This window comes from Adiantum capillus-veneris, chromosome 14, assembly GCF_014529385.1.
Source record: "Adiantum capillus-veneris isolate H3 chromosome 14, ASM1452938v2, whole genome shotgun sequence".
In the NCBI taxonomy this organism is placed as follows: Eukaryota; Viridiplantae; Streptophyta; class Polypodiopsida; order Polypodiales; family Pteridaceae; genus Adiantum; species Adiantum capillus-veneris.
This window is the reverse complement of record NC_140944.1, coordinates 132,772,897-132,833,844: the sequence shown is the minus strand read 5'-3', so window position 1 is coordinate 132,833,844 and position 60,948 is coordinate 132,772,897. Positions and strand designations below refer to the sequence as shown.

The 60,948-nt window shown below is 43.4% G+C and overlaps 2 protein-coding genes across 2 annotated transcripts; one reads left to right on the top strand and one right to left on the bottom strand.

Moving 5' to 3' along the window:
- The first annotated feature begins 13,954 nt into the window (after positions 1 to 13,954).
- On the top strand, positions 13,955 to 14,572 carry LOC147443157 (uncharacterized). Its single transcript, XM_086529483.1, has one exon. The coding sequence runs from the start codon at positions 13,955 to 13,957 to the stop codon at positions 14,570 to 14,572; it is 618 nt and encodes a 205-aa protein (XP_086385609.1).
- A 2,608-nt stretch (positions 14,573 to 17,180) lies between these two features.
- Positions 17,181 to 19,894, bottom strand: LOC147443156 (uncharacterized). The gene is made up of 3 exons (XM_086529067.1): positions 19,443 to 19,894; positions 19,296 to 19,373; positions 17,181 to 19,142 (listed from the first exon to the last, which is right to left on the bottom strand). Exon 3 carries the CDS (start codon positions 19,001 to 19,003, stop codon positions 17,582 to 17,584), a length of 1,422 nt encoding a protein of 473 aa, XP_086385193.1. The 5' UTR covers positions 19,004 to 19,142; positions 19,296 to 19,373; positions 19,443 to 19,894; the 3' UTR covers positions 17,181 to 17,581.
- Positions 19,895 to 60,948: the final 41,054 nt, after the last annotated feature.

The following is a 60,948-nucleotide window of genomic DNA, read 5'->3' as shown; positions in this document are numbered from 1 at the left end:
ATTTGTTTTCGAGCTACGGGATTGGGCTCACATGGGTCAAGTGACAAGTAAGAACACAATCTACGTTTTGACACCCAGATTTTATCATTTCCTTCATAGTAGCCTTGGGCTTTTAATAGTTATTTAGGAATCCAACGCCATGTTTTCTTACTTTTCTTGGAGCGAGTGGTACGTTTCTTATAAGGCTTTTGTTTTTTAGCACTAGCTATGGTCGCTAAAGAAGCTTTAGGGACCCACTTGTAAGTTTTCTTCGTTATATCAGGATGAGTCTTGTCAGAAGCTATATGCATTGCTTGTAGCATATTTAAGGGTACAAGTGGTGGTATTTCATCCCCCTCAGGTGTTACCCAAGTCGTCCCCCTATTTACCCAAGTGTCTATGGTTGCTGCTAGGTGGACCCAATCCACATTGTCCGACTCAGTCATCCCAGGTAGTACATCCATATAAGGAGAATCTTCCCCAACATCAGTGTCCGCTTTACACGTGTAACAATACTGCAATGGGGCCGAGTGAGCTGTGGTGTCAGATCTATGATCAATTATAAACCTGTTTCCCAGAGGATGTGCTCGACCCGTAACAAGATCCACTCGAATGACAGAATCTTGGAACTGCAAGTAGACATGGTTTTTAGACCAGTCATGCACCATTTTTGCTTCCCTCATGAAAGGACGTCCTAAGATCATCTCCGATGCCATAGTGTGTTTGGAGAAATCCATAACAATGAAGGTAACTCGTATTTTATGTCCAAAGACCTTGATCTTGAGATCTTCTAGCATCCCAATAGGTTTAACAATAGACCCATTGGCCATCTTCACTACTATGGTTGTGGTCGCAAGGTGAGGGCTTCCCACAGTCTCCCATCAATTTTTAGTCACAATGCTAACCCCAGCGCCACCATCAGGGATTCCCTTCACAGTTAATCCCTTAGTAGTGATTGGTATGGTCGCATTGGATTCATCACCCTCAAAGTATTGTCCCAACTTGTTAACAGGTATTTCTATAACAAGGTTCTCATCTAGGTTCGGTTGTGGATCTATGTATTCCTCCTCTATTTGCATCTCCCCAGCTCCATCCATCTGTGCAAATTGTGGTAGCCCAAACTTCAATTCTCCATTGAGGAAGGCTCGAAGAGCTGAGACTAGCTTGGGGTCTTTATATAGTTTGGACATGATGTGGTTCTAACTTCTGAAGACATGAAATCCATCAATTTGGAAATGTTTGATGGCACCTTTTGGCCTTGAGTCCCTTGACGTGGGGAAGATGGGATCTCCATTTCTTCGATAGGATCAGGTAGTCCCTCTGTAAACATTCCTTCCATCAAGAAGTGAGTACGCCCACTTTCCCATGACTTTAAGTCACTTTCTTCTTGGATGACACTAGGTATGTCCAAGGGTCTATGGACTTGGTGAGGTTGTTGTTGTGTAGGGAACACGGTGTCTGTAATCTGGATCTTCCTAGGTGCTGGTTCTAGATCCCTTTGGGTATCTTCTACCAAACTCCTTAATTGCTTGACTCGCTCAATCTCCTCTGTAGGGTTTGGGTAAGCTCCTATCTTCTTTTTGGATCCTGGCCATTGTGGCTCATGAAGATCTTCCTTGTTGGTTTCTATGTTAGTGGTCGTTTTGGTCTCCATGGTTTCACCTGAATCAGAATATTCTTCAACGTCGTTCATATATACGGGGTCGTCACCAATCCCTATGTTGGTCTTTGAACTAGGGTCTGACTTCGCTGCTTTTTGCGATCTCTTTCTTCGTGTTTTCTTCTTTTCTTGAGATTGGGCAATTGATGCCGTGTCTCTTTCCTCAAGAATATAATTTTGTTTTTGGAGCATCAATCGTGTGAGTATGTTTACTGGTACCACGGGTGTACTTGGTGATGGCTCCTCGGTAACTTCAATCAAGTTTAATGGCGTGATCTCTGGTGCATTTGGATTATTTGGACATTGGGCAATCAAATGATCTATGCCACATCGATAACACATGAGTATCGACATTGTAGACGTGCTCGCTTGATTGGTTTGCATTAGTGTGGCGTTCTTTTGTAGCCTAATAGGACACTCGGCTACACGATGTGGACCTCCACACTCATAGCATTGAAGAGGTGGTCTCTTAGCAGTGTAGTTGATATTTTGGCCTCTTGCCGCAAGAGCAGCTACTTGATATACAGGTTTGACTTGTACCCAATAGTCCTCCATGTAGTATTGTGGACTTTCTTCAAGCACATCCATCCCATAGGCAATATTAGGATCTATATCTTTCTCACAGCCTTCCAAACAAGCAATAGATGACTCACAACCCACTTGATTCACAGAAGTGATTCTCGAATGTGATGGTTGTGGTCCTAGCACTAGAGGTGGTAAAGGTGTTGTTTGAACAACATTTTGGGCCCTAGGGACCATGTGTTGTGCTGTTTGTTCAAGAGGTAGAGCCGGCATCAATGCAGGCACTTGAGGTGTGTCTGTCCATGCTAAGGTTGGTCTATTGGCCATCGCACGCTTAAATACTATGCAATCCTTAGCTTGATGACCATACCTCCCACATGCATTGCAGTTCCCATTGAATTTTGCTCTAAAAGTAGGGCATTCACTGGTACTATGCGGTCCATAGCATACTGAGCACCATTGTTGCTCCCTTCATGGATACATATGATTGTTTTTACGGAGCACGATTGTCTCTAAGACTCTCTTGAATAGCCTTGGTGAGATATGCTAAAGTCATCTCATATATCTTTGGCTCCTTAGCAATAGGCTTTAGGGTCATTGGCTGATGCCCTGATGCTTGCGAGCTAATAGATTTAGGCTCAACAGACACTCTTTCTCCTTGAATCATTAAATTATCCTCCAATTGGATCACATTGGTGGTGACTGCTTCCCAATTGGTGATACCTCTAATGACTAGGCCATTGTAGATATCCTCATGTCGTAATCCCCTAATGAATCTATCAAGCAATTGGTTATTGTTGAAGCGCTCATTTGGATTACTACGAGAATTCAAATGCTTCAAGCGACTTATAAAGTCTCTCACCGACTCTCCTTCCTCTCGTTGGGCTTTCTGAAGCTGAGAGGCTACACCCCAAAGCACTCCCTCTCATATGTATTCTTTTAAGAACAATCTCCTAAGAGTAGGGTAAATCGTTTTTTCTTCCACCCTTAGGGTTCTATACCAATCCCCAGCCTTTCCACTTAAGGTTAGGCTTAAAGCATTGCTCTTATGTAGGTCATTGTGTTCTCCTAGAGAATCACATATTTGTTCAAACACTTCGATATGCTTTCTCACATCCCCGTCTCCACTAAATTTTTGTGTGAGCTTGGCTGTTTGTACTGCCTTACTTCTAGGCTCTCTATCAGGCGTGTTACACATATTCTCAGCAATAGATCGACCAATAGCTTGAGCAAATGTTGCCAAGTCACCTAAGTGAGCAGTCACCGTGGGTGAAGGTGCTCCAGAGACTACATGTGGAGTAGGTATTGGCATTGGGCTTGGCGCATAGGAAGTCCTTGGGTTCCACGTTGGGTACGATGTTGTGCCATGTGGTGGTCCATAGTTCATATCAGTGGCCCTAGGCATAGCAGACGTCAAATGTGACATGCTAATGCTAGCCGGTATAGTCCCATGGGAATAAGAACTTGTGTATTGTGGTTGTGGAGCATAGGTAGTTGAAACAATGGGAGGGGTAGGGACTACATGAGTGTGATGACCCATAGGTGCATACGATTGGTACACACTTGTAGGTACTGTTGCAGGCATTGAGCTACCATGTAGTGGTGCTTTACTAACAAATGAGGTCCATGGCGTGTTTCTCGGCATGCCCATCATTGGGGTAGGCATGGTAGCCGTGGTGTCATCAAGGGAAAGATGATCTAGACTTGGAAAAGTAAATCTATCACTTGTGGGCTCATATTGCATTGAGACCCCTGGAGAAACAACATATGGGGGATCGATGGGACTCACTGGGAGAGTCTCCATTTGTGATAGAGTGGGTTGTTTCCCTTTGCCCATGTCTAAAAATCTCATAGGACCCGTCGAAGGTATGTTTATTCCTTGATTTTGCCGCTTGCACTGGATAATCCTATGGATGACATTGCAGATCATGTGTTGTTGTTCCTCTAGACTAGTGGCACTAGATGTGGATTGTACAACTTCTAACCAACCCACATGGTATGTGTAGCCCATGTATAGGTCGGTCAAAGTCTCCGTGTGTAGGTCATATTCTGAATTTTCATTGAGAAATACCCCGTCCAAACTTGGTGTACTAGAGGGTTTCCGTGAGGTGGATGCAATGTTGCTTCCCGTGTTTTGACTTTTAGTCACCGCTACCTTAGAGGCGACTTTGGAAGGTGGTAGCTGGGTAGGGCCCTCATTAAATGAGGTAGGTAGAATGTCCATGTGGACACTCTGAGGGAGTGTGGGGTCTACAGGATATGTGAATGGTGATTCTACTTCCCCACCCCCTTCGTTTACTTCACCAGCCGTAGGTTCAGAGCGCGTAGCTCTACTAAAAGTTTCCATCAAACGGCTAAAAACACTAGTTCCAGGTTGTTGGGCCCAGCTAGGCACGGTTTCATTTGTTTCCCCGGGGCTTTGTATAAGATGCTCTTCCATAATATCGTAGTCAGAGGAAGAGTCGCTAGCCGCTATATTTGGGTCTTGGGTTGCACTACCTTGGGTCCCCGCCGAGGGCGTAGACCCTAGCATGGAAGGATAGTGAGTACCCCCGTAAATCGAAACACTAGCTAGTTTTTCGGACTCTAGCACACGACCAGAGCGTAGATACATGTGCTTTGGGTGCCCTACGAGTGTCGGCAAGTATCCTTAAAGGTTACTTGCTTTGTTTTGTGGGTGTTTTGCACCCCGTTTTCTACTTGATTTTTTCTTGTTTTTGATGTTTTTTAATGTTTGATTTTTTTGATTGAAGTGTGTGATAGCTCGAAACGAGCGTATCACTTAAAGGGTCGTTGTATGCTTTATAACACAATTTTCGGGCATCTGACGTTCCGTTGGTCCTCAAAAATCAATTTTTAGCTATTGTGAAGCTAAAATTCATTTTTTTAAAAGGCGACTGAGTCCTAGGCCTGAGCGTGAGCTTGGGTTTGGGTCTGGGCTTGGGTCTGGGAGATATTCCCAATCCCGGTTCTACCTTTAAAAATTTTTTATTTAAAAAAAATAAATTAATTAATTTATTATTATTTTTAATTATTTTTTTTAAAGGATAAGGTCGCCACGGCCTGCGCGAGAGCACACACACACTCTATCTACCTACTTCTAACTAATATACCTACTCTTACACACTAACACACTCTATTAACTCTTACTAATCTACTTCCTACTTACTGTTCACAGAAAACTAACTACCTTAATACACAGAGAATAAACACAGAACCTTTGAAATCTCTATTAACAAAGAAAACTAACTACCTTAATACACAGAGAATAAACACAGAACCTTTGAAAACTCCATTAATAAAAAAAACACACAGTATAACACCAAATCCCTCTTCTCAACACACACACACTCCTTCCTTACCTTTCCTACAATAGAAATTGCACCACGGAGAAGCACAAAGTGCTTCATGTATGGCACTCCCCGGCAACGGCGCCAAAAATGTGCGCGTATGTCGCACGTGTCAATGCAAGAAACTTGCCGATACACCGTGTGCGAGCCACAAATGGCTCCAAGCACAAAACAAGCCTAAACTAGTAAGCTCAAAGAAGGCAATGGTGTGTCACTCACCGCTCTATGCTTGCTTCGTGGAGGATTCCTCGCCGCGAAGAAGAAGGAGATGCCGCTATGCCGTGCTCAACCGCTTCACCGCCGTCGTGCCTTCGTAATGCTCGATCGCCCACACTCTCTCTCTCTCTCTCTCTCTCTCTCTCTCTCTCTCTCTCACACACACACACACACACACACACACACACACACACACATACATACACACACACACACAAGGAGGTGAAGAAGAAGGAGATGGACACGGAGATGAAGCAAGAGCACTCTTCTATTGCACAAATGAGAGAATGAGTGAATTTTAGGTTTAGTTGACTTTTATATGAGCTCACCCCATTCACACTTGGGCGCCCATGCTTAGCCAACTAATCCCTTGAATGTCCCAGTTAGAGTACGCCTCTCATCGGCGATCACTCTTACCCTTTTCCAATTGGACCGACAAGCCCGGTACCTGACTCTACCAAATAAATAATACAATGTCCGCCGTAGGTTACAACGTCCGTCGTAGGTGATAGGGTGTCCGTGAGCCGTGAGGGTTAACATTCGTGCTCATGGGATTCTCCAAACTCCCGACCATGACAAGAAAGTACCTAGGAAGCCTCCTTGTGAGACTCCTAAAAGAGGCCTCTCTGCCATTCGGGAAGAAAAAGAGGACCCATACAAAGGGCTAAAAAATTTGCTTCTCGATGACCCATCTCCTTATCAAAGGAGAGCTCAAGAGCCCCCATCGAAGGAACCAAAAAGAAGTGAGTCTCCTGCCACCTCAGCGGAGATGGCTCCACGAAGATGGCGGGCTAAACGCTCTCCATCACCTCCTAAAAGGAGAAGACCATTGCACACTTCTCCACATTATAATTCAAAGAGGGATGACAAAAAGCAAGAGAAGAAAAAGGCAAGAAAGAGGACACCCTCTTCTCCATCTTCTTCATCTTCTTCCTCTTATGAAAGTGATGGTGTAGACAAAGAAGATCAAGGCAAAAAAAAGGCGAGAAAGAGGTCACCCTCTTCTCCATCTCAATCAAATTCTTCATCCTCTGAAGAAAGCGATGGTGCAACTTTTGAACCATAAAAAAGAAGAGGCCATAGGAAATCTTATGCCGCGTGGAAGAGGTCATCCAAGCTCAAGAAGTTCAAAGAAAGAGGAAAGAGCATCTCTTTCCTTATATACGATGGCACCTTTGGTGCTACGGACAAAGTCTTGGCTTTTATCCAACAATTTGTTGCGGCGTTTTGAGATGAGGGCTTCATGGATTCCTTTAAGCTACACCATGTAGCTATGCACTTTCAAAAGTCTGCCAAGCAATGGTGGTCTAGCCTACGAGCCGACGGTAAAGCTCCACGAACATGGAAATCTTTAAGAGCTTCAGTATAAAGCAGTTTTTGGCCACTGATGCCAAAGACAAAGTACTCACCGAATGGCGAAGCTTGAAGCTCTCTCCCTACGAATCCATTCATAAATATGTAGACAAGTTTTGGGATTTACATCTCAAAGCCACTGTCTTCAAAAAGATGGATTTTGGAGAGCAAAAACAACAATTTTGTGTGGGCTTAACTAAAGAAATGGCGGAGTATGTCAACTCCCAAAGGCCATGCACCATATCGGTGGTTATACACCAAACTATGGTGGCTTCTCGAATCAATTTCCAAAGAGGGGCTAAGAGAAATTCTAAGCCCATGGGAAACAAGCGTTCCAATGAGCCTAAGGGGAAGGACAATGTCCAAAAGTCTCCTAAGGGCAATTCCAACAAAGATAAGGAGAAGGGACCTTACAAAGTCAAAAAAAAACTCTCTCCTAAAGAGCTTGAGCGTTATCCTTGCGATAACCGTTGTTTCAAGTGCGACGAGCAAGAGCATGCGTACCGCGCTTGTCCCCAAAAGATCACCCGCCATGAGCCTCCTAGAGCTACCTTGGTCGAAACCCAAGAGGAGAAAACTCACCACAAAGGATCTCCTCTATGCCATGCATGGGGAAAGGTAAGAGAACATGATGCTTTTATTCTCTTTGACCCTGGTTCTACTCACAATTTCATATCCACATGGTTGGCCACCAAGCTAGACATCCAAGCCTATGAGATGGGAGATGTCCTACCCGCAAATGGTGCTTTCAAGGGGCAAGAAGCTTCTGTCACTCCCTTAATCGAGAAATTCAGGCTCCATGTCCAAAGCTATGTGGACAAAGAGGACTTCTTTATCTCTGCTCTCAAGCATGAGGATGTAATCCTAGGGGCACCATGGTTTGATCTCATGGTGCCAATGTTAAATTCCCCGAAAGGAGAATGTACTTTAGGTTCAGGGAAAAAGATATGTACATAGATGCTAAGGAAATGGGTAACACCATACCCATTGTACATATGCAAGCTTTCAATAAGTCAATAAAGAGCTCTATTTCCGTGTACATGATTTTTGTTAAAGATTCTCAAAATGAACCTAATGCTTTAGCAAAAGAAAATATAAACAATCACAACAAATTAGAGCTATCCAATTTTCTCAAGGGGTTTCAAGATGTCTTTATTGACGACATCCCTTGTGAACTACCTCCTAAACGGGGCAATGATGACCATGCAATTGAACTTCTTCCAGGAAATTCACCGCCTAATAAACCTCCTTATAGAGTTTCTCAAGCTGCAAGTGCATGAGTTAGTTGAGAAGGGCATGGTTAGGCCTAGCTCATCTCCATTTTGCTCACCTATGCTATCAGTGCAAAAGAAATACGGCACATATTTGTATGTGTGTCGACTGTCAAGAATAGGTTTCCCGTTCCACGGGTAGAAGACCTATTTGATAAGATACAAGGGCCCACCTACTTCAGTGGGATTGACGTAAAAAGTGGCTATCATCAAATAAGGATAGTTGATCAAGACATTGTAAAGACCGCATTTCGCACAACGTTTGGTCTTTACAAATATATTGTCATGCCTTTTGGCTTGACCAATGCACCAAACACATTCGACCACTTGATGGAAAAGCTATTCAGGCCTCACCGAACCTTTACTGGAGTGTTTTACTCTAATTCACTAGATGAACACAAGCAACACCTCTAGGTAATATTTCAATTTCTAAGAGAGAGTATACTTTATGTTAATCCAAAGAAAAGTAAATTTTTCTTGAAAGAGATTCAATATTTAGGTCACATTATCTCTCAAGATGGCATCCAAATGGATCCATAAAAGTTAGAGGTAATAAAAGGATGGTTTAAACCAAGGAATCTTCATGAACCAAGAAGATTTATAGGTATGTGAGCATACTATAGACGCTTCATAGAAAAGTTCTCACAAATTGCACGACCATTACATGACCTAATAAAGAAAAATGTTAAGTATACATGGTCTGCCAAGGAGAAAATTGCTTTCAAAAAGCTTATCCCTCAACATGTGCTTACACTACCAGATCTCTCAAAGCCATTCGAGGTCCAATGTGACGCTTGTGGTGATTGCCTTGGAGTTGTTTTGCTCCAATAAGGGCACGCCATAGCCTATGAAAGTCGAAGGCTTGACCCTATTGACCAAGCTCTAGGCATACATGAAAAGGAACTCCTCGCAGTTCTACATGCCGTAAGACTCATGGAAGCACTATTTATTGGGGACTCCTTTCATTCTGCGTACGGATCACCAAAGTCTTAAGTACTTCATGACGCAGACCAAGCTCTCCGACAAACAAATGAGGTGGGAAAATTTCCTTTCGCATATTCATTTTCATATTGCTCACATTGCTGGCAGGCATAATCAAGTAGCCAATTCACTCTCAAGACGGCCGAGAGTAAATGTGGTTTCCATAGCAACTCACAATGATCTATCTTCTATGATAGATAAGTATGCTATCGATCCCGATTTTAGAGATGTGATTTCAGCCCTTGCATTAGGAAAGAAAGAGGAACCATTTACTTTACAGGATGGTTATCTTCTCTATGGAAATAGACTATGCGTTACTAACTCACTACGTGAGAAAGTAATGTATAAATCTCATGCTCCTCCTCATGCGGGGTAGGGATTTAGTCTACCCTAAAGGGGATTGAAACATATTCCATTGGCCTACCATGAAAGCAAACATACAACATTATGTTTCTAAATGTGTGGTACACAAAAGACGAAGTTTGATAGAGGGAAGCAACTTGCATTGCTTCAACCTTTGCCAATCCCTAATTCACCATGGGAGAGCATATCCATGGATTTTATCTTTTGATTGCCTAAGTCTATCCATGGAAATACGGGAATATGGACGATAGTAGACAAGTTTAGTTGTCAAAAAGACTATCAAAGCCCATCAAATGGAAACCCTCTTCATATCACAAATCTTCAATGACATGCTTGCCGCAGCTTAGGCTCTCAAGCGCCGAATGGATTAGTCATCCATTCTGGAACGATGTCGTAGGGTAACATAAGGATCCTCTACCCGCTAGAAAAAGGACTAATGAATAGGCTTTATCTTCTCTACCCCATAGTCGAGGACGACTATGATTTCAAGAGAGAGGTAATGTCATAATAACTAATATCTAATTCTCCTAAATGATTTTCTCATGTTAAAATGATCATTTAATATGGGGAAGTTCCAGGGAGAAAACGCTAGAACATTGGTTAAGCTGGCAGACCGGCCGCAGTAGGGATCCAAAGGAGGAAAAATAGGGATCCAAAAGGGGGGCCATCTGCAAAAGAGAAATGTGCAACAATGGTCTTTAAAGACCCTAAGGTTCAGCCCATTAACACTTCGAAAATGCTAAGGTTCCAAAAATCAAAGGTTGTGGCCAATGGTTAAGTTTAGAAAAATTGGATGTTTTGTGTGTGTGTGTGTGTGTACAAAAGTTTTCATGAATCCTACAAAGGAGGTGGTGAGACTTGCAAGTAGGGGATGAGAGAGAAACACACACACACACACACACACACACACTCACAAGCCTCCTTTACACAAAGGGAATGAGGGACACATGTCAGCTCCCTAGCCCAGATGCCCACAAGGTGTACTCAAATTCTATTGGATGACCATGGAGGTGGACCAATGAGAATTAGGCTGGAGTAAAACTAGTTCAATTAATTTAAAAACACTTAATAAAAGAACCAATAAGAATTAAGATCTCTAGAAGACTATTGGATAGTCTCCCAAGGGGTCCAATGAGCATTCAACAGCCCAATGGCTTGCCTGATTCCTATTGGCCAGAAGACAAAGGGATCCAATGAGAGTTTAGTTGCATTAACTAATTATCTAAAGCTCTCACAAAAGGGGAAAGGGGGACACATGTCAGAAGACTATCACTTATGCTCCTTAAATCCTATTGGCTAAGCCGCCTGGAGAGGTTCAATGGGGTGTCAACAAGAGGAAATAGCATGAGGGGTCGACCAAGAGAGAGAGAGGGCTATTTCACACACACACTCACACTAGTTCATGTGTGAAGAAAGAAGACTCTCTCTCTCTCTCTCTCCTTCTCAAGCTTTATTGGAAAGCTTATCACCTACTCCAAGCTTATGAGAAGGGAGGCCTACACCAACAACTCTTGGCTTTGTGATGCAAATCCAACCAAGAGCCAAGCTTCAATGCATGCTAATCTCCTCTACCATGCTAATTACTAAGCTATGCTGCTATGTTAAAATGAGTGATTATGTGAGGAGATGTACATCTTTCTCGTAAGACTACTCCTTCTTCCTCTCAATCTACTCTCATACCCCGCTAGCTCTCACCATCTTCGAAGGTGTGTGAGGTCTTGGGTCTGAGACGTGAGGGAATTGATGTTGTGTTTTATAAGTGTTTTGCTTAGTGCTTGAAGATTCCATCTTCATTACACTAGCTAGTATTGAAGGAACACAAAAAATTGTATTCTAAAATGTCTCTCTTGATGGGAGAAACCTCTAATACAAAGCCTTTTGGAGGGGGGGGGCGGCTCCATGTAAATCCGGTTCTCAACTGTTGTCAATAGCTTAATTTCTCTCTCTTTTTGAAGTATTGTTCATGCTATCTAACTAGGTGTTATGCTTTTTGTTGCTCTCTCCACCCAAGCACTCTTGTTATGCTCATTAGGAATCTACTCTAATGAAATGCTCACTGGTCTTGTGATTGAAGAATTCAAAGATGTGGTACCGCCTCAGCTTCCAGTTGGCCTCCCACCTAAGCGAGCGGTGGACCACAAAATCGAACTGGTGCCTGGCCATTCGCCGCCAGCCCGTCCACCCTACAGAATGAATGCCACGCAGCTATAAGAACTGAAGAAACAAATGGGGGAACTACTTGAAGTTGGATTCATCAGGCCCAGCAAGTCGCCTTACGGGGCCCCAGTTCTATTTGTCACGAAGAAGGATGGCTCGTCCACGCTCTACGTAGATTACAGAGCACTGAATAAAATCACTATCCGGAACATATACCCTCTGCCACACATGGATGATCTAACAGACAGGTTGGCAGGGGCAAAGTATTTCACTAAAGTCGATCTACATCGGGATACCACCAAATCCGGATTGTAGATGAAGATGTGAAAACAACTTTCAGATCCCGCTACGGAGCTCACGAATGGCTAGTGCTCCCCTTTGGCCTCACCAACGGAGTGGCCACCTTCTCAGCAGGAATGGATACATACTTCGGCGACATGCTGGATGAATTCCTCATTGTGTATCTAGACGACCTGCTAATCTACAGCAAGACTTATGAAGAGCACGTAGAACATGTACGCCAAGTGCTCCGCAGACTCAGAGAATGCAAGTGGTATGAAAAGTTGGAAAAATGCGTCTTCGCAGTACAGGACGTGGAATTCTTGGGCTTCTTGGTCACTACTGCTGATGGGATCCGAGTGGATCCTAAAAAGATTGAGGCCGGGGTAAACTGGCCTGCTCCCCGAACCGTCACACAAGTGCGCTAGTTCGTGGGTTTTACTCAGTACTGTCGGAAGTCCATCAAAGACTTCTCGAAAATCATGGCTCCCATCGCAGACACCACCAAGGGTTCGTTGGCTTTCAAGTGGACAGAAGAAGCCCAACAAGCTTTTGAGCATATGAAATAGGTAATGTGCTCTCCGTCGGTACTCAAGATCCCAGAGTTCGATAATCAATTTGAAATTCACACCGATGCATCACGTATTGCCCTGGGACGGGTACTAATGCAAGAAGAAAGGCCAGTGGCCTACATTTCAAAGAAGTTTTCAGATCCGCAGAAGCGACGGGCTATACACGAGCAGGAGATGTATGCAGTGGTGTACTGCCTTGATCAATGGCGTCACTACGTATTGGACAAGCACACAAAGGTATACACAGATAATGTCTCCCTGAAGTATTTTCAGACGCATCCTAAGCTCTTGCACAAACAGAGCCGATGGCAAGATCAGCTAGTAGAATATGACATAGAGATCATTCATAAGCCGGGCAAGCAGAATGCGATGACGGATGCTCTCAGTCGCATGCCAGAGGTTAATGCAGTAAGCGTAATAAGCAGTGAAGAAGTATTGGATCAGATTCGTGAGGCCAGTAATACAGACCCCGCAGTGTTACAGATGATGCAGAGTTGGTGACAAGGCAAGACTCAGTGGGGCTGTTCGACTTGCGGGATGGGCTATGGTATGCTCATAACCGCCTGTATGTACCAGATGATCCAACACTCAAAGCAAAGCTACTCTGGGAAACCCACAACTGCAAAATTACAGGTCACGGTGGGCAAAAGAGATCTTTTGACAAGCTAAGCCGCTACTTCTTCTGGCCAAAGATGCAGGAGGAGGTGGTTGAGTATGTAAGAACTTGCCCTACGTGCCAACTAGTCAAAGCGTAGCGAATAAAGCCAGTAGGGATTTTGATGTCTATGCCTACACCATCTCGACCTTGGGATGTAATTAGCATGGACTTCATTGTCGACTTACCAGAAAGTCACGAATTCACTACCATCTTCGTGATAGTGGATTACTTTTCAAAGCAAGCACACTTCATTCCCGCGAAGCCGCCGCTTACAGCCTACCAGATAGCTCGGATCTTCTTCAAGCATGTCTTCAAAAATCATGGATTGCCTCTGGCAATTGTGTTAGACCGCGAGGGGCGATTCTTGAGTGACATGTGGCGGGAATTGTTCAAGCTCCTAGGCACACAACTCAGATCCTCGTCAGCCTATCACCCTCAAACAGATGGGCAGACTGAGCGAATCAATCAAGGCATCGAAGACTACATCCGCTACTATGTTCAGGCAGATCAAAAGGATTGGGCAGGAAGTTCCTGAGCTTCAGTACAACAGCAGTGTGCACTCAGGGACATGATACACACCATTTGAACTAGCCATGGGCAAAGAAGTGATTACTCCCATGGCTCTTGCGTCGGGCACCATGCATGTAGAGGATCAGGATGCTGAGCAATTTCTAATGGCTTGGCACAAGCGCATGGAGGTAGCCAGAAAGCACTTGATGAAGTATAAAGACAAATATGTAGCCATGCACAACGAGAAAGCACGAACCGAGTTCTTCCAGAAAGGTGACTTGGTACTGGTCAGTGCACAGAACATTAACCTGCCAGAGAACTTGACACCCAAGTTCAACCACAGCTACTATGGTCCACATCGAGTTCTCCAAGACTTCAACAACGTCTCTTACAAGCTGGAGCTACCCTCCAATGTCAAAATCCACAATGTATTCCACATCAGCGTACTCAAACGATTTCAAGTTGATGGGAAATACGGCCGCCATGTGCCTCTACTAGACAAAGGAGTGAATCCTGTTGAGCCAGAGATCATCATCAAACATCGTTTCAGACGCAATAACCTGGAATTCTATGTTAAATGGCAAGGGCGCCCTATGTCAGATTGCACTTGGGTGCCAGAAGACAGAGTCATTGCAATGGACAAGCAGCTGCTGCTTCGGTATTACAGAATCCCGGAGCTCAAGCACATGCCTAGGGCATAGAAGTTAGCAAACATGTACAACAGAATAAGTAGTAGTTGTAGGATGCATTAGTTCAGCAGTTATGCTTCAATTTTCAGCACAATAAAGATGCAGTATGCGACAGTTATGCGATTTATGCACTATGTGGACAGATGTTCTCAGTTTTGACGAGGACGTCAAGTTCTTTAAAGGGGGGGGGGGGGGGGGGGGGGGGGGGGGGGGAGAACGTTGGGATCCTCATGAGAGGGAGCATTTTCCCCGGCGGCCGACGGCCCTCCCGCGGTCCAAATCTTGCCTCAAGCGCCCCATGCGTGGGCTGTTCCTCATGCCCGTCGGCGCTCCACGTTCCCATTCCGCCCAAAAGTTCCATGCAAACATTGCTTATGAAGGCAAAAGTTATTCATGATCAATTATCCACTATGAAGAGTACACTGACTAGTACTCAACTAACTGCTTTGGTTCTCACTAAGTTGCATGAGGCTTATGAAACGATGTCTAGGACACTTCAGCTACAAATCATGAAGGAAAAGCTAGAATTTGATGGTCTCAACTCTTTTCTCATTGAGGAGGAATCCGTGTTGATAACTCAAGGCAAAATTCAGATTTTTGAGAAGGTTTGGTAGTACTTGTTGCTTCGGATTCCAGAAAGAAGACCAAGAACCGTTCTTACAATTGTGGAAAGCGTGGTCATTTGTTTAAAGATTGCAGATCCAAAGGCAAAGATAGAGGTTATACAAAGGACAAAGGGAAAAGCAAGCATCATGAGAAAGCAGTGATAGTGACACAGGGAAGGACAACAAAGAGACTGTTAGTGTGGTGGTGCCTACACTGGCAAGGACTCCCGCCTTCTAGTCACATACAGACGGTTGCCGCCACTAGCTATAATCAGAGAGACGCTTGTGAGTGGTAGAGAGGGCCAAGCAGTGCTCCCTATAATTAATTTGAACCCTTGCGTAAGGGTTCAAGTTACCGGTGTTTGAACCCGTGGGTCAGAGTTCAAGGCACATGCATCTAGCAGGGATGTCTCTAAGACACTATGAGTGCACCCGTTGTTCTTGGCCGGATTATGGACAAGATGTGTTCCAAAGTTCATTATCTTGGAGAATTTTGGACGTGATGTGGCCACAGTTCACGAATGGATATTCTTGGACGTAGTGTGGTCTACAATTCAATTTTTGAAAGGAAACCTATGCTCAAGATGGCATTCTTCTAAGGTATAAAGTTGAGGGTAGCAAAACGTGGAAGGTACCTCACCATCTATGTCCACTATGAGCTCCAAAGGTGTTAAATATATGGCATCTCAAGTGAAGTGCCCAATGTGATCCTATTATTTAGTTCAAAGTCTTGGCAAGGCAATTTACTTAGATGGGTATATATGTAACCCATTGCCCCCATTGTATAGTGTATCAATTATTCATTGGGAAGGTTGATTGCTTCACGAGACTCTCTCCTCTCTCTCTCTCTCTCTCTCTCCCCCCCCCCCCCCCGTAGTCTCTACGCTTCCGCATCATCGACTTTGAGAGGCAATGAGTCAATAGAAGGGGTTTCTTGGGGCTCTTTGGAGGCCAAGATGTTTGCTTACCTCCAGGAAGTATTCTTTCAACAGTGAGAAGTGGGGAAGAAGGGAGAAGAGCAACCAAGCTTGAAGTGGAAAGGTTTTTTTGTTTTCGTTTTTGTTTTTTCCCGGGGTGGGTGGGGGGGGGGGGAAGAGAGAGAGAGAACATCAACAACAACAGACAAGCCTCGCAAGCTTTCCATGCGAGGCACATGACATGGAGGTTCGAAGAGGAGCCGGCTAGAGGTCTTTTAAGCTAGTGCTTCAAAACAACCTGTGTAATCCTCCTGAAGTTTACCTCTAGATGTTACTTTAAGGGGTGATAATTCAATTATTAGAACTTGGAAAAAATTACTGTAACTCTCTTCAAATATAATCGATTTACCTTGAGAGTTTTCCACAAAATAGTGATTTTTTTTGGTCCAATCATGATTGAGGAATTTTGGAAAGAAGCTATTCATAACCTTGGACCATGCGGCAATCGGCCTTCAAGTTCGAACATCCTCCCAACATGCAGCAAGTTTTTCCCAAATTTTGGTAAAAGGATTTTCTTAGTAATGCTCATCTTTGAAGTAGCAGCATGGGAACCCCAACTTGCAGCAAGAACATAATGGGTTGAGGGCAGGCTTTAAAACATAGAAGATTGACAAAAAACAGGGACTCATGCTAATTAATTTATTCTTGAATGTGCATGGATCATCGTTAAAACGTCCGCCGATCCCCAACTTGCTTGCAAATCCATCCTATTTTTGCCAATTTTGGCGTGTTAAGACAATATGGCAAACTTATGATGCTAAACATCTCTGGATGCCTTAGAGGAGATAACATGCTGAAATTTTACAAATAATGGTGCTTAACATTTATCAGTGCTTTGGAGAATCATATGGGGAGCATGGCAGCAAAGATATTCAACAAATTTTGATATTAACACAGCACGCATCCCGTGGCATCGGCAGAAGGCCATAACTTTGGGGGCATCCAAGTAACAGTAGTTCGCAATCTCAAAGAGTCACCTGTGTATATTACTATGAAACAAATTTTCAGTCAAAATAGACACAGAACCAGAGTACTAACTTCTGAAGGATGTAAGGGTGTAGTAGCCTCCCTTGTGATAGATTATTAGAAATGAAGATTCACTGGAAATTGATGTTTCTCAATGCTCCCTCAAACTCGTGATACATCATCGCTAAAACACGCTCCATTACATGTACCTTGAAGCTTGCCAGTAAATATTCATAAAATGGCATCGATGTACTCGGTGTGCTACAAAAAAATTCATAAAGACCTATACCTCACCTAATGTTAATGCACCCATTTTTGCCTGCTTAATGTCACATTCTGTTGCCCTTGAAGCTCCCAAAGATTTCTATCCTTAATCAGCAGAACGATTGAATTGCGGTGAGAGTGGAATTCCAAACACAGTAGTTTCTGCAGCATCGGCAGATGGATCACACAAAGTCTGCTCCTAAGGAAGATCATGTTGATTTCTTTTGTACGTAAACACCAATTTCATCATATGACATCTCCTCCTCGTTGGATGCCTTGTCTGCTTGTGCTTGCTCATTTATCTCATCTGCTTGTGCTTGTTGCTCATTCGTCTCCTCTGCTTGTGCTTGTTGCTCATTCATCTCCTCTGCTTGTAGTTCTTGCTCATTTTTCTCCTCTGCCTGTGCTTGCGTCAAAAAAGGATCTTTCGGCACTCGTGTGTTGATGACTGTAGCAGGCTTCCCTCGTTTTGCCTTTGGGCGATAGAAATGATGAATGACGTACACTGGCCAACTACATCCATACACAAGCGGCTGCTCATCCTGGTTATCCCAGGCAACAACATGTTCTTGCACACCTTGCGTATTAGTCAACGTCCCCAAATTCGGGATAAATTTCTCAGGCTCCCATGCAGTCCATTCAGCCCCTGGAGGCTGCTGCGCCGACGGCTCCTGATCACGTGGAGGAGGCCAATCATGTTTTTTAGGCTCCTTTGCAGGGGTGTCACATGAATCTGGAGGCAGAGGCGATAGCCCTGTTCCTTCTAAAGTAACTGAGGATGAGCTTTGTGCCTGCAGATTCTTGGCCGGTCTGCCGCGCTTACGCCCAGATGATGGTGTCTTATCTTGGGCAATAGGAGCCGATTGATTGGTAATTGCATCTACAATCCGGCCTGCTGAAGCATCTGGTGAAGGCATTGCACTCTCCAAATTCGAGAGTAGTGCAGGCGGTGTCAGATTCTTTTTCGTACTCCCACTTTTTGTGGGTTTTTCAGGTAATAGGGGACTCTTTCGGGGCCTCCCTCGTCTAGGCTTTTCTGGTTCCAAGGTAGGTGTTCCTTCCTCTTCAAGTGCGTTCATGGGTTCTCTTTCCTCTTCAGGTATGTCCATGGGTTTCAAGGTTGTTGTTCCTTCCTTTCCAGGTGTTGCACTCTCCAGTGCAGGTAGCGTCAGCATACTCCCACCTTTGGTGGGTTTCTCAGGTAACAGGGGACTCTTTCGGGGCCTCCCTCGTCTACGCTTTTCAGGTTCAGAGTTAGGTGTTCCTTCCTCTTCAACTGCATTGCTTCCCACCTCTTCAGTTATGTCTCTGCCCCTGCCCCTGCCCCTGCCCCTGCCCCGGCCCCGCCGGCCTGTGCCGGGGGGCTGTTTGAAGGTTGGTGTTCCGTCCTCTTCACATATGTTCGGTGGTTCAAACTCAGGTGTTGTGCCGCGACCCCTGCCTCCGCCTCCGCGACCCCCTGCCCCGCCCTGTGCCGGGGGGCCGTCCCCGTCCCCCCGTCTCCCGCCACCACCCACATCAGCAATGGTGTTTGCACCACCGTGACCATCATGGCCACCTCCCCCAGCACCAGCGTCGCCATTATCCACTACCTTCTTCTTCCTTCCCTGATTTTTCTCAAGGTTAACCATTTAAACAAACAACGACCGGAAAGCCAGTTAGAATTTCGGTTCAGCTTGTGAATCAACAGCACAAGCTCCAGTGTTACCATGATTCTAACTAAGCAAACTTGAAGGCCGTGCTGTCTTCTGTTCACTGTACAACAAGAGGCTGGAACATCAAGCAAAAGAAGATTCGTCAGACTCTGTCGGTATGGCAAATGTAGTGGCGCATGCTTCCTGAGTCCAAAAACATGTGCAGATTCTAGGAATGTGGACAATGACCAGAATGCTTGCAGATGGATAAATAGAGCATTGACGTTACCTGAAAACAGGCATTCCTTCCAAAGAAAGAGAACTTGTGGGGCTTCATACTTTGAGCTTTCTCAACAGTACCGTTTACCTGGCAGGATGGGCGCAACCTCAGCAAGTATATACCTGATGAATGAATCCAAGAAAAGCTAAAATTCACCTTAAGAGGAAAATACAAGTTGCAGCCTCACGGGAATCATCCCAAGGCAAGATGACCATCAGCTTCATCATGCCCTGCATTGACTTCATACTACAACATCCAAGTGGCGGTATCAATACTCTCTCTCTCTCTCTCTCTCTCTCTCTCTCTCTCACACACACACACACACACACACACACTCACACAGGCATCCATCCTGACAATGCTCTTGCGATGCAATCCTAGAATATTAGTCAACACTGTATTTGTCGCGATGCTCGGCCCGTTGATCTGCAGATAATGGCTTAAATACATCATTTTCACAGCACTACCCGCTTTGATTCCTGTTCAGCCATTCTCTGTGGATTTCCTGGTGGGTACGATCTCCTCTTCAGCCACCAACGATGATCATCGCAAGAAAGAGCGCCCGAGATCGAGACAGAGAGAGAGAGAGAGAGAGAGAGAGAGAGAGAGAGAACCTTCAGGTCTGTTCGTAAATTGTGAATCGTTGTCACGTGCTGCCATGCGATACCATTAATTAATTAATCATTCACAATCGAGAAGTGATTGCCACCATGAGAGCCACGTGGCACGGTTCAAATGCTCTCATCACCCCTTATGACTACTAGTACAACGGCGCCGCCTTCGGCGGCAGCCAGGCCTTAAATTTGGAGGCCATTTTGGGTGTCATTGACATTTTGGGCATCAAATGAAGGCTAGAATGGTCCGCAACGGCTTCACTGTGAAACTTTCTTACTAGGGGCAAGGTGTCATTAGACTCCCAAGTATAAGGAGTAGGGTGTCATATATATATATATATAGAAGTTACAACACATTATACACACAAAGAGAGAGAGAGAGAGAGTTATCTATATATATATATATATATATATATATATATATATATATATATATATATTTATTGTGTTGTAACTTGTGTATTCTTATTATCTCAAGGTTAGATACTTCAAAATACTATGCAATTTTGAATATGAGCTCTTTCATGTTTCAAATGTTTATTATGAATGCATGCATGTGTAGAGGTGTCACTTGTTCTATTGTATTGACATAGTATCGTACAATGTTAAGCGTCATTTGAAATGCACAACTCAAAAATCGATTGACGCCCAACTTTTATAGGTTGAGTGTAATTTGAAGCTCGATAAATGTAGACTAGGAGTCGTATATATTTAACCAAAATCTAAGGGAGGGAGTCAACTTTAAGGCCTGGCGGCAGCACCGCCTCCAATGGTGCTATGTGAATGCATATGAGAGACACCCTTGCGAGTTGCGACCAAGGTAGTGCGAAGCACGACATTTTCTTTCAACAACCGCTCACTAAAAATTATATCATTGTGAATTCTTTTGCCTATATCAACATCTTGTGTAATGCTACTTTCCTCCAAGATGCAAGTGTATGTGATTGCATTTGGAGAGATGCCCTCTCTCTCCATCTATCGAAAACAGTGCAACACTTCCTAACCCTGATTCTTGCCTTCGAGTTGACAGCGTATGTGATTTCATCTAGAGAGACACCCTTGCTTCGCATGGGCCGAATACATCCCGGAGCTTCTTGGACTGGCCCAAGTTGGCCATATCCCGCAATCAATGCATTCCAAGAGATGACATGCCCGATAGGAAGCTCCTGAAGCACTTTTTGAGCTTTAAAGATATTTCATTGCTAGACATAGCCATGAGACAACATTGCCTCGTCCACCGGTTCTTCACCCTGCCCTGCCTTTGTCCCACTCACCCTCTTTCCTCCTAACCCCTTTCTCCCCTTCTCTCACCTTGGCCAAAACTTGTTGCTGCTTGACAGCTCAGACGATTGGTTAGAGAGAGAGAGAGAAAGATGACAAACACTCCATGGGAGTTTTGAGGGTGAGAGAGACTCTCAACGTGAGAGATTGCATAATGATATAGCCTAATCAAAGGACATCCTGATACAACCACATGCCTTCAAGGTGCAAGAGTACGTGATTGCATTTAGAGAGATACCCTCTCTCTGCATCTGCTGAAAATAGCGCAGAGCTCACTGGCCTTGACTGTGTTGGACATATTGTGCAATCAATTCACTGCATGAGACAACATTGCGGACATGAAGCTTGTTAAGGACTTGTTGCACTCTTGAGTTCTTGGCATTTTCGTGTTGATTGCATCTAAAGCTGCTCGCACTTGCAATGTAAAAAAGGGTCCATAGAGAGTGAATCTTTCCCTGCAACCTAAATCTATGCCAAGGTGGTGGTCCACCCGAGCATCACCAACCTACGCATGTAGGAGTAGGCGTCACCTTTCGCCATGACACCTCTCTCTCTCTCTCTCTCTCTCTCTCTCTCTCTCTCTCTCTCTCTCTCTCTCTCTCTCTCTCCCTTTTGACACCTGAGTTCTGCAAAGATAGTGGCATTCACATGCTTGGAAGATTTGCAACTGGGGATGAAGTCCCTTTCAGACATTTTTCCGATGATATTGAACACCTTTGTGTCCTCATTCGACTTCGAGTCATCGCCACCTCTCTCTCTCTCTCTCTCTCTCTCTCTCTCTCTCTCTCTCTCTCTCACTCTCTCTCTCTCTCTCTCTCTCTCTCTCTCTCTCTCTCTCTCTCTCTCTCTCTCTCTCTCTCTCTCTCTCTCTCTCTCTCTCTCTCTCTCTCTCTCTCTCTCTCCTTCTTTCTTCTCGCTCAGTTGTCTATTGTGTCACTGAAGTTGAAGTCTGCACTGGCCGGAGGAAGGAACATATGCCATGGTCCGAGGGGGGGGGGGGGGGGGGGGGGGGGGGGGGGGGGGGGGGGGGGGGGGGAATCCCTCCCGCTTTTATTATAGTATAGATTACTAAAGAAATAGGTAAGTGCATCTTTACAATTGGCACATGCATCCCATTTTTGCATCCATTCGATCAAAAATCATGCAAGATCGACCACTCTTTTGGCTTCTTACTGAACGCCTTCTCGCTCACCCAGACCTTGGTGAATCCCCCCAGTGCTCGAGAAAACAAATTTTGTAGCATCAAATTGCCGCTTTGCAAGCGAGGTAATAAACACCATGTCCATTGCAAATGCACCACGTCAACACCATTATGTAAGCACAATGTAGCTTCTGCGCATGAGGCCTCGGACGTTGTAGCAAGATGGGCAGATGGGAAGTAGTGTCAGTGATCGAATTACTTAAAGAGTTGCAATGAGTGCCACTTGCATGCTGGCATCACTGGTCAACCGAGTGGCGAATAGCAATGTAGCTTCTCACTCTCTGTCTCTCTCTGTCATAACATGTCTAGAGTTCAACTCTCTTCGTCAGATAGAACTTGAAGGCCTCGGGATAGTTTCCTACGCCGTTAAAATTCTCTTCTTCTTATCTCTCCCCCCACGGAGACACGCGTGTGTCCCTAGACGAATGTATGGCACACCTTTGAAGTCATCGCTTGCATGGTGGCATCGCTGTGATAGAGAGAAAAAGAGAGAGATTCTCTTGCTGCACTACTCGCGATGCTGGCATCACTGAGACTGGAGAGAGAGAGAGAGAGAGAGAGAGAGAGAGAGAGAGAGAGAGAGATTCTCTTGTTGCGCGCTCTTATACTGGACGTGGTGCTACTAATCAACCAGCTTCAACAATTAAGTTGAACCCACGGTGCTAATCAGACTGCGACTCTCTCTCTCTCTCTCTCTCTCTCTCTCACACACACACACACACACACACACACACAGAAGAACGTTTAGTAATGTTGGACATGCAGCTACCAAGCAGCCTATGCAATGCTCTGGTGCAGTCAGGGTTGTGACTCTCTCTCTCTCTCTCTCTCTCTCTCTCTCTCTCTCTCTCTCTCTCTCTCTCTCTCTCTCTCTCTCTCTCTCTCTCTCTCTCTCTCTCTCATCTTGTCAACTATGGAGGTCGCAACGCAGCTTATGCATGCGGTCTGGTGTAATCAACTCCATTCCATGATCATGTAGCATAGCGGGGTTGAAAGGTGATTAGTGCTGCGATTTCACACTCAGCTTGCATGCATGCTCCTGTCGGCAAGCTCTGTAGGTGCATGCTCCTGCTAATTTTGATGATGGAAGGCACATAGTCCGTAGTTACTCAGGCGGGCGGCGGAGATGAGAACTAATCAGCTGGACCATTGATCACATTTCGGAAGGTGTCAATTAGCCTGCCAAGAATCTCAAGGAACATTGGTGCAGTATCCCCCCCCCCCACACACACACACACACAGAGGCTACAGAGCATCACAAATCCGGGAAGTGAGCTGTTGCGGGGCTTGTGCGCGTGTGTGTGTAGACACTGTAGATCGTTTTTGCCGCTCTCTCTCTCTCTCTCTCTCTCTCTCTCTCTCTCTCTCTCTCTCTCTCTCTTGCTTGGCAGGCTCTTCTAGCTCTCCCGGTTCAACTCTCAGGAGTTACTCTCTCTCTCTCACATACGTGACACATAGGACATGACTAATTGAAGCGAGCCTCGTGCGAAGTAAACTCACTTCAGCCGGCATTAAGGCATTCTCTCTCTCTCTCTCTCTCTCTCTCTCTCTCTCTCTCTCTCTCTCTCACCTTGGCCAAAACTTGTTTGCTGCTTGACAGCTCAGACGATTGGTTAGAGAGAGAGAGTGAGAGAGAGAGAGAGAGAGAGAGAGAGAGAGATGACAAACACTCCATGGGAGTTTTGAGGGTGAGAGAGACTCTCAACGTGAGAGATTGCATAATGATACAGCCTAATAAAAGGACATCCTGATACAACCACATGCCTTCAAGGTGCAAGAGTACATGATTGCATTTAGAGAGATACCCTCTCTCTGCATCTGTTGAAAATAGCACAGAGCTCACTGACCTTGACTGTGTTAGACATATCGTGCAATCAATTCACTGCATGAGACAACATTGCGGACATGAAGCTTGTTAAGGACTTGTTGCACTCTTGAGTTCTTGGCATTTCCGTGTTGATTGCATCTAAAGTTGCTCGCACATGCAATGTAAAAAAGGGTCCATAGAGAGTGAATCTTGGCCTGCAGCCTAAATCTATGCCAAGGTGGTGGTCCACCCGAGCATCACCAACCTACGCATGTAGGAGTAGGCGCCACCTTTCGCCATGTCGTCTTTCTCTCTCTCTCTCTCTCTCTCTCTCTCTCTCTCTCTCTCTCTCTCTCTCTCTCTCTCTCTCTCTCTCTCTCGGAACACAACCACCCAACCAACGACATCGGAAACCATGATCATGGAGATAGCAACACAACCACCCAACCAACGACATCGGAAACCATGATCATGGCGTACTTGGTATCATTGCAAGAGACCGTAAACAAACAAGGCGAAGACTTACGAGCACTTGCAATGGAGAATGGCACACTAAGGGTACTTGTGGTTGAGAATGAGAATCTCAAGAGGACACTTGAGATGCAAACAACACGTTTGATGCAACTTGAAGAGGAAGTCAAGGAATGTAAACGCTCTCTTGTGGACTTGAATGCTTTGAAGGAGCGGATGAGCAAAGTAGAGCATGACCATGTATTGAAAGAGGAGAAATTTGACACTATGAGCCGGGATTATGCGACATGAAAAATGTATGCACAAACAAGTCTTGGGCTGATGTATGTGGTAGCAATGTGGTTTCTAATTCCTCACTCATGCAAGCTATGGTTCAAACAAAGAATGTTGAGAATGTGGATGTGGAGGAGTTGAAGGAACGGGAGCGACGTTCCAAGAACATTTTATTCGTGGAATTCCCGAAGAGAAGTTAGAGACACCTCCTTCTCTTGCCATTGTTATTGAAGATTTCTTCAAAACCCACTTTGGCATGTCCGGAGTTATGGTCTATGGAGCACATAGAGTGGGGAAGCAAGGAGCTCTTCGCTCGGAGAACGGCCAATTGTATGCACCATGCCGGATGAGACCAAGCGAAAGATTATCCTTGATAATAGTTGGATCTATTTGAGGGCTACAAAATGTTTTGTATGTGAAGATCGCACTATTAAGCAACAAAATATGTGTCGCAAGGCATATGAGGAAAAGAATAATAAAAACAAGGAGATCTCTCATGAAAAAAATGTGCCCAAGGAGGAGGCAAGTCTCTCAAGCAAATAGGGATGCGTGACCTATGAGACCGAGTTACAATTGAAAATATGTTTTTGGAATTGTAATGGATACCCATGGAATGCGGGGGTTGGCATTGATGAACTAATAAGCAAAGCCGATGTTGTACTTCTTGTTGAAACTTGGGAGCATGATACACAAAGGATTAACGGCTTGGAGGATTACAATGTACATTCATTGATGTGGTCAAAGAATCTCAAGCAACGAAGAGGACAAGGAGGGTTAGCATGTATGGTTAAGAAAGGATTGGAAGATTTTGTATCAATTGTGAAAGATGACAAGTACAAACGTTATGTATGGCTGAAAATTATGACACCAAAAAGAGCACCCATTTTTGTAGCCGGTTGCTACATTCCTCATCATGATTCTCCCTTTTATGCTTGCATGGATAGAGATCAACCATTTTCTGATATGTACACACATTGTAGGCAATTATATGAGCAAGAAAATACTGAAAAAATGCCATTTTATGGTTCACTCCCATGTATGCCGTCTTTTTTTACTATTGAGGATGTATGCCACCGGTGGGCTTGAAAAGTTGGCCACACGCAAAGCGGGAGATCTTCAAGGTATCAAGCCGGAGATGATCAAATGGACGGGAGATTTTACCCATGAGTGGATGTGTGATATGTTCAACCTTGCACTTCAACATGGTATGCCTTATGATTGGAGTACTAATTGGGTTAAGCCTTTGCATAAAGGAGTGGATGTAAAGAATGTAAGCAACTACCGGACTATAATGATTGGGTCTCTTATGGCAAAGTTGTTTGGGTGCATAATGGAGATGAAATTGAGTGATTGGGCTGAAGAGAATGACAAGCGTGCAAAGGGACAAGCGGGTTTTCGTCGATGCCATAGCACCATTGATCATCTTGTCACTCTTCGTGTTCTCATGGAGGAAAGTCGGTTGAAAGGCAAGCGATTGTATTGTTGTTTTGTGGACTTTAAGAAAGCCTTTGATATGATTCCACGTAACAATTTGTGGAGAAGGATGGAAGAACTCCAAGTGCCAAGTGAGTTTATGCTTGCGGTTTCTCGAATCTATGAGAAGGTGATTTGTCAATTGCGCATGGGAAGAGAAATTTCAGAAATTTTTGTAAGCACTATTGGGGTTAAACAAGGATGTCCATTGTCACCAACTCTCTTTGGTCTATGCATCGATCAATTGGAACAAATGGTACTTGACTTTATGCAAGAAGAAGGCATTGAAGAGGTCACTATTTGCAATGCGGTAATCATGCTTTTGTTGTATGCGGATGATGTAGTGCTTCTAGCACACACTTTAGAAGATGCACAAAGCTTATGGTTGTCCTTGAGAACTTTTGCTTGCATAGTGGGCTGATTGTAAATGAATCCAAAACAAAGGTTATGCTTGTGAAAACCAACCATAAGGAGAAGCCATGCATTGTGTACAACAACGAGACACTTGAAGTTGTTGAGAGCTTTAAGTACCTTGGCCTTGAGGTTCCATCCAATCACAAGTGGCATGAATGTGCTATGCGTCATTTGGAAGCGGGAAAGAGAGCATATTATGCATTTGAGAACATGTGTAATGCAGGAAACATCAAGTGTTGGGTTCTCAAGAAGTATCTTTTGATGCATTGGTGACACCGGTTCTTCTTTATGGAGTTGAAGTGTGGGGCGGGAGCATCTCAAAGTCTACTTGGAAAGAGTTTGAGAATGTCCAAAAGCGTTTTCTTACAAACTTTCTCCAAGTTAAGACACAAACACCATATATGCTCCTACTTCTTGAGTCGGGATCTCTTCCAATTGAGGTTATGGGCATGGAAAGGGTTGTGGAGTACATGATAAAGATGCGTCAAAACCCCTCACATCGACTTCCTACAATTGCATGGGAAGCAAGCAAAAAGGTTCAAAAGACGCATAAAAGCAAGATCTTGAGCACGGGATGGATGCAAGACATAAAGAAGTGGTTTGGGAGATGGGATGCATTACACTTGCTACATGATGCTTCAATTGACTCTCAAGTGAATGAAGCTTTTCTACAACGCCCAATGTATTACGGCTTGGGAGAAATCCGGTGGGTCACGCTTCATACACTACACCACCTATATTGCCCCCAACTACAAAACCATGTTCTTCGCTGAGAGAGGAAACCGTACTCACACTTACATGCTTGAACCTATTCCCTTGTCTGCGATACGCACTATCGCAGTAATTCGGCTTAGCTCCCATTTCCTTCGATGCGAGATAGGGCGTTGGGGCAATGGAGAAGAGTCAAATCGATTGTGCACATTATGCTCACTGCAAGTTCGAGAGTCTGAGTACCACACACTACTAGAGTGCTCAGCTTTTGATCACATCAGAACTTGCTTCTCTCACATTTTCAGCCATAACTTAGACCTACACACTTTCCTCTCCCAGCCAAAGTGTGGGCTCTCCATTGCGACTCTCATCACTACAATTTTGGAGCATCGAGAGTCACTCATCAGCCATACACATACTACATCACATGTAACTTTGGTCCCACAGGTCATATTTGACCTCCGAGGACGATAATAAAATCTATCTATCTATCTATCTCTCTCTCTCTCTCTCTCTCTCCTTTTGACACCTGAGTTCTGCAAAGATAGTGGCATTCACATGCTTGGAAGATTTGCAATTGAGGACGAAGTCCCTTTCAGACATTTGCCCGATGAGATTGAACACCTTTGTGTCCTCATTCGACTTCGAGACACCGCCACCTCACTCTCTCTCTCTCTCTCTCTCTCTCTCTCTCTCTCTCTCTCTCTCTCTCTCTCTCTCTCTCTCTCTCTCTCTCTCTCTCTCTCTCTCCTCTCTCTCTCTCTCTCTCTCTCTCTCTCTCTCTCTCTCTCTCTGTTCCCTTCTTCTCGCCCAATTGCTTGTTGTGTCACCGAAGTTGCAGGTTGCAATGGCCGGAGGAAGGAATGTATGCCATGCGTCCGGGGGGGGGGCGAGGGGCGGGGAGGGAATCCCTCCCGCTTTTATTATAGTATAGATTACTAAAGTAATAGGTAAGTCCATTTTCACAGTTGACACATGCATCCCATTTTTGCCTCCATTCGATCGAAAATCATGCAAGATCAACCACTCTTTTGGCTTCTTACTGAACGCCTTCTCGCTCACCTAGATCGTGGTGAATCCCCCCAGTGCTCGAGAAAACAAATTTTGTAGCATCAAACGCTTTTCAAGCGAGGTAATAAACACCACGTCCATTGCAAATGCACCACGTCAACACCATTACGTAAGCACAATGCAGCTTCTGCGCATGAGGCCTCGGACGTTGTAGCAAGATGGGCAGATGGGAAGATGGGCAGTAGTGTCAGTGATCGAATTACTTAAAGAGTTGCAGTGGGTGCCACTTGCATGCTCGCATCACTGGTCAACCGAGTGCCAAATAGCAATGTAGCTTCTCTCTCTCTGTCATAACATGTCTAGAGTTCAACTCTCTTCATGAGAAAGAACTTGAAGGTCTCAGGATAGTTTCCTACGTCGTTAAAATTCTCTTCTTCTTATCTCTCCCCCCACGGAGACACGCGTATGTCCCTAGACGAATGTATGGCCCACCTTTGAAGTCATCGCTTCCATGTTGGCATCGCTGTCAGAGAGAGAAAGAGAGAGAGATTCTCTTGCTGCACTACTTGAGATGCTGGCATGAGAGAGAGAGAGAGGAGAGAGAGAGAGAGAGAGAGAGAGAGAGAGATTCTCTTGTTGCGTGCACTTATACTGGACGTGGTGCTACTAAGCAACCAGCTTCAACAATTAAGTTGAACCCACGGTGCTAATCAGACGGCGACACTCTCTCTCTCCTCTCTCTCTCTCTCTCACACACACACACACACACACACACACACACACACACACACACACACACACACACACACACACATACACACACGCACACACAGAAGAACGTTTAGTAATGTTGGACATGCAGCTACCAAGCAGCCTATGCAATGCTCTGGTGAAGTCAGGGTTGTGACTCTCTCTCTCTCTCTCTCTCTCTTTCTCTCTCTCTCTCTCTCATCTTGTCAACTATGGAGGTCGCAACGCAGCTTATGACATGCGGTCTAGTGTAATCAACTCCATTTCATGATCATGTAGCATAGCGGGGTTGAAAGGTGATCAGTGTTGCGATTCTACAATCAGCTTGCATGCATGCTCCTGTCGGCAAGCTCTGCAAGTGCATGCTCCTACTAATTTTGATGATGGAAGGCACATAGTCCGCAGTTACTCAGGCGGGCGGCGGAGATGAGGACTGATCAGCTGGACCATTGATCACATTTTGGAAGGTGTCAATTAGCCCCCAAGAATCTCAAGGAACATTGGCGCAGTATCCCCCCCCCCCCCCCCCCCCCCCCCCTGCCCCCAAACACACACACACACACACACACACACACACACACACAGAGCTACAGAATCACAAAATCCGGGAAAGCGATCTGTTGCGGGGCTTGTGCGTGTGTGTGTGGAGACAATACAGACCATTTTCGCCGGTTGCTCTCTCTCTCTCTCTCTCTCTCTCTCTCTCTCTCTCTCTCTCTCTCTCTCTCTCTCTCTCTCTCTCTCTTCTCCGCTTGGCAGGCTCTTCTAGCTCTCCTGGTTCAACTCTCAGGAGTTACTCTCTCTCACACACACACACACGTGACATATAGGACATGACTAATTGAAGCGAGCCTCGTGCGAAGTAAACTCACTTAAGCCGGCATTAAGGCACTCTCTCTCTCTCTCTCTCTCTCTCTCTCTCTCTCTCTCTCTCTCTCTCTCTCTCTCTCTCTTTCTCTCTCTCTCTCTCTCATAGGTAGGGGTGCAGGGCACAATCACAGCAGGAGGTGCTGACATGTGTTTGGCCGCCTCTCGACATAGTCTCTCTCTCTCTCTCTCTCTCTCTCTCTCTCTCTCTCTCTCTCTCTCTCTCACTCTCTCTCTCTCTCTCTCTCTCTCTCTCTCTCTCTCTCTCTCTCTCTCTCTCTCTCTCTCTCTCTCTCTCTCTCTCTCTCTCTCTCTCTCAGCGGCCAAACTGTAGGGCACACACCTTCAGAGGTCGCATGTTGAAGGAAATCATGCCACGTGTCCGGAGGGGGGGGGAGCCGGAATTCCCTCCCCCTTTATCTATTAGTATAGATATGCCTTGTGATTGTGACAAGCCATTTCGAAGGCATCGACGGTATGCAAGTCGAGCGCGGGGGAGTGAGGGAATCTCGACTGGACACATGGCAAGTCACATGGCGGTGCGGAGGTGGGGGTTGCCCACTGCAAGATGTAAACCTGGCAAGACGGGGCACCACGGAGTGCCGACTGACAGGACACTGGGAGGTGACGAGGCATGCCATCGTGGCATAAGTGGGGTGCCACATGTATTTCACATGACACATACCTTGAGACTGAACGGCCCTTTGTCCGAGGGAGGCATTCAATGAGCATTCAATGCCCACTTGCTCTCTCTCCCTAGACCCTTACTCTTCTTGCTCCACATTCCTCTTGGGATTGCATGTAGAGAGCTCAATATGGTTGACATTGCCGTAGCCAGCAAGACGCAAGGTGTGCAGGCCATCACTAAAGCGGGAAGTGCCAATGCCAATCCTGCTAATGGCGGGTGGAAAACCCACAAGGAGGGCAAAGGGTGCCGCCATGCGGGGTGCTTACTCCACTCCCCCGGTTAAGGTTGCAAAAGGGGGGAACCCGCAAATGTAGAAGTGAGGCCCGGTTGCAGGTAACAGGGAGAGGGGACCCTCACTATTTTTGGCATGGGTTGCACACCCTGCTTGCTATTATGGCTAGCCTTTTAACTCGGGCTCCCTTTTTGTAGGTGACAATCTAGGAGGAGGACCTTTCATCACAAGGAGGGGAAGCATACATGCCTGAAGGAGGGGAAAGTGAACAGGTAAGGTGTTTGGATGTTGCCCAATTAGTCTGGGTTGGGGGCAAGGGGCGGGCATGGAATTCTCACCTTTACACAAACTGGGTTCACGATACATATGGTGGTGTCCAAGGAAGCGGAGGAGGAGAATCCCCCTCCCACTCCTCTTATGAAAAAGAACCCAAGGAAGCTCCCTATCAAAGGGTGTAAGGATGTGAAGCACGCTCGTACACAACAAAGAAATACACGAGCTCAAAGCCTAGCGAAGTCCGAACTAAGAAAAAAGTTTCATGAGAATAGGCATGCAATGGTAAGCCCTGATGTTGGAGATGACATAGAAGCCACTGCCCGCCAAAATGAGGTATGTCAGGGTTTACACCTACACAGAGGCACGGTCATGGGGGTGCTCGCTCATGGCCATTGGAGTGTGATCTAACTCTTCCTCTTTATGTAGTGTGTTGAGAAGTGGAGTTGATGACAAAGGGAGGGGTGCAAGTATGTTCACCTTTTCCATTTCGGCATCACCTAGGTTTACACGTTGGGTCCAGGTTTGCACGTCGGGCTTGCCTGAGCATTCATGTCATATCGGGATTGCCCGAGTTTATTTGTCAATTCTGTGGTGCTAAAAGTTTGCATCTATTAATAAGGTGGGTTGATCCCAAGGTTTTTCTTGTTGGCATAGGGCAAAGCCCAAGGTTGATGAAGGCCCAAATGGCAAAGCCAAACAAGAGCAATCCAAGAGTGTGGATGGGAAGAGGCTGCTTGTTGTGAAGCCGAAGGAGAAGGTCCAAATGAAGGGGTTCCGATGCGAAGAGGCATCTTGTGCAGCCCAAGGAGAAGGTCCAAATGAATAGTTCTGATGCAAAGAAGCCCCTCATGAATCCCAAGGAGAAGGTCCCAATGAAGGGTTCTAATGTGGCTCAAAAGCCCTTGACTATCCACTTGAAGTAGAGAAGTAGCCCAAGGTGACCATTGAAAAGGGGAAGGGAAAGATTCAATTACAAGAGAAGCCCAAGCCAAATGCTGCAACTGCCACCACAAAAGAAGCCAAAGGTAGTAAGAGAAAGCTTCTTGCAGAAGGGGCTGGTTTAGGGTCTAGATCCAAACGAACGAAGGCCGAAACCTCTCGGTGTCATGCAGCTCCGCTCCCATGCTAAGAAAGATACCTTCAAAATGCACGTCAAGCTTATTTGAAGCTTACTTAATTGATGAACAATGTTCAGGGCTTGGTACAGGCCAAGTTTAATGCTAAATGTATGCCATATGCGTCTTTAAAGGACCAATAGATGCTTTAATGATGCTAAAAACGAGTATGCTTGAAGTGAGCACATATGGTAATTTATGATCTAGAATTGCAGTGCTTGAAGTGCTCTACCGGCCCGTCTTTACGGCTCGTTGATTGGCACTACGGTGAAAAAGTTATGGCAGATTGAAGCTTGAGTCAATTGCAGATCCGTACTGGATTGGGCACCTGTAGTAGCTGAGAGGAAAAAAATGAAATGAATGCATGGGCCTGGAGTGCTCACTTTGTGGAGAGTGTTACCCTTTTCAGGTCAGCGATCGGAGTTTTGGTTGCCAAGATATTGGCCGTTAAAGATTCATTGGGGGCCGATTCCGTACCAGTCTGGTCCGCTCGGTCAGGGTGCCATCTGGGAATTTTGGGCTTCAACCAGGGGATTTTGGAATGCGGGAGCAGTAAGTGATTGAGGAGCTTCGTGTTTGGAATGTACTCTCTTGGAATGAAATGATTGCGGGAAATGCCCAACACGGATGCGGCAAGGAGCTCTGGGCTATTTTCACCGAGTGCGAGGCATGCCTTGGTTGATATATATGTCAACTGTGATGCTCATTGGGAGATGTGGTGGACGCTCATAAATCTAAAGGCCGCCCATATTCACCAAGGGCCCAAGCATAGGCCGCCCATCTAATAAACCATAGCAACATAATCTGCAAGAGCGGATTTGTAAAGCTCGACAAACTGTTACAGAGAAGTTGCAATGGTTTGAAGGCCGAGATATTTCAAAATTTTGCAATCTTTATGAATTGTCTATGAAAGATAATGGAATTGAAGACCAGGACTCAGTGGAAGGATTTCATTTGATTGCAGTGTCGGAACTTAGGGCCCAAATTGAAGAAATTCAGGCGGCTTAAGGACCAAATTGGGAGGACTTCAAGGCGCTGCAAGAGGAATTTTTTTTGGAAGATTCTCAGAGGGTGACCGGACAAAGTTTTATGAAGTGGGTGCAGAAGAAGAGTAAAAATTGATCTGCACGAGAACTATTACGAGAATTGGAAAAGAAGTTTGATCAGTTGCATCAGCAGAACAACATTCTTTGAAGGATCAAAAGGTGGAACTGTTTATTCAAGCTGCTGATCCATGACTTCAAAAGAATTTGGAGTAATTATTGGAGGACCCAGTAGGAGAACTGAGGTTGACATCAGACTGGAAAATAGTTGCTGAAGGAGTGAATATGATTGTAAAACAACAGAAGCGAGGTGACAAGGAGATCGTGGTCAAGGTAATAGATGACGTTGAAGAAGAGATTAAAGAGAAATCACCCTTGATAGTACCCAAGGTGGAGGGGCCTGTTCTCGACAATCTGGTAAAAGGTACTCAAGAGCTAAATTTAAATTTCAAAACTATTAAATTTGAAGGGTTAGCTGCAAAAGCGTCTACTTCCGAAACTAAGTAACAGCAGCCACCACGTAAAAATTGGGGTAATCGATGCATGTGGTGCGATAGTGAAGACCATAGGTATGTGAATGAGTGTGATGAGTTTGATGAATCTTACAAGAAGAATGTGGTTTTCTAGAAAGACATGAATATTCATCTCAAGGGAACAGGAGAGATGCTCCGCTTAAACTTTGGCAGGGGTGGCATGAAGAAGCTAGTGGAAAAAATACATCATAATGTTGCTTTTGTGGAAGCAGCTACATATGGGCTACAGGTTTGCGGTAAGGGAGATGATGAAGGTATAGGTGCAAAGGGCCACAACTATGGCTGTATGCTTTAAAAACAGCAGAAGTAGGTAAGGTAACGTATGGGAAGTTACCACAGGGAGGGAATTCAATTTGAGAAACTACTGGGTGGACTGATCCAGTAGATTCTCTTTCACTATATGCATATATTGCTAAAGCTCAAGCCAATGAAGCTATGGTGAAAGAGAAGTGAAAAAGGGAGGAAGAGGTTGCTGGGACGTCAAAAAGGCCAACGAGATCTAGCAGCAAGAAAGAAGAAGGGCCTGCTCCTGAAGTGGTCATGGAGGAGGCTCCGAAGGACAAAAATCAAGGTAAGCCTAAGGGAACCTTGTATAAGCTTAAATCTGATATTGAATTGGCTATAGATATGAGGAAGGTTTTTGAAGAGCATATCCTGAATAGTAAAGTGGAGCTCACATTGGGGGATATTCTGGGAATTGCCAAGCGCGAGTTTCATGAGGAGATCATCCACATTATTAAAAGGAAACGACAGATACCAAGTGAGCGAGAGCCAGAATCAGTTAAGATCCATGTGGTTCGACACAATGAAGCAATTTTGGATGATTATGAAGAATATTTAGCAGACCTTGAAGAAGCCTAGTCAAATCTTGTGGTGGTTTCAAACCTGATTGTACCCGAGGTAAGAAACATGCATTTTAATGGGGAAGATGAAGAAACTATACCCAAGAGTCACTTTTCAAGGACTCATTGGGCAAGAGCAACGACTGAAATTGTGGTAAAGCTTGGTGGCATTGAGGATCCGGTCTTAGCCCTTATAGACCATGGTTCAGAAATCAATCTAATGGCAAAGAATTTTCACCAGAAGGGGAAGAGGCCTATTGATGTGGACCACAGGTGGCAGATTCGGGCTGCCAACATGCTTCCAGACAATCTTTACGATGCATGTGCAAATGTCAGGGTAACTATTGGGGATGCCTGTGATGAGCTAAACTTCTTCATACAGGAGCATTTCTCCTACCCACTGATTTTAGGACAACCCTACATTACGGCTGTGCGAATGGAAACCAAGGTGCTTGATGATGGCTCGGCCTATGCCAGGGTTCGGAGCCAAGATGGTAAGAAAGCGGTTTAATTTTTAACTGTATGTGTTGACCATGCTAGGAACAAAGAAGTATTACGTGATCATCCAATGCCAAAGATACGCAAAGAGTTCAAAGAAAAAAGATTTTCTTAGGATTTTCTTGAGGTGCCACTATAAAGCGGGACTATGGTGGTACAAGTGAGGAGAAGTTCTCGCAAAGAGAAACCTTCTCTTCAGGATTTTTGGGATTGACATATGAGGGTTTAGTATCTTATAGAAAATTTAATGATTTACCTAAATGGGATAAACAATATGTTTCAAGTATTCAAGGTGAATTGCAGGGATGTGAGGTGTTGGAATCAGATGATGTGATTTCAGAAATCTTCGAAGAGATTTCTTATGTTGACACTATGTCATAGCTTGAGGATATCAGGCAAAATAGATTACAAATTGGAACTGAAGTTGTTAAAGTGTACTCAATGGACATGTATGAAGAGCTGGACATATACGAGGCACTTATGCATATTGAGGATGACTTGGGTAAAGTAGTTGAAGCACAAGTAGAGACAAAGTACAAGACAGTTGCAAAGAAAGTGAGACCAGTGGCTACACCTCTACCAGAAGGAAGTGATAGGGTGATTAAGGAAGCTTCATGACAACCTATGCTCAAGAATCCAAAGAACATTGGGCATAAATTTACCAAGGAGACATTGCAACAACTAAAGGTTGGAGAAGATGGTTTCCTCAATGAAGAGGAAATCAAGTGCTTTCAAGGTATTCTCAAAAAACATGGTAAAGCTTTTGCTTTTGATCCAAGTGAGATTGGGTGTGTGGATCCAAGTGTTGTTTCACCTATGGTTATATTATAGTTATATGCACTGTTCCTCACATGCCATGGAGCTGGTTAATAAGGTAACAACCCGCAATGTGGGTACTGGTCCAATCGTGGATGAATTTGTTGAGGCCTTTGCAGGTAGATCAATTTACTCTATGGGTGATCTTTACTCTGGATACAATCAATTTCAGTTAGCTTTGGAGAGCAGGGATCTTACTACGATGCGTACACCTCTCGGGTTGGTAAGGATGTGCACTCTGCCACAGGGTACTACTAATTCTGTAGCTCATATGATGAACGGCATGAATAAGGTATTAAGGGACTTTATCCCTCATGTTACTATGCCTTTCATTGATGATCTACCAATTAAAGTATGTGAGGAAGGATCAAAACATGAGATAAAAGATTAGAGGGGTGCCGACAGTTTGTTGCTCAACATATTGCTGACTGTGACGCTATTTTGTCCAGGCTTGAAGAAGTTAACTTGACACTTTCAAGGCAAAAATCAATTTTAGGTGCTAAAGATGTTCTAATTGTGGGGCATATGTGCAGTCCAGAAGGTAGAAGGACAAGTCCAACTAAAGTTGAAGCTATTCAAAAGATGAAGGAAACGTGCTCTTCGATTATTGAAGTTCTATGGTTTCTGGGTGCATGTTTATTCTATCTTATTTGGCTGGCACATTTTACTCATGATATCAACTGCTGAGAAAAGGTAAAAGATTTGTTTGGGAAGACGTTCACACGCGAGCCATCAAGAAGTTAAACAAGATACTTCTCGAGGCTCCTACTTTGAGCAAAGCCGACAGCAAATGTGGAAAGCTGGATGGGGAAAAAGAAAAGGAGGAAAAGCATGGCATGAGAGGAGCGAGCAACGAGTAGGGAAGCAGGGGAGGAAAAGAAAGACGCGTCGCGGGATGTAGAGAGCTTGGTTGAGCACGGTCAAGAAGACAAAAATGTGTAGCTCACCAGCACGCTCAGTTTTGGCATCAGTCCCGCCAGATTTGGTGCAGTCGAACGTCCAACCTTGCCACATCATCAAGAGAGGATTTTTATGCTCCCTAGCAACAATGGCGCCGTCATTGCTAAGGGAGGGGGAGGCTATTAATAGAATTTGTTTTTTTGGAGCATGCAAGGAAAGAGAACGTGAGCACAAGGTCGGGAGGGCAAGGAGGTGAAGAGCAAGAAGAAGCCACTCTCTCTCTCTCTCTCTCTCTCTCTCTCTCTCTCTCTCTCTCTCTCTCTCTCTCTCTCTCTCTCTCTCTCTCTCTCTCTCTCTCGGGCCTTAAGAAGCTTGAAGGAGAGCACTCTCGTTCTTGAACCAAAGCAAGAGGAGGAAGCAGGTATTGGAAGCAAAGGGGGAAGAGTGCTTGAGCAAGGAGGAATGAGCTCTCGTGCATAAGCAAGGTGACAAAGGCAAATGAGGGCAAGAAAGGAGGGAGAGGATTATGGAAAAAACGAGGGAGGAGGAGGCATAAGAGAGCTCTCATGGTCTCTCGAGCTCTCTTGACCGAGGCTAAGAAGCAAAACTCTCTCTCGTTCTCGAAGCTAAGCAAGCATCTCGCTCTCTCTTTCTCTCGATCATAAGCAAGAAGGAGGCAGGAGAAATAAGGGAGCTCACTCGAGAGCGGGCTCGGACAACCAAGGAAAAAGAGCAAGCAAGGCTCTCAGCATAAATCTTGAAGGACGGAGATTCTCTCTCTCTCTCTCTCTCTCTCTCTGTGTGCATGATCAAGGGAGGAGGAATCAACTATCTTTCTCACTCTCGGATCAGAAGCAAGATTGAGCCTTGATTGAGGAAGTTGTGTTGCATGAGAGAAGGGTACTTGAGAGCGGAAATTAAGGCAGTGCAAAGCACACAAGGTAGAAAGCTGCATAACAGTTTACAATAATTGAAGATTTGCAGAATCTTGAAGGTAGTTGAGGTAGATAAAGTGACAGGAGGGAATTTCCATCACCTTCATCTGCTTGAAGTTTGATTAACTATCTTGTTAAGGCCCGGTTAATCCTATAATTCGAGAGCTTAGACTCCTAGTTATCAGATGATCCAAGTGACGGTGCTACTAACAACCCACCTTGTGTAAGGATTAAGTTGTAATCAAAGAATTATTCAATTAATTGATGATTGAGATGATTGCCATAGTCTTTTTCCATCTGTTGTTCTTATTCTCTCTCACACCTCTCACAGCCAGAGGCCCGTCGGCACCTTCCCGACTCACGTTTCGAGGACATATCCCCTGACATCGGCCATTGAGTGGAAGTCCTGTGAGTCACTCTTTGTCCTGGGTCTACACTTAGTCTTGGGCATGCCTAGGTTTACCTATCAATGATTGTAGGTGCACCTCATCAAAAGATGGATACATTTCTCAATCTCATCTAACACTCTCTTCAAATCTTCAACGGATTGGTTGAGGATATGCAATGAAAGGGACTGTTGCATGGCCATGCCATTGGGTGGCTCATCAGGAGCTTCAAGTATGGATCCTATGTCCTCTTGTGTGCTCTCCATTGCCATTTCCCTAGCCGTGATGATTGGGAGAATATGGCACAGATGAGGAAAGAAGTCTCTCACTACTAGTCGCATGCCATATGTGTGCTTGCACATGCTTGCCTAGTTTGTACAATCACAATAAGAGGATTGCAAGCTGACATGAGACCAAATCTCATGGCATGACATACCCAACATCTTGAATAGGAGGGACTCTTCCTCAATCACTTCAACTGTTGATGGGTCACATACATATCTACAAAGCATTTTCTCTTCACTTGACAAGCGTGTCGTTTTCCCCTTGTCATTCCCATACATGTTGTGATTACCCGAGTCAACTACAAAAGGAAAAGTAGTATAAGGACACAATTACTCCGCATGTAAACCCAGGCAAGGACATAAACCAAAGACATAGTTACTTAGAATGTAGTATAAAGACACGTTTACTTAGAATATAAACCTAGGCAAGGATATAAACCAAAGACATAGTTACTCAGAATGTAAACCCAGGCAAGGACATAAACCAAAGACATAGTTACTCAGAATGTAGTATAAAGACACTTTTACTCAGAATCTAAACCCAGGCAAGGACATAAATCAGATACATAGTTGCTTAGAATGCAACAAGTCCAGGGCTCATAGATTGATTTGTGCATCCAACAAGGTATACTTTATATATTGTCAAAGTCTCTCCACCAAGTTCGTGGTGTCAACGTCCCTTGGAACATGACCTTTGTGACCTCCAGAGATCTTTATGGTGACCTTCTCCATGTCATGTCTTGGAAAAACCAAAGAATCCATGAAGCGGCATCCACACTTCTTGGATGTGCAGAGTTGCAGATACTCTAGACCCTTTCTTTGCACGTTTTCCCATCGATGGCACACAAATTTCCATTCTCTTTTTGCTGCCCCATTTAGTCTAACCAATCTAGATTTGTGGTTGACATCTACACTATGTAGTGTTTTTTGGGCATAAGCAAAGCTCACTGTGTGCTGTTCAATACACACTTCACTCTTGCTAGCACTCTTACCCTTGTCATGTAAACTAGGGCATTGTGTCACATCTCCCGTCTACCTATGTCTATCCTCCAAAGCTGAAATTGTAGCACAAGAGCAAAGTTCAAGGACCTCCTTTGCAAAATCAAGTGAAATACCATGTGTCCTAATGTTGGTGCACCATGTTTTTGCTATTGTTGTCCTTGTTGTGGTCCAATCAAGATGTCCACTTGTGTGGCTTGAAAACACAATCCTTTCCTAATAATCTATGCATGGTATCCTCTTTTCAGTGCTAATGACAAGATACATATCACCATCTTCATTTGTAACTGTATGCAATGATGCTTGGATTCTTCCCCATTTTCTCAAGTCTAAGAGGCCCCGTTTTTCCACTGATTTGAGAGAATCTACGGGTGTTTCTTGCTTTTTTTGCATGGAAGCAATCATCAAGATGTATGCTTGTCCATCAAAGGCAATATACCAATTAGATGTAAATGCAAAAGCATATATGCATCGTTGTTCAGCCATTTCAAACAAATCTTGCATTTTGTGTCTATCACTAGAGTCTCCCCTATCCATGTCCTTATCAGAGGTGCTATAAATTTGATACATACTAGGAAGCCCCAAGCATCTCCATTGGTAATATTTATGAAAGAATAAACTTTATACTAATTGAAAGATAAGTGAATTTTTCTTACAAGAGATTTAGTATTTAGGTCACATTATCTCTAAAGATGGCATCCAAATGGATCCATCAAAGCTAGAGGTGATAAAAGGATGGCCTAATCCAAGGAATCTGTATGAACTAAGAAGCTCTATAGGTATGTGTGCATACTATAATAGACGCTTCATAGAAAAGTTCTCACAAATTGCAGGACCATTACATGACCTAACCAAGAAAACGTTAGGTATATATGGTCCACCAAGGAGAACAATGCTTTCAAAAAGCTTAAAGAGAAGCTTATCTCTCAACCTGTGCTTAGACTATCGAATCTCTCAAAACCATTTGAGGTCCAATGTGATGCTTGTGGTGATTGCCTTGGAGTTGTTTTGCTCCAAGAAAAGCACGCCATAGCCTATGAAAGTCAAAGGCTCAACCTTGTTGAACAAGCTCTAGGCATATATGAAAAGGAACTCTTAGCAGTTCTACATGCTCTAGATTCATGGAAGCACTATTTAGTGGGGAATCCTTTCATTCTACGAACGGATCACCAAGGCCTTAAGTACTTCATGACTCATATCAAGCTCTCAGATAAACAAATGAGGTGGGAAAATTTCCTTTGGCAATTTGATTTTCATACATTGCTGGCAAGCATAATCAGGTAGTTGATGCACTCTCAAGACGACCGAGAGTGAATGCGGTATCCATAGCAACTCACAATGATCTATCTTCTATGATAGATGAGTACGCTATCGATCCCAATCTTAGAGACGTGATTTCAACCATTGCACTAGGGAAGAAGGAAGAACCATTTACTCTACAAGATGGTTATCTTATCTATGGCAATAGACTATCAGTTACTGACTCACTATGTGAGAAAGTAATGTATGAATCTCATGCTCCTCCTTATGCGGGGCATAGAGAGATTCACTCTACCCTAAAAGAGATAGAAACATATTTCTATTGGCCTGCCATGAAAGCAAACATACAAGAGTATTTTTCAAAATGTGTGGTATGCCAAAAGACAAAGTTTGATAGAGGGAAGCAACCTGGATTGCTTCAACCGTTGCCAATCCCTATTTATATCACAAATCTTGAAATACCATGGCTTGCCAATGTCTATAGTGTTGGATAGAGATCCTAGAATGACCAATAATTTTTGGAAGGGTCTCTTTGAGAATTTAGGTACAAGGCTAAACATCTCTTCAGCCTATCATCCCCAAACAGATGGCCAAAGTGAAATAGCTAACCTAATAATTCTTGATCTACAAAAAGCTTATGTCACAGAAGTAGATCAAAAGTCCAAATGGGAGAAGTACTTACCCTTAGTGGAGTATGCTTACAATAACACTATACATACTTCCACGGGAAAAGCATCTATTGAGGTGATTGAGGGAAGATAAAAAAGTCCCCTGCTACTCAAGGTACATGGGAAGATCTTTGCTGCAGATGAATATAGCCGAGACCTGCAAGAATCAAAAAGTCCCCTGCTACTCAAGGTACATGGGAAGATCTTTGCTGCAGATGAATATAGCCGAGATCTTTGCTGCCAATGGGAGGCCAGCATGAGCAAATAGCAAGAGGGGTCAACCAAGATGAGAGAGAGGGCTGCATTTTACACAATGCTACCCCCCCCCCCCCCCCCCCCCCCCCCCCCACACACACACACACAACTCATGTGTGCAAGAAGAACTCCATCTCCTTCTCCAAGCATTGAGAAGTAGAGGCCAACACGTCAACACTTGGCTATGGAATGAAAATCCAACCAATAGCCAAGCTTCAATGGCATGCTTATCTCCTCTACCATGCTAATTACTAAGCTAAGCTATGCTAGTAGAGTGATTATGTGAGGAGAATACTTCTTTCTTGTAAGGTACCTCTTCTTACTCTCAATCTATCCTCATTCCCTGCTAGCTCTCACCATTTTTGTGTTGGAATTAGGGTTGCACAAACACACACACAGCTTGGAGAAGACAAAGGAAGCTCAAGGTACACAACTGAGAGTGTATTACTTAGTGTGCAATAAAAAAATAGACAGGCATAGAGTGATGGGTGGGCGTATATACAATGCACGAGGAAAAAAACCTCCTAAAGAGGGGAAAAAAGCCCTGGCGGTCCTAGTGTGTTCACACACATCACTACCACATGTATATGGTAACAAATCCCCCCTTGAGTGATGCGGTGAAAGAGAGATGGCACATGAGTAAAGGGAAGTGCCATGCCCTCAGGACATGATCAGTCCACAAAGGGGAGTAAGCCCAAAGCTTTGCGGAAAGCTTCAAACTTCTCACAAGACTGTCATAATAACTAATATATAATTCTCCTAAATGATTTTCTCATGTTAAAATGATCATTTAATATGGGGAAGTGCAAGGGGAGAAAAAGCTAGAATATTGGTTAAGCTGGCAGACCGGCCACAGTAGGGATCCAAAAGAGGGAAAATAGGGATCCAAAGGGGGGGCCATTTGCAAAAGAGCAACGTGAAACAATGGGCTTTAAAGACCCTAAGGTTCAGCCCTCTAAGACTTCCAAAATGCTAAGGTTCCAAAATTCAACGATTGTGTCCAATGGTCAAGCTTAGTAAAATTGGATGCTTAGTGAGTGTGCCAAAAAGTCTTCAAGGCTCCTAGATAGGAGGGGATGAATCCTGTAAGTAGGGGATGAGAGAGAAACACACACATACACACACACACACACACACACATACACACACATAGGCTCCCTTTACACAAAGGGAATAAGGGACACATGTCAGCTCCCTAGGCCAATTGCCCACAAGGTGCAATCAAATCCTATTGAATGGCCATAGAGGTGGACCAATGAGAATTAGGCTAGAGTAAATCTAGTTTAATTCATTTAAAAACACTTGATAAAATAACCAATAAGAAATAATATCTCTAGAAGACTATTGGACAGTCTCCCAAGGGGTCCAATGAGCATTTAACAATACAATGGTTGCCTAATTCCTATTGGCTAGAAGACAAAAAGGTCCAATGAGAGTTTAGTTGTATTATTTGATTACCTAAAGCTCTCACAAAAGGGGAAAGGGGGACACATGTCACAAGGCTATCACTTATGCTTCTAAATTTTCATTGGCTAAGCTTGGAGAGGTCCAATGAGGTGCCAGCATGAGGATTTAGCAAGAGGGGTCGACCAAGAGAGAGAGAGGGGGATGATTTTTCAAAGGCATTATTCCACACACACTCACACTAGCTCATGTGTGAAGCAAGAAGAGTCTCTCTCTCCTTCTCAAGCTTTAATGGAAAGCTCATCATCTACTCCAAGCTTGTGAGAAGGGATGCCTACACCAATAACTCTTGGCTTTGTGATGCAAATCCAACCAAGATCCAAGCTTCAATGCATGCTCATCTCCTCTACCATGCTAATTACTAAGCTATGCTAAGATATTATGAGTGATTATGCGAGGATATGTACTTCTTTCTCGTAAGAATACTCCTTCTTCCTCTCAATCTACTCTCATACCCCGCTAGCTCTCACCATCTTCGAAGGTGTGTGAGGTCTTGGGTCTGAGACCGTGAGGGAATTGATGTTGTGTTTTATAAGTGTTTGCTTCATGCTTGAAGCTTCCATCTTCATTGCACTAGCTAGTTATTGAAGGAACACAAAGAATTGTATTGTAAAATGTCTCCCTTGATGGGGGAACCTATAATACAAAGCCTTCTGGAGTGAGGACCGGCTCCATGTAAATCCGGTCCTCAACTGTTGTCAATATGTTAATTTTTCTCTCTTTTGAAGTATTGTTCATGCCTATCTAACTAGGTGTTATGCTTTTTGTTGCTCTCTCCACCCAAGCACTCTTGCTCTTATGAAATTGCATGTTCATGCTATTTTTCTAGGAATCTATTCTAAAGGTAATGCTATCACTATGTCAATCTATTTTCTGCTACACACAAGTTATTGGCCATTAAAATGTAACATATGTATCAATACAATTGAATCTATTTCTGCCTTGCAGTACGCTTGCCTTCGTGCAGATAACGGGGCATCACCTTCAAGAGCTATGGTCTTAATAGTGGAGTCCTACGGGGCTTGCTTATGGCTTAACCACTATTGAGCTATTAGAAGCTTGACAAGAGCCAGTGCTATTTTGGTGTTGAAAGACCCTCTCTTCTATTCCTTGCAATTAGTGATATTTGAGCCACGGGTACAGTAGCTTGAGTGCTTTTCTAAAGGGGCAAAGAGGAGTAGCAAATAGGGCTTGAAGTGCCAAAGTATACCTAAAAGTTGTTAGAATGGCTAACAATAGTAAAGAGAGTGAAATTAATGTTGATAGCTTTGATTTTGCCAATGAGCAGGCTACTAATGATGCCCCTATGCTTGTCAACTACCTTGTTTCTAGGCTTCAACAAGCCATGGGCAATCCATCCCTCCAAAGTGAAGTGCAATGGAAGCTTCGTGCTCGTGGAATTCTTCAAGCTCCCCACCATGACAAGAGAGTACCTAGGAAGCCTCCTTGTGAGACTTCCAAAAGAGGCCTCTCTTTGATTCAAGAAGAAGAAGAGGATCCATACGAAGGGCTCAAAAATTTTCTTCTTGATGACGCATCTCCTTCACAAAGGAGAACTCAAGAGCCCCCACCAAAGGAACAAGAAAGAAGTGAGTCTCCTGCCACCTCAGCGGAGATGGCTCCACGAAGACGGCGGGCAAAATGCTCTCCATCACCTCCTAACGGAGAAGACCATCGCACACTTCTCCACACTATAATTCAAAGAGGTATGACAAAAAGCAAGAGAAGAAAGAGGTCACCCTCTTCTCCATCTTCTTCATCCTCTTACTCTTATGAAGAAAGTGATGGTGCAGACAAGGAGGACAAAGGCAAGAAAAAGGCGAGAAAGAGGTCACCCTCTTCTCCATCTTTCTCAAATTCTTCATCTTCTGAAGAAAGTGATGGTGCAACTTTTGCACCATCAAAAAGAAGAGGCCATAGGAAATCCTATGCCGCATGGAAGAGATCATCCAAGCTTAAGAAGTTCAAAGAGGAGGGAAAGAGCATCTCTTTCCTTACCTACGATGGCACCTTTGGTGCTACGGACAAAGCCTTGTCTTTCATCCAACAATTCAATGCGGCGTTTGGAGATGAGGGCTTCATGGAGTCCTCTAAGCTACACCATGTAGCCATGCATTTTCAAAATTCTGTCAGGCAATGGTGGTCTAGCCTACAGGCCAACGGTGAAGCTCCACAAACATGGAAAGCTTTAAGAGCTTCCATCATGAAGCAGTTTTTGGCCACTGATGCCAAAGAAAAAGTACTCACTGAATGGAAAATCTTGAATTTCTCTCCCTACGAATCCATTCATAAATATGTAGACAAGTTTTGGGACTTACATCTCAAATCCACTGTCTTCAAAAAGATGGATTTTGGAGAGCAAAAAAAACAATTTTATGCGAGATTAACTGAAGAGATGGTGGAGTATGTCAACTCCCAAAGGCCACAGACCATATCTGCAGTTATACACAATACTATGGTGTCTTCTTGAATCAATTTCCAAACAGAGGCTAAGAGAAATCCTAAGCCCACAGAAAACAAGGGTTCCAATGAGCCAAAGGGGAAGGACAATGTCCAAAAGTCTCATAAGGGCAATTCAAATAACAATCCTAAGGAGAAGGGAGTTTACAAAGGCAAAAATAAACTCTCTCCTCAAGAGCTTGAGCATTATCGCAAGGATAACTGTTGTGTCAAGTGCGACGAGCGAGGGCATGCATACCGTGCTTGTCCCCAAAAGAACACCTGCCATGAACCTCCTAGAGCTACCTTGGTCAAAATCCAAGAAGAGGAAGCTCACCACAAAGGATCTCCTCTATGCCATGTTTGGGGAAAGGTAAGAGAACATGATGCTTTTATTCTCTTTGACCCTAGTTCTACTCACAATTTCATATTCCACAGAGTTAGCCACCAAACTAGGCTTTCAAGCCTATGAGATAGGAGATGTCCTACCCGCAGATGGTTCTTTCAAGGGAAAAGAAGCTTCAGTCACTCCCTTAATCGAGAAATTGAGGCTCCATGTCCAAAGCTATGTGGACAAAGAGGAATTCTTTATCTCTCCTCTCAAGCACGAGGATGTAATTCTAGGGGCACCATGGTTTGATCGCATGGCTACCAATGTTAAATTCCCTGAAAGGAAAATCTACTTTAGGTTTAGGGAAAAAGATATGTACATAGATGCCAAAGAGATGGGTAACACCATACCCATTGTACATACGCAAGCTTTCAATAAGTCAATAAAGAGCTCTATTTCCATGTACATGATTTTTGTTAAATATTCTCAAAATGAACCTAATGCTTTAGCAAAAGATAATACAAATAATCACAAGGAACTACAGTTATCCAATTTTCTCAAGGGATTTCAAGATTTTTTTGTTGATGACATCCCTGAACTACCTCCTAAATGAAGCAACGATGACCATGCAATTAAAATTCTTCTAGGAAGTTCACCACCTAATAAACCTGAGTTTCTCAAGCTCAACAAGAGGAGATTATGCGGCAAGTGCATGCGTTAGTTGAGAAGGGCATGGTTAGGACTAGCTCATCTCCATTTTGCTCAACCATGTTATTAGTGCAAAATAAAGACGGCACATATCGTATGTGTGTCGACTATAGAGCACTAAATAGGATCACTATCAAGAATAGGTTTCCTGTTCCGGGGGTAAAGGACCTATTTGATAAGCTACAAGGGTCAACCTACTTCAGTAGGATTGACCAAAAAAGTGACTATCATCAAATAAGGATAGTTGATCAAGACATTGTAAAGACTGCATTTCACACTACGTTTGGTCTTTACAAATACATTATCATGCTTTTGGATTGACCAATGCATTTAGCCACATTCAACTGCTTGATGGAGAAGCTATTCAGGCCTCACCGAACCTTTACTGTTGATGATATTATCATCTACTCTAATTCACTAGACGAACACAAGCAACACCTCCAGGTAATATTTCAAGTCTTAAGAGAGAATAAAATTTATGTTAATTGAAACAAAAGTGAGTTTTTCTTACAAGAGATTCAGTATTTAGGTCACATTATCTCTCAAGATGGCATCCAAATGGATCCATCAAAGCTAGAGGTAATAAAAGGATGGCCTAATCCAAGGAATCTTCATGAAGTAAGAAGCTTTATAGGTATGTGTGCATACTATAGATTCTTCATAGAAAATTTCTCACAATCACAGGACCATTACATGACCTAACAAAGAAAAAAAATAGGTATACATGGTCTGCCAAGGAGAAAAATGCTTTTGAAAAGCTTATCTCTCAACCTGTGCTTACACTGCCGGATCTCTCAAAGCCATTTGAGGTCCAATGTGACGCTTGTGGTGATTTCCTTGGAGCTCTTTTGCTCCAAGAAGGGCATGCCATATCCTACAAAAGTTGAAGGCTTGACCCTGCTGAACAATATTTAGGCATATATGAAAAGAAACTCCTCACAGTTCTACATGCCTTAGACTCATGGAAGCACTATTTATTCGGGACTCCTTTCATTCTACGGACGGATCACCAAAGTCTTAAGTACTTCATGACACATGCCAAGCTCTCTGAAAAACAAATGAGGTAGGCAAATTTCCTTTTGGAATTTCATTTTCATATTGCTCACATTTCTTGGCAAGCATAATCAAGTAGCCAATGCACTCTCAAGATGGTCTAGAGTGAATGCGGTTTCCATAGCAACCCACAATGATCTATCTTCTATGATAGACGAGTATGCTATTGATCTCGATTTTAGAGATGCAATTTCAGCCCTTGCACTAGGGAAGAAAGCGGAACCATTTACTTTACAAGATGGTTATCTTCTCTATGGCAATAGACTATGCGTTACTAACTCACTACATGAGAAAGTAATGTATGAATCTCATGCTCCTCCTTATGCGGGGCATAGAGGGATTTAGTGTACCATAAAAGGGATCAAAACATATTTCTATTGGCCTACCATGAAAGGAAACATACAAGAGTATGTTTCTAAATATGTGGTATGCCAAAAGAAGAAGTTTGATAGAGGGAAGTAACCTGGATTACTTCAACCTTTGCCAATCCCTAATTCACCATGGGAGAGCATATCCGTGGATTTTGTCTTTAGATTGCTTAAGTCTATCCATGGGAATACAGGAATATGAATGATAGTAGACAGGTTTAATAAACAAGCTCATTTTATACCTGTCAAAAAGACTATCAAAGCCCATGAAATGGCAAGCCTCTTGATATCACAAATCTTCAAGTACCATGGCTTGCCAATGTCCATAGTGTCGGATAGAGATCCTAGAATGACCAGTAATTTTTGGAAGTGTCTCTTGAGAATTTAGGGACAAAGCTAAACTTCTCTTCGGCCTATCATCCGTAAACGGATGGCCAAAGTAAAATAGCTAACCTAACCATTCTTGATCTACTAAAAGCCTATGTAACTCAAAGTAGATCAAAGGTCCCAATGGGAGAAGTACTTACCCTTAGTGGAGTATGCCTACAATAACAATGTACATACTTCCACAGGAAAAGCACCTTTCGAGGTAATTGAGGGAAGATAAAAAAAGTCCCCTACTACTTAAGGTACATGGGAAGATCTTCGTTTTGCAAATGAGTATAGTCGAGACCTACAAGAATCTTTCCAAAAGATTGAGGATGCTATCTCTATCTCACAACTAAGGCCAAAGGGCTGCTGGTGATAAGCATAGAAGAGCCAAGCCTTTAAAGAAAATTATTGGATCTTACTTAAATTTCCCAAGGCTCAATTAAGGCACACGACGGGCAAGAATCCTACGGGACACCAAAAGTACTATGCTAAGTTAGCAAAAAGGTACTATGGTCCCTTCCAGATCCTTAGACCAATCAATGAGATGGCCTATCAACTCAAGTTTCCTAGTCATTGTCTCATACACAATGCTTTCCATGTGAGCCTACTAAGGCCTTACTAAGGAGAGCCACCTCAAGAACAAACTATTGAAGACCCACTGGAGATCGAGGACCAAGAAGAGTTGTTGCAGTCTGAGTCCATTCTTTGACATGAAGACAAGGTATTAAGAGGCGGTAAGACTATCCGACGATATCTTATTAAGTTTAAGAATTATCCTTTTGAAGATGCTAGATGGATGCAAGGCATATAAATAAAGGATAACCTAAACCTTGTCAATGCTTACAATGTTTCCCTAGACTAAGAAAATGTACAAATGTTTAAAATGAACAAAGTTTTTGTCTCTTGTAAGACTCTCTTTTTTTTTATTGTGCACAAATGTGAAGTAGTATGCATGTTTAGAATCAAGTTTGCGGAGATGACGTCTCCCAAACACCAAGTAGAGCTTGTCACTCTACTATGGAAGATTGATAGGACTAATGTGCAAACATGCTTGCGACACCTTAGGCTCTCAAGAACCAAATGGATTAGTCATCCATTCTGGAAGATGTTGTACAGTAAGATAGGGATCCTCTACCCACTAGAAAAAGGACTAATGAATAGGCTTTATCTTCTCTTCCCCATAGTCGAGGACGACTATGATTTCAAGAGAGAGGTAATGTCTAATAACTGATATCTAATTCTCCTAAATGATTTTCTCATGTTATATTGATCATTTAATATGGGGAAGTTCCAGGGGAGAAAAAGCTAGAATATTGGTTTAGCTGGCAGATCGGCCACAATAGGGATCCAAACGGGGGGCCATCTGCAAAAGAGCAATGTGCAACAATGGGCTTTAAAGACCCTAAGGTTCAGCTCATTAAGACTTTCAAAATGCTAAGGTTCCAAAATTCAAAGGTTGTGTCCAATGGTTAAGCTTAGTAAAATTGAATGCTTAGTGAGTGTGCCAAAAAGTCTTCAAGGCTCCTACATAGGAGGGGGCTAGCCCTGTAAGTAGGGGATGAGAGAGAAACACAAACACAAACACACACACACACACACACACACACACTCACAAGATCCCTTTACACAAAGGGAATAAGGAACACATGTCAGCTCCCTAGGCCAATTTCCCACAAGGTGCACTCAAATCCTATTGGATGGCCATAGAGGTGGACCAATGAGAATTAGGCTAGAGTAAATTTAGTTTAATTCATTTAAAAACACTTGATAAAAGAACCAATAAGGATTAATCTCTCTAGAAGACTATTGGACAGTCTCCCAAGGGGTCCAATTAGTCATACGACAAGTGGGAGCAAACATTTCTTCATAATCTATGTCTTTTTTCTATGCATAGCCTTTTGCAACAAGTCGAGCCTTATGGCGATTAACCTCACCATCCAGCTTGCACTTGTAAATCCACTTTCTACCAATGGCCTTTTTGCCAGGAGTCAAATCACATAAAGCCATATGTCATTTTCTATAAGTGCATCATATTCTAATTGCATGGCAGCCATCCAATTTTTTGAATTCTGTGCTTTATCAAAAGAGAGAGGTTCCTCAATATCATGTAAGCTAGACATAGCCAAGACACAGCCAAAGCATAACAATCTGATGCATAAGATGCATGGTGAGAGCCTGAACGAGTACAACTAGACAAAGGTGCATCCAATTTACAGTCACACAATGTATGCACCAGCCATTTTGGCATACCTCTAGCCTGCTCATTTTTAGCCCTTTCCTCATCAAGTACATCATGTACGTCCGCATCAGTAATAGGCTGATCTGTAACATTTTTAGAAACCCCCATAGGTTGTACATTTGCCTCATTGGAAATTACATTCATATTTCCACCACTAAAAAGAGACAACAAAATGTCATAAATGTCCTGTGAGCTTACATTACTATCTCTAGTACATGACAGCAAGGGCTGAACAGAATCTTCCATAAACACTACATCCCGTGAAACTAGAATACACTTTGTTTGCAGATGATACAACCTATAACCTTTGCTTTCAACACTATAACCAACAAAAATACATTTAACAGCCTTATCATCCAATTTTTTGCGTTGTGTTTGTGGCACCAAAGCATATGCCAAACAACCTTAAACACACACCTGCTCAATAGAAGGCTTTCTATCATGCCATGATTCATATGGAGAAATAGACTACAAAGATTTCGTAGGACACCTATTTAGTACATAAGTAGCACACATGATGGCCTCAAGCCAAAAAGAATGCGGCAAAGCTTGACTTTTGACCATACAATGTGCCATTTCCGTAATAAGTGGCCTGCTTTTCCTCTCACCAACACCATTTTGCTAAGGTGTGTAAGGAACTGTACATTGGTGTTTTATCCCACGACTAGCCAGAAATGCATTAAATTCATGAGACATATACTCCCCCCCTCGATCGGAACGGAGGGTGCCCATAGTAGATTTCGAGACATTTTCAGCCATAGCTAGAAATTATTTGAAGCACATAAAAAATTCGGACTTAGGTTTAAGTGGAAATACCCATTCATGCCTGGAGTAATCATCAATCAAAGTCACAAAGTATAGGTAATTGCCTAAGGACGGAGTTTGCATGGGCCCACAAACGTCACTATGCACAAGCTTCAACCTGCATGTGGCCCTAACTACACCATCCTTTGGAAACTTAGAGCACTGCATTTTCCCCAAAATACAGTCTTCACAAACATGTTTGACATGTACTAGTGGCAAAGAAGCAACCATATCAGATTTTTGCAAACGTAGCAAATTGGCAAAATTTAGATGACCAAAACGTGCATGCCAACGTTTTGCATTTGAAATAACCTTTGAATCCACAACTACATTTGCAAAATTTTTCCCACACTTGTCATACAAAGTGAGCTTATACAGCCCACGACATAATATGCCAGATGCAACAATTTCATCACCAAAACTAAGATCATGTATTGTACATCTGTCATCCACAAACTTGACTACAAGTCCAAGTCTAGCAAGTGTAGGTACAAACAAGAGATTTTTCTTGTTCCTAGGTACATAAAGTGCATCAACAAGTGTGAAAGAACTGCCATTTGCAGTAGTAAGCACAATCTTTCCAACTCCTTGAACTGGATAAGAGGCATTGTTGGCACAAGTGAGAGATTTCCCATGAGGGACAGACTCGTGAGAGGTGAACAATTCACAAATGTGAGGTAATGTGCTTTGTAGCACCACTGTCAAAATACCACACATGTAAATCTGCTGTAACTGACATGCATGCATCATGGATAGGAGGATTGTAAGGCATCAAGAACAGTCTGCACAAGGGAACTGTCTAAAATGAATTCACGTGCAGAAATAAGTTTCTTATTGATATCCTTGACACCAGCAAGTGTCCATATCATCTTCCTCATGCATAATCTTTGATTCCAGCTCTTTACGCAGCAAAGCAATTTTAGCCTCACTGCGGCTTGCATAAAGACCTTGTAAAATATCCCAAGCCTGTTTTGCAGATTTCTCTAAATGAACGTGAGGAGTAATGGTGCACTTCACAGACAACACAATCAACACATGAGCCTGTGCATCCTTTACTTCCCAACGAGCTTGTTCTGGCGTAGGTAAACCAGCTCTAATAGCAGCAATCCTTACAACAAGAGTTGTAACATCCTCAACATCACCTACATCCTCAGAACCAGGATGTACATCAGTACCCTGCACAATATTCCAGACTCCCTTTGACGCAAGAACATGCTGCATCATGTGAGCCCACATAGGGTAATTGTCCCCATCCAATCTATCCTCAGGAACAAACATCTTGAACACATCTGTGTTGTTGTCAGCCATGGAAAGTGCATGTACTTGATGTGAAAACTGCCCGAAATGAGGAGAAACTAAGTGAGACCAGCACGTTCTATATAGCACAACCCGCAGCAGACTGTATAGACCTGTTATGTAGTAATTGACACTGACAAAAATTCTGCATAAAATGACAAAATTGGTTGTGCAGGCCTGCTGTAGTGGAAACGGAGGTCAAAATGAGCCCGAATCAGAAATCTGAGCAGACTGAGCTCTAAGAGCCCCCTCCCCCCCCCCCCCAAATTTTTGTCGACCTACAAACGCTCGCCAAAGCTCACAAGAATGAGAGAAAGTGAGCAGGTGTGTGCTGGAGCTGCTGGCGACTAAGCCCGGGAGGACGCAACCTGCTTTGATACCAATTGTTGGTATAGTGTTGCAGGAAAACACACACAGCTTGGAGAAGATGAAGGAAGCTCAAGGCACACAATTGAGAGTGTATTACTTAGTGTGTAGTAAAAAATTAGATAGCCCTAGTGTGATGGGTGTATATACGATGCACGGGGGAAAAAACCTCCTAAAGAGGGAAAAAATGCCCCGGTGGTTCTAGTGTGTTCACGCACATCACGTGACCACATGTATATGGTAGCATTTTGAAGGTGTGTGAGATCTTGGGACTGAGGCTAGGGACACTAGGTGTGTTTTTCAAGCATAATTTGGTGCATGAAGCTTCCATCTTCATTGCACCAACGAGTTCTGTCAAGGAACACAAGAATTTTATTGTACAAAAGTCTCCTTTGATGGGAGAAGCTATAATAAAAAGCCTTTATGGAGGGGGACCGGCTCCATGTAAATCCGGTCCTCAATTGTTGTCCATTGTTCTATTTCTCTCTTTTTCAAGTATTGCCAATGCCAAATTAGCTAGGTGTAAATTTCTATGTTTCTTTCTCAATTAAGTACTCTCTCTATGCTCATCAGAAACTTGTTCTTAATGAAATGCTCACTATGTTATCAATTTCCACTACACACAAGTTACTAGTGCATTAAATGTTACAACCCCACACCACCTTCCATAGAAATACCTTCATAAACTATGACCACTTTGGCTTCTAGATGTTCTCCATGACTACCTCCCATCGTACTTCGGACCATTGTCTCTTCCATATTTTGTTGAGGGGGCTGGACAAATTATCCTTGTGTATAATTGCATGATAAATCCCTTTAGATTGGGGTTTCCACAAAATACTTCTTTTGGGCCTCTCTAGGTATTCCACTCAAGCCTAGATTCACAGATTGGAATTATAACCTTGTCAAGATCTTTTATCACTCCATTGGCCAACAAATTCTCAAATCCAGTGAGTTGATATTGGGTTGCACGGGCCTTTATAGTGGTCTTGCAACTATAGAGAGCTAGGGGGACTAGTGGAAGATGTATTTCTTAAAGTACCTGGTTTCTTCCCCCCACTCCAACATCCAAGTTTCTCTTTTGCACTTCCTTACCAATTCCCCTAAGATGCCCCCCATACTTAGGCTAGACCACATCGGGGCTAAGAGTTTGTCATAAAACTCTACTGCTTTTCACTTACCCTTTTTCAAACCAAGTTTAGCTACATCTAGCATATCTTTGGTCATGATAGACCAAGCTTGGTCTTGTTTAGACAATGCGGGCACAAATTTGGCGCCTCGGGCCTCAGCATGGGAAACTATGTTAAGAATTCCAAAATCTCCTTGGTCCAATGGTCAAGCGATTGACTCTCATCTAGCCTAGTGCCATGGTGTGGAGGTGTAACATTTAATGGTCTAGTAACTTGTGTGTAGTGGAAACTAACATAGACATAGTGAGCCTTTTATTAGAATAGATTCCTAATGAGCAAAGCAAGAGTGCTTGGATGGAGAGAGCAACAAAATCATAACACCTAGTTAGATAGGCATGAAAAATACTTCAAAAAGAGAGAGAAATTAAGCTATTGACAACAATTGAGGACCGGATTTACATGGAGCCGGTCCCCCCTCCAAAAGGCTTTGTATTATATGTTTCCCCCATCAAGGGAGACATTTTACAATACAATCTTTGTGTTCCTTCAATAATTTGCTGGTGCAATGAAGATGGAAGCTTCAATCACCAAGCTCACACTTATAAAACACAACATCAATTACCTCACGGTCTCAGACCCAAGACCTCACACACCTTCGAAGATGGTGAGAGCTAGTGGGGTATGAGAGTCGATCAAGAGGAAGAAGGAGTATTCTTACGAGAAAGAATTATGTCTCCTCACATAGTCACTCATAATAGCTTAGCATAGCTTAGTAATTATCATGGTAGAGGAGATGAGCATGCATTGGAGCTTGGCTCTTGGTTGGATTTGTAGCACAAAGCCAAGAGTTGTTGGTGTAGGCCTCCCTTCTCACAAGCTTGGAGTAGATGATGAGCTTTCCATTAAAGCTTGAGAAGGAGATAGTCTTCTTTACTGCGCACATGAGATTGTGTGAGTTTGTGTGTGATAATGCCTTCCAAAATCAGCCCCCTCTCTCTCGGTCGACCCTTCTTGCTTTTTACTCATGCTGGCATCCCATTGGACCTTGCAAAGCTTAGCCAATGATAATTAAGAAGCATAAGTGATAGCCTTGTGACATCCCCTTTTGTGAGAGCTTTAGGTAATTAAATAATGCAATTAAACTCTCCAAATTTGAAGCTTTTGCTAAAATCATTTCCGATTCACTTTAAGGCAAGCGTGCAATCAAGCTGGGTTATTAAAATTCAAAGAATCAAAGCCAAAACTCTTGAAGAGAAAATTGAATAAACAATCCAAATAACTTTGTTTAACAAAAGAACTGGAGTCTAGAGACCAGTAGCAAGAAAAGAGCACAACAAAAGTGACTTTATATGAAAAGAACCACTAACCAATGAATCGCAAAACCAACGATTAGGAGAACGCTGATATGGATGGCGATGACAAACTCTTTGAAAGCTCCCATCCATAGACAAGAGGCTTTTGATTTTTGCGACCTTTCCCTCCTCGCCCAAAAAATGAGAGAAGAGATCTTTTGGGATGTGCATCAGAGTCTTGAATCCGGATGGGGCTCGTAGTCCATAACTGTGTGGAGGTTGGAGGAGTCACAAGAAACTTTCGACACATTCCCACTTAAAATTACCATAAGAGGATTCACATTCCCATGTTTTTCCCCGCTTGGTGCTTAAAATTCCTGGAGTGGATTTTGAAGGGAATGTCAAATTCTCTCTTGGGAATTCCAATTTCTCTTTAGGGATAATCCTCTTCCATGTGGGATAAAAAATGTGAAGTGGGAAAAGTCAAGGGAAAGAACTTTCCCTAATTGTCAAAAAGAGGAAAACTATTAGAAGAGCTATCTTCCAACGTTTTCCCAAGTGGGTTTTACTCTTTCCCATGTTACATAGTTAAATGTAAAAAGATAACTAGAAATATATAAATTTTATCATCGTTGTAGCCCTAATCTTTCTATTTCTTACAGAATACCTTACCTCATAAACGAAGTATTGTGAGTTGCTATACATTTCGAGCACTTTTTGCCCGACAAAACATAATGAAAAATACTGTTCGAATTTCCATTGCAAATGTATTGTTTGCAAACTCAATGAAAGGTACTGAAGTTCGGGCTCTACTCATAGTGAGGGTACTCGATTTTCCATGAAATCTTACTCGAAAAAACATCACTTGCAAAAAGGTCCAAGAATATTCTCTTATTTACTTTTCTAAGAGAAGCAATGAATAGGGGGTACCCACTCATATAAGTGAGATCTAGAGAAAAAGAATTTCAAGAGATTCTATTTCTCACGTCTATCTGCATGAATCCCTAGCTTCACCTTGAAGGCCTTTGGCTGCCCTATGCAAGATGTTGATATGGGTCAAAGAATTCAAAATGCAAGGGATGTTTTAGAAAAGTGTCATGATTAGTGATGTTGGTCGCGTTGGGGGAGACACAAGGAGATATAGGCACACATCACTAACCATGGGAGCTGGTCAAGGGGGGAGAGAATTGCAAAAATCTTCCACCAAATGATTTCTTTTGACGAGGAGCAAGGAAAGGAGTGAGTAACCTCACATTGAAGTAATCTACCTTAAGAGTCATCGTGTTGATTGCCTTTGAATTGGCTAAATAAACTCTCATTTGTCTCTATCCCAGGATCTTGAAGCAAACAATTATTTTAGTTGGGAAAAAAAATGTAATGTTATATGCAACAACTATTTTAATTGGGAAAAAATATGTAATGTTATATGCAACAACTGCTATTCCTAAACAGTTTCTCTTGGTCCCACTACTTTCCAAAATAGTAGAAATGAAGCTAATCAATGAAATATAAACTTTCCTTGCATACATGGATGAACAAAAAAGTAAATTTCTTGCTTACAAGCCTTTAGATATATTCCACATTCCTTGAAATAAATGAGCGATGCAACCTTAAAAAAAGAGCATCCTTGGAAAAACTCGTCTTCATACACAAACAACTAACACGTAGCAACTTCAGCTAAAAATGAATTGAGTACAAAGTACATAACACAAAGCACTCATATTACACCAGGGTACTTCTTTGCAAAAAAAAAAAAACCAAAACAATGCTTCATTGATTCAAGTGTTAAATTACTAACTATATCTCATAGCACATTTCAAACCTTAAATGTTACGTTGCACCATGGTCAACAACGGTAGAGAAAGCATACCAATGTAGAAAAGCTAAGTAAATGTTATCTCTCTCTAAACTATAGACCAAGGGGGAGGGATTTGAGCCCCCCAAACCCCGGCACGCAAGTGCACGAGTCTAATTCTCCTATGAGAGCCAATGTGCTCTGCAACTTGACACACAATGAGACAAGGTGCACGCGAGAGAGAGAGAGAGAGAGAGAGAGAGAGAGAGAGAGAGAGAGAGAGAGAGATAGATTGTGGGGGTCCATCGTAGACGATGCCTTCACTCATCACCTCCACAGTAGTACAAATTATGATCCCAAGATACATACATGAAGCTTCTCCATTCTAGACACTCCTTCTTTATATCAATTCGAGTATACAAAGCAGTGTTCCTAAGTGAAGTTGTAAGCTTGCATATCCTATTTTAAGACCTCAAAAACAAGGACAAATCCCAAATCCCCTATACAAGGCTTGGCAAACATCATTAATTGCACACATCTTATTTAGAATTTAAAAACAAAAACGACTCGTAAAGACCCAGACAAGACTCGACAGATATCATTTGAATGGGATTTGACTACAGCTACAACCACGCACATCCAATTTAGGACTTACAAAACAAGGAAAACTCTTAAAGCCCTTAAACAAGGCTTGTCAAACATTGATTAATCCTTGGTGTATTTTTATAAGGGTTGAAATCCAACATTCAAATAGAAAAATCGTCGCAAAATTTGGAGGATTATGGTGTCAGAAGCGATACACTCTCAAAATAGAAAATTGGGTCCGCCCTTTTTTCCATTAGTTCGTAAAAATGTACAAACATTACAAAATGCTTGTAATCATGGAGCTATTTTCAAGGGCATAGTAACAAAAAATCAAGCCGTAAAGAAAGACGATTGAGTGAAATGCATGTGTGTGTAGAATCTCTTACATATTGAAGCGCAAAAGACACGGTCTAGCCACTAAGAGCTTGTATTAAAAGGGCCTACAAACCATGAGCAAAAAGTCAAAAGTCAAAACTCAAAATAATCATGGCAATATATGAGCTGCCAACATTTGAGGTTAATGCATTGACCACAAAACAAGCAATGGCTTCAACACATGGCATAGCTTCCTAACAAATCACTTGATATCAATGAGCCACTTACTCTATTTAGATGAGGCGTTAGACAAAAGTATGTCCTCCAAACACCTCCATGCAAAAGTGAAAAAGGGGATACAAGTAGTAGCTCATAGACAATGGGTAAGATCAGAGGGAAATTTAAAATCACTGCTAAAAATGTCAAAAGTGTCATGCCTAAAAACATTTCCCCCTTCTTGTCAATGCTGTGCAGTACTGCCCTCTCTTGCTACTGCTGGAGATATTAGTGGAACAGTGGGCCGAGCTTCATGCTAGCATGCCCTCCCCACCCAACACTTCTCTAGCCATATGTCCACCAAGGTTGCTTCAGAGAAGAGGGAAACTCTCGCAAGTTGAGGCATCATTGTTGGCTTCATGTCTCTGTTCTAAATCTTGGCAAACCTACTTTGCTCGTGACAGCTCCGCCAAGTTCACGGTCCGCCGGTCAAGCAGGGCAAGAGGAGGAGGATGGAATGGATGGCGAGGCTATAGACCAAGTTAGCGGGTTGCACAGAGGGCACCAACCGGGTGGCACGGCGGTAATAGTTGGCCGCGAACGGAGGCATGATAGACACCCCCCCCCCCCCTCGCGCTTCAGTACCCTCATCTTTGACTGCTTGCACGCCAGCCTCCCCACCGCCTCCTCCTTCCCTCCTCTCCTCCTCCATCTCCCCTGCAGACCTATCCCGCCTCCTGCATGTTGATCCCCCCCTCGACTGTCTTTGATGCGTAGCTACTGCCTACACATCCTGCCCAATTTTTCTGTGCATCGACATCTGCCAAAAGACCTAAGAACGATTTCATTTTCCACCCAAACAGAGAAAAGAAGTCATACAGGTTATGGCCAAGGCTCGTATCCCATATGTTCGCACGTCTGCTTGGATGTGTGTTCAAATGATAGATTGATCATGGGTTGCAGTGTGCGGGGAAAACCATTTTCCCAAACATGCAAAATTTCTTTTCTTGAATTTGTCAAGAGGAAATTTAAAAAATAAGTTTAGTTTTTCAAATTTTTACACTATTTTTCTCTATTTTGCGATGGAAATTCTCCTTTTGCACTTACCCTCAACCGGCATTTTTGAAATCATTTTTCCCGAACACTGATGGGCTGTGAGGAATGTCTGGACCTATAGTCGTTTACTGTCAAAATCATTTTGTTCCACATTCTTAATTTTTTTGATTTGTGATTGACACACACGTTGCCCAATATTGCACTTTTTGACATGTCCGATTGCTCGTGTGTGGCATGGGCCTAAGATAAATCTCTATCATTTTGCAATGTAAGCCCATATCACACCAAGACAATGGACACAACTGAACTAGTGGAGCTTGGGTGGCACCTGGAAAATGTGTACTGAGCTTTTTGAGCCTTTGTCACAGAAAGCACGAATGAGTGTGTATCAAATAGGAGCTGATTACAATGATGTTTGTAAAGTTGGTATCGTGGGTGTAGGAGAAGATTTTGATCATGTCATTGGTGTTGCTATTTGAGTTTTCATACAAAGAAGAAGAAGAGAAGAGTGACTTGGATGATGTGCAAGAAGACAACAATAAATAAAATGAGGGTACAGTTTTGGAGACAAAGGCTATGCAGATGGTGGTATTCATGATGATGATGTTGAAGAGGCTAATGAGGGTCTGAATGTCCAAGATATTGATACCTAGTGGCTACATAGAAGAAGATTAGTCAAGTTTATGGTAGCATCGATCCCAAAAAATCTAGAAGCTTGTTGAACAAGTCTTAAAGATGTTAGCTAAGGGAGAGGAAAGGGAGGAACCATATTTTCTCATTGGTATAGCTATCTTAGTTTGCTAGTGGAGTAAATTAACTTTTTGAAATACCAAGAACAACACACTCATGTGAAAGATTCTTTATTGGCTTGTTAGGGCATGTGTCTTATGGCATAAGCACTTAGTATGCCCCCCCCCCCCCCCCCCCCCCCCCCCCCCCCCCCTCCCTCCCTCCCTTATGCGTACGGTATGAGCATGAAATAATGGGGGGACTATCTCTATTGTATACGCTTATGTTTGACCTCTAAACCCCCCCCTCTTGTACACTCACGTGATACCATACAAAAATCCATAGTGAATCCCCCGGGTAGCGGGGTATGAGAGTAGATCGAGAGGAAGAAGGAGTATTCTTATGAGAAAGAAGTATGTCGCCTCACATAATCACTCAGAATAGCTTAGCATAGCTTAGTAATTAGCATGGTAGAGGAGATGCATCCATTGGAGCTTGGCT

What these genes read in the sequence shown, in the direction of transcription:
- LOC147443157 (XM_086529483.1), top strand. Translation starts at nt 13,955, where the DNA reads ATGGGCAAAGAAGTGATTACTCCCATGGCTCTTGCGTCGGGCACCATG.
- LOC147443156 (XM_086529067.1), bottom strand. Translation starts at nt 19,003, where the DNA reads ATGGTTAACCTTGAGAAAAATCAGGGAAGGAAGAAGAAGGTAGTGGAT.